At 37.5% G+C, this 60,948-nt stretch overlaps 1 protein-coding gene and 2 long non-coding RNA genes across 6 annotated transcripts; 1 reads left to right on the top strand and 2 right to left on the bottom strand.

Annotated features, from left to right (window-relative positions):
- The first annotated feature begins 4,081 nt into the window (after positions 1-4,081).
- Positions 4,082-5,770, top strand: LOC149587292 (uncharacterized). Its single transcript, XR_016380309.1, has 2 exons — positions 4,082-4,908; positions 5,374-5,770. It is a non-coding gene; the product is annotated as an uncharacterized LOC149587292 (long non-coding RNA).
- On the bottom strand, positions 5,205-6,133 carry LOC149587291 (uncharacterized). The gene is made up of 2 exons (XR_016380310.1): positions 5,771-6,133; positions 5,205-5,701 (listed from the first exon to the last, which is right to left on the bottom strand). It is a non-coding gene; the product is annotated as an uncharacterized LOC149587291 (long non-coding RNA).
- A 3,441-nt stretch (positions 6,134-9,574) lies between these two features.
- Positions 9,575-27,358, bottom strand: LOC149587290 (cytochrome P450 3A9-like). 4 transcript variants are annotated; one of them, XM_089863623.1, is made up of 12 exons: positions 26,885-27,358; positions 26,731-26,827; positions 20,672-20,791; positions 20,491-20,579; positions 20,288-20,433; positions 20,115-20,230; positions 19,276-19,423; positions 19,045-19,205; positions 17,881-17,969; positions 13,308-13,451; positions 13,075-13,240; positions 9,575-10,560 (listed from the first exon to the last, which is right to left on the bottom strand). In XM_089863623.1, the coding sequence occupies exons 1-12, from the start codon at positions 26,944-26,946 to the stop codon at positions 10,486-10,488; spliced, it is 1,413 nt and encodes a 470-aa protein (XP_089719749.1). In that variant the 5' UTR covers positions 26,947-27,358; the 3' UTR covers positions 9,575-10,485. The 4 variants fall into 4 exon arrangements, with proteins under 4 accessions (XP_089719749.1, XP_089719751.1, XP_089719753.1 ...); XM_089863625.1 differs by lacking the exon at positions 26,885-27,358 and adding an exon at positions 21,061-21,251 and having other exon boundaries at positions 26,731-26,822; XM_089863627.1 differs by lacking the exons at positions 26,731-26,827; positions 26,885-27,358 and adding exons at positions 21,061-21,251; positions 24,878-26,159.
- Positions 27,359-60,948: the final 33,590 nt, after the last annotated feature.

Raw genomic sequence — 60,948 nt, 5'->3', positions numbered from 1 at the left:
GTCATCTATGTTATGTTTGACTGGAACGTTTTGGCAGTTAATCCAAATGTGGGTTTAGATTGAGCTAACATAGTGTTAAATGAGCGTTATGCGTTTGATCATTTTAGCATTGCTAAAGGTAATTCGAGGGGATAATCACTAAAATCCGTAATCACTATAACTAAACTTTCTCTTTCAAAAGTTTCTGAGCATAAGTCCTTGTTAGAAATTTATAAGATGCGATAAGTGTGCATCGGTATAAGTCTATGTTGTAAACTCATCGAGGGGATTATCACTAAAAACTATCTGTTCTTCGATTCGCCGAAATATTAGAATTACAGCATAAGTAAATTTATACGGTTATAATTTAATCACTGTTTAGAGTACGGAATCGAGGGGCTAATAACTCTGATTTTATGCACGGTAAATCAATTAAGCATAGAAAAAGAGAGTGCTATTCACTCATTAGGGTAAAGAGGGGTTATCCACTCATTAGGGTAGGGTATAGAGGGGCTATTCACTCGTACGATATGGCTACTATTACGAGCCCTTGGGCCGTCTTGTTCAACCAGTTATTTCCAATATTACACCATCTCTGAATTTACTTAAAAACCTAATTCAATGCGTTATAGTTTTCTAGATACTTCTGAACCACGCGTTATTACAATTTACTTTAAAAGTTCAAATAACTGATGCCATATTCATTACACTTACTAGTTACAATATTTCTATATTACAGTACTTCCATCTAACGTACGTACTATCTTGGAAAACCTTTTTTTATGGTATAGGGTCTTGGCAATTCGGGCTTAACTCCGCCCCCAGCACCATTATGTTTTTTGAACAGAATGAAATCTATATAAGCCCCACCTCCTGGTATGTTTTTTAGCACTAGTGGAAGGTAGCCTGACGTTGCGTGACGTAGTACTGCCAAGTCCCTATTGTAGAATAATAATTGCTACCTTTGTTTTTGGGTGTCTTAGAAAAACTGATGGTTCGTTGATCGTGTTTTCATTGAAATGTTGGCTTTTTTTCAAGGCGCTCATAGGCTCATAATTAAAACCAAGTTATTAAGAGTTATGTGAGTTGGATCGTCATTTAATAAAACCATGAGTGAATCATATACTAGCTCCCTATAAGTTACTCAGTCACACTGGCCTAATGTATCCAGCATTTTCTTCCGAATAGTAGTCGAGAGGAGGGGAGGCGGGTGAAAGTGATAGTAGACGGCGCCCTCTCTTAGGGCTTTGAAATTAATATATCGAGAACTTGAAAGTGACGATAGTTCCAAATGGTATTAACGGTTTTGGAGGTGTGACTTCTTTGCGTCACATTCATTCTTTTGCATATTGAAAAATTATTTTGGTTTCACAACAGGCTTCGTTAAAAATGGGTTGGGCCTTTCTTTAAGTTTTTCTATTAGTTCTTTAGACGCATTATTAAAAAGTTTAGTAAGGTTTTCGAGAAGACTATTAAGTTGTTGTTTAGCTCTTATTTTTTGATAAAGTTTGATTCTCTCACCATAAATAGTTCCTGCCTCTGAATGTTGCCTACGGAATAAAATTTTTTATTCCGTAGGCAACGCTCTGAAGTCTGAATTTAAATGAGTTTCTATCATTTGGGCCTTGTCAAAAAATATCCAAAATTCTGCCATTTTTAATGAGAAAAAAAACTTCCTATTGCGCCAACCCTAACCCATTAAAATAATTTCAAAGATAGAATACGACTGTGAACCGTCCGCAAACAATCACAACATTTCTAAAACGTCGAATGCTTATACTAACTACCTTTCAGTTCAAAGTTTCATTGGTTGATCTCCCTTTCCGGTTTTTTACCGGAAATACGTAAGCGCCGGGAGAAGTGTTATTTTCTCTCACTGTAGGTCGCATATAGGTAACACTTTTTTGGCGGGAAGAAAACGCTGGATACATTAGGCCAGTGTGGCTGAGTAACTTATAGGGAGCTAGTAAATGATTCACTCATGATAAAACCTAGTTATCAGCTATCATTAATCTGATTAACTTGAAAAGCCAACCCTTATGCTGCTCCATATTTCATAGCTTAGGGTTAGATTGAGGTTGTGTTTAGATTAGCCGTTAATACTAACCCTGATGAGGTTTAGATAAACAACTTGCCTAAGATATGATCACAAAATCGGTACAATGTGAATCTAAGCAAACGAGAGTATATTCTCCATGAACTCAAGGGCGCAATGCTACTTTTTATCATTTATAACCCTGATTAGTCTTAATAACCGATTAATATTAAGTGGCGGCGCTAGCCGCTAGTATATTCTTTGGGGTAGGCTAAACTATAGGCCCCCTTAATCATTGTTAAGAAAATGTAAGTATACTCAATGTTTAGATTGTTTGTATTTATTATCTTAACTCAAAATCGGCAACTACGATGACGACGAAATTTTTATAAGCCGCAATTTTGGGACCGTCTACAGACGCAAAAAAAAGCATTTTCTGACCTCCCTCCGTCGCCCAGATCACGCTTGGTCTCGATTTCTGAGACCCCTCCCCTAAAAAGCACGACACATTTTTAACCCCCCCCCCAACGAACTATTATATTTCTTAATTTACAAATTTAATTTGATGAATTAGAAAAGAGACAATTTTTTTCTTGAGTGATATGACGTTCCCCTCGGAAATATTTTGATCGGCTTGAAATTCAAAAGTTCTCTCTGGTTGAGCTCCAGAACTTTAATACTTTTTTATAAGCTTTAAAATATTTTCAATAAATCTCAGTTAAAGTTCCACACTTTGAATTTTGTTACACGAAAACCTTGGTCTAATCGAGCCTGGGATTCAGATTTGAAAAATGTGCAAAAGAAACGAAACCGTTTCAATCGGAAGGGGAATCCGCTACATCCTAGCAGGAGTTCATAATAACCACCCTTCGGGGGGAAGTATAAAGTTTGCTACGTTTTCATGGTCGCTTGTAGCGTGTAAATGACTAGCGTGCGATTATTTTTTGCTAGCGTCAAAGTTCCGCGTGTAGTTTACTCGCTCGGAAACAAGCAATCATGTTTTCATGGTAGCAATGAAAATACCCGCTGGCGACATCTAGAGCTTGTTTACTAGGTTTTTTAAGATGGCGGACGGAGAACTACGAAATTTGCTGATTCGAAAGAAAATTCTATTATTATCGCTATTAATAACAAAGAGAAAACAAAATATTAAACGACGATACAAAGCGAAACGTTGGTGGGTCCACCCGATATGGCGAAACCGTCCAACAGAGGGGGATTTCGGCTCTTTGGTAAGTTCTATTCATTTCGATTTAAGCCTTGGTCATATTATTATTATTTTTCTGTTAACTCAATTTCCCTTTTTTTTCAATTCCTTCTTTTGATCCGCCACCGACTTTTTACTGGGTTTTGACATTTTGCAACTGTACTAATGCCAGGGTAAAAACGGTTCTTTAAAAATGGCGAACAAATAAATTTCATATTGGCTCTTTCTGATCATGTGACACTCACACGCCGCTTGTAACCACCGCTTGCGCGTAAAATATCTGTTTCGATTTGATCGCGGCGTGTAGCGTTCAAAAATCAAAGTTTGGAAGCTCGCGCTACAAGCGTATGCTTAGAGCGACCATGAAATTGAAAATGCTTGCGAGTTTCGCCCGTTTTTTACTCGCAAGCTAGTAATTTACACGCTACAAGCTACCATGAAAACGTAGGTAAAAATCGCGAACAACAAGATTCTGTCGTTGCGCATAGAAAGGATAAGCCTGTTTATGGACATACAATCTTACAGTATATCGTAGTGGTATCTATGCTCCTTGGTTTTCGTTCCAAAACTTCCGTTGGCTGGGATCTCCGTCGAAAAGAAAAATGGCGATATGGTGGACGTAGAAACACGTTGCATTCTTATATTAAAGATACTGGGAATAAATTTGTCCAAACCGTTTTAATTTAACCACGGAATTCTCACTCACACATATCACAACAAAACATCATTGACGATCGTCTAAATGTTTTGTAGAAAACTAGAAACCCCGACTAAAAGCCAACTTCTTAGCCAAGGCTTAATTTACACCGTTCCGACAGAAGCAGCAGGGCCGGATTAACAATTTTTTGGGCCCTAGCCCCCCACAGACCACAGTTAAAGAGAATCTAAGAGACATATTATTTTTCATATCTTTAATTGACTTAACACTTAACTGCATATTTAAATTTCTTTTTGAACTCAATAGTTAAATTTCTTTCTTTCTAACTCAAAACATTTATCAATTATCTATAATAGTCTATGAAGTCGTTTAGTATATCCTTTTCAATATATATCAAAGATAAAGAACTTAATTTATCCTGGGCTAATGTGGTTCTTAAGTAGTTTTTCACTCTTTTTAAAGCTGAAAAGTATCTTTCGCCACTTGCATTGCAAACAAGTAATTTCTCAAAATAATTTCTAAGTTTGGAAAAGTTGAAATGAAATTATTGGTACGAATGAAGGAATGAAAGAATTCTAGGTTTTTGCTTTCTTCATTCTTCACGAAATGCTTGAAATGTAGTAGTTCGTTTTAAAGCTCTTCAAAATTTAAATCATTTCAATACGTTTCTGCCAATTCTTGGAAAGCTCCAGAAAAAGATTCATCGGGGGCATTAATGTTAAAAATAGGTTTGAACTTTTCATCAGTGTCCTTGTTAACTTCAGATTGTTCTTTAGTATTTGTCATTAGATTGTCACATAAGACGTAAAACACTTTGGTTTTGAAAGCGTCCCGTCCACTCAGTGTGTTATCATCGTTTCTAGCCACATCGTATGATGTGCATCTACGATGAGGCTCCTAGTTTGGCCTGCCCTGTTGTGTTCGTACTCATACTAGTACTAATACCAGTAGACGTGAAAGAGTAGCGCGTTTGGCAGTATAGAATTTTTCGTTCGTCATTTAAGGGAGAGTGAATGGGAGAGAATTGTGGTGAGGTGATTTTTACGTTCTTGTATTTTAAGAGGATGGGGATTATAATAGTAACTTTAAGCATTTGCATTTAATTGTACCAGTAAGGTAAAGAATTTTAAATTGTGTTTTACGATTGCTCGACGTATTTAAAATGAGATAGAGGATTATGGTGTTACCCTTATTGAAATGGAAGGTTTAATACTACCTTTAAAATTCCTGTCACCCGTCGACAATAAGGGTTTCACGCTTTCAATTTCAAAATCCAAAGAAATCGAGGGGAATTTTTAAAAAGCAAAAGAAAGTATATTCCGACGTTATATTTAGAATGGTCTTGAGGAGATGTTTATTATTAGAAGTTACGTGTATTTCTCCACTAATCGAGAAGAATTTTAAAAGAAAGTAATAGGTTCTGGCCCTGGATATTACAATTATAACATAAGTAAATTTATTGAAGTAAGGATTAATGGTAATTAATTTTGTTAGGGCATCGAGGGGTTATTCACTCTCATTTTCTGTACCACTGTTAAAGGATGCTCATAGTGGGGATACTCACGTTTTCCGTTCGTGTCACACTATTATAATTATAACAGAAGTAAAAAAAACTGAAGTTATCATTTTAAAACAGTTAAGGTAACGCATCGAGAGCTCTTCACTCAAATTTTCTGTACGCCTGTCAAGTACGGTACGATGTGGCTACTATTACGAAACCAACCCTTGGGTCGCCTTGTTCTTTCCTGCGCCTTCATCAAAGAACCGTTTACGTATTATCCCCCCTTTCTTCGTTACTTTTGTAAATTATCTATTTTGTGAGCTGAGCAATTATTTAAAATATTTCAAATTATCACGAACGCCCTGAATAAAGCTTATCAAGGAATCATACAATGCAACTCCAGTGTTTAATGACGGTCAGTAACAACACGGATTCAAAATGATATTTCTTTCTCCGAGGATTGCGACTTCTGAAAATACATTTCCATTGAATTTTCAAGTTTCTTTTCGTCTTTTTCTTTCTTCCTTTATAAATTGCCATAAAGTTTTTGGTAACGGGTTTTTCAACATTAGGCTGCCGTTACATCTGACATGACTTTTCCATGGTGTCAGTGACGTTATGTTTTGGTAGAGAAAGAGGGGGAAATATATTTTTTGGTTTTTCATTTTCTCAATTTTTGAAAACTAGCTGATTACGGGCCCCTCAGATATCCGGGCCCTAGGCAATTGCCTAACTTGCCTAGTGGTTAATCCGGCCCTGAGAAGCAGACGTGAGCCATTTTCGCTCCCAAAATCACAAGATAAAAATAGTGCTAAACCTGAAGTGTGTAAGTTAATGCGCGTGGGCACTAAAAAATGGGGTAACTATTTCTTTGGGAGTTAAGTGGTGTATGAATCCGCTGAGCTTTACGGCGAAACTTTGTTGTTACGGGCTTTTTAACCAGTTTCGTACTTCGGGTTATTATGAACTCCTGATCCTAGCTAAAGCTAGTGGCGAATAAGCAGTGACATTAGAGAGTTTAAGCTGAAACTTCGCGATTTAGCAATCCTTACGCTAAAGTGTAGCTACCGACAGGGCCGGAAATAAGAGAAAATGATTATAGTACATGTGTCCAGTGACCCCCTATTTGACTGGAAAATTTATTGGACATTGTCCACTGGCGTATGCATAAATAGTGTCGCATCTTCATAGTCAAGCTCTCAAAACTTCGGAAAATTTATTGGTCAAAATGTCCAGTGACCCCCTTAGTTTATAACAAACTTATGGGACATTTTATTATGTTATTGGACAATGTCCAGTGTCCCGTGCTTATTTCCGGCCCTGGCTACCGATGTTATGCAGTGAACTGGTTCGTTTATTTTAAATTCGCTACACTTACGCTTAAGTAGGGGATCATTGCTTATTTTTTTTTTTTTTACTATTTAAGCGATGATGGAATAAACATTTTGCTAAATTATTGTAGTGGTCCTTCCCATGGTTGACTTTGGAATGTTTTTTTATAACGAAAGAGAGCCAATCGCCCTTTTGACTTCGTATCAAAATTAATGTTAAATGTGACGTCACGCATGGAGGAACCCCTCCGTCACAAATTTAGAAACTCTTCCACCCATAAGAGTGTGACGTACATAATTTACGATCCCTTGGACATATTTATTTTAATGTGTAATTTTTCATATCCATTTTGTCTGTAGAAACAATATGCTTTAATAATTTCCTTCTAAAGGGAAGCGGTCTAGCGCTAGGGCCCGAAATATTTTACATTAAGAGGCCCTTTCAGGGCCTTACTGGGCCTCTGACAGCGTTTATGGGCAGCCTACTCGTAAATTTCAGACGGGCCCCGAAATTTGGTTCCCATAATATTAAAATACCATTATTACAATATTTTGATCTAGGCCTACAATGCAATTTACTTTAGACAAAGTATCACAAGGACGATGAAACTTTTGGCATCTGATTATTACAAATTTCTACAAAATTTGAAATGGGTTAGCACACTCGTGTTTAAAGTTTTTGACTAGCCAGAAAAGTTATCTCGCTTTTTGATTTTTAGCCACATCGTTTGATGTACTACATCTACGATCAGGCTCTTATAGTTTGACCTGCCCTGTTGTCATTCTCGTAGTAGTAGTAGTGTAAAATGTTTGGTTCGTCATTGAAGGGACAGTGAATGGAAGGGTATTGTAGTTAAGTGATATTTTACGTTCTTTTTATATGGATGGGGATTGTAATAGTAACTTTAAGCATGTCACTTAATTGTACAAGTGAGGTTAATGATTGTGAGTTGTGTTTTACGTTTTCTCGATGTATTTAAAGCGAAAGAAACGATTATTGGATTGCCTTAATATAATGGAAGGTGATAAACGCTCCCTTTAAAATTTCTGTCACCCGTCGACAAAAAGGATTTCACGCATTCAATCCCACTCCTCTATTTAAACATTCAAGGAAATCGAGGTTACCTTTAAATGCAAAAGCAAGTATATACTGATGGTATATTTTTTTTCAATGGTCTTAAGGCGGTGTTTATCACGACACCAGAATTTACGTGTATTTCTCCAGAAAGCGAGAATAATTTTATAAGCAAAAGGAAGCATATAGTATCTTTATATATTTTATATAGTGTATTACTATTTTAACATAAGTAAATTTATGAGCGTAAAAAGCACGGCCCAGGTAATTATATTTTACGTCTGTACTTCAATCAATGTCTAGGTATGGGTTATTGTGGGGCTACTAACTCAAGTTTTCTGTTTGTGTCGCACTATTACAATTATAAAAGATTGTAAATTATTGATGTACAGATTACTTGAAATCATTTTAGCACAGATGAAGAGAGCGCATCAAGGGACCAATCAGTCTGATTTTCTGTACTTCAATTAAGGGTTTAGTTATGCGTTACGATTAATCATTTTTGCACTGTTAAAGGGTGCGCAAGTTTCCTATTTGTGTCGCACTAATATAATTATAACAGAAATAAATGAATTGAAGTTAGGATTAATAGTAATCATTATATCACACTTAAATATAGCGCATCGAGGGGCTATTCACTCAAAATTTCTATTCGTTACGATGTGGCTATTTATGGGCCCCCAAAAAGAAACGAAAAGTAGGCTATAGCCTGTGTCGCCTACACCTGGCGCCGCCACTGCAAACACGGTTCCATGGTTAATTTTATAGTCGTCCGAAAAACTCGCAAAAACTAGTGTCAATGCTTAGTCAAACAACAGAGGACCGAAATAAACCTAGACTAAAATTTCAAGCCTTTAACACGTATGGATAATAGACAGATTAAGTAAAGGGCGAAAATACGCCTTGTACAAGTCTATAATCTCAAGCTCACTTACGAATTCATATCTTTATTACATCAAGCGAGCTTGAGCTTATAGAGATGTTAAATAGCACAGGAATGAAAGTCTTGTGGAATTAATGATCATGTGCGCCCGATCATAAAATTAGGAATCAAGCATCTGGCTTAACCTCTCTTTCGAATATAAAACATCCCTTAAACAGTATATGTGGCGTTCAAAGTGTTGGTGGAAAAAAGGTGAAACTCCTCAACTAAACGTCAGATCACAGCTTAAGCCAATCAAAAGTCTTGCACTACCACTCTCCAACTCTGTAAAGCTATGTATGTATATATGAACTCGGTATCTACCGTGAGAAAGTTCTGGAATTTGGACTAAAATCCGAGATACTCTGTTTCCTACGGTTATAATATGGGATGGAAACATAAAATACTACGAGACTTCTCGATTTTATAAAATATTGCAGTAAGATTCTTAATATTCGTAACGATTAGCGAAATACTTCGAATATTAACGTCATACTCTTCATATTCTCAGTATACTCTTCGTATTCTCAGTAAACTCTTCGTATTACATGTATTACACTTAATACACCATACTTTGCAATATTTCAATATTTCGAATATACTTCACATTACTTTTCGATATTTTTTAATACTTTAAATATTATAAAACCAAATGTACACCTACTTCACGTAGTGGTTATCCCCTCGCCTTTCGCATCTTTGGTGTTTGTATTCTAATCTACATTACAACCTTCCTGTTGGAGTGCCTATTCTATATCGTGGGAAATTACGTTCTTGTTAGAATTTTTATGGCGATGAAACTAAAATGGATCACTTTATATGTACCAAAGGACGGTACCAAGCAATTTCTAATTAAATGTCCTCTGTATGTTAAATAAAATTAGTTCAAAAGATTGTATTCAAAAATTCGAACTACACATTTTCTCAACGTTAGGAACAATGAACGTGATAAACAGTAAAAGGTGAAATTTATTTCCAAATTTAGCTTAAAATAAACCACAGAAGGATAAATAAAATAAACAACACTATTTATCTACTACCAATCCTTACCATAAATTCGAAAAGTGTAACACATCGTTACTTAAGAGTAAATTATCCAAAATTATTTCGTATTCTTTTAGTTCCATTTAAAAAAAGATTTTTATAGATTAGAAAATATTATATAATACACATTTTTGTAGCATTTTTCCTTCATTATTTAAAAAATACTACTATTATTTAACACTAACGTTAATTAAATAATAAAAACGCGGTAAAAAAAAACCAACCGGCAACGCATTTTGATGAAATTTGCTACGCAAGTAGCTTGAGCCCCTGACACGCAGCCAGTCCTTTGACTGGGTTATGCCTTCATAACTGTGTCATTTTTGGTGTAAACGATGCGTAGCTAGCCAAAGGCAATTGGTTGACTTAGCAAAATACACAATATAGGAAAACTTTGTCACTAATTTAAAGATTTCGCTAAAGCTTATTTAAATCGCAAATTGTAAAACGGAAATTTCTCAAACTATATTGCATTAATTCCTATGTATCATACATTTTTTTTGTATATTATTCAGAAAATAATCGATCCAAAAATTTATTAATCAAAACCATCTACGACAAATTACAATTCATATTATGAACAAAATTAAGTGAATTCGAATAAACAAACAAAAAGGGTAGAATATAGGACAGTGAATTCATATGCTGAAAAACTAATCAAGCAACTACTATTATTATAAACCGAAAATAAATCCGGTGGGCCTCGATGAACCCTGGTGTCAAGGAGCATTGCTTAGGTTCTTCGTTTAAGTTGTAGAATCACATCTTTTGGTTGTAGCAAACCTGCTCTTCGAAATTCTATTGGTATCTGTGACGAATGATCGAAATCAGCGGCTTTAATTTAGCATTAGCTTAAGAAACATAACGAAGTTAAATATGACACTTCCCCTTGAAAAAATGAAAAATGTCTATGAAGGTAGAAATTTTTTCTTTTAGTCGAAAGAACGTATAAATTAATTATTATGTCAATTGGAATCATGTTTATATTTACAATGGTGCGTAACGGACACTACGCGTTACGTTTTCCCTCGAAGCCCTGGGAGTGTCCCTATTGCACAAATCCCTCGGGTAATACTAGGCGTCAAATTGGGGTACTCCCCAGCGCTTTGCGGGAAAGCGTAACGTGTAGTGTCCTTCAAGCACTAGAAGATACGAGAGCGATTAAGTTTCCTTATATTGCGGATAGAAACATGGTTCTAATTCATAAAATCATTATTTTATACGCTCTAACGATTTAAAAAATAGTATTCTAGCCGTACTATCCCTTTAAGGAAAGCTTAGATATGGGTTTCTCGTGTAATCAGAATGGACTAAGGAGGACGAGTTTAAAACATATGTCGTTCATAGTTATTGCTTCTGTCTAATGAAGCAGGGTTTTTGACGAATACGTTTTTGGCGGAAGTTGTAGGTTTCTTGGAAACTCACCTCGATGAAAGTATTTATTTGACTGTCATACTCAATGTTAATTAAATTATTATGTTATGTCGAGGAGAAATATACAATTAAGAAGACTTAAATATACCAGACTTTAAAGTCTAAATTTGGGGATAGTTCCGTCATAGGACGTTAGTTAATCCTAATATTATTCGGGCGACTTCGAGACAACGTTAAGTCATAAAAGAGGAGCTAGTAGAATTGTACTTTACGGAACCATCCAACTAAGAATTTTTTCCAGTTAATTAGACTGTGAGGAGTCCGAAAAATTTGTTAAATTATTGGGCCGCCGAAAGTTGGCCCAAAAAAATTTGAAAATTTCAAAATCCTTGCATTTTGGGGGGGGGGAGACTATAAGAAATTGACGGACCCGCGCTGGAGTTATAGCTATGGAATTTTTTAAGCTTACGGAAACCGGTAATTTCTGATAAATGCTAGAAAAACTGCAATGTTTTGGGAAATTCGTGGAATATTTTAGGAATTCGATAAATGATAACGGTACAATTTGGAAAAAGCCGTCAAATTATTCGGGAATTTTTTTAATTCAATAAACATTATTTTGGAAAATGTGTCAAAACCTTGGGGTGTTTGTGAAATGTAAATGGGAGTATTTTGGGAAAATGTGTTAAATCCTTGGGTAATTTGTTAAATTTAAATGGGAATATTTAGGGAAAATGTGTCAAATCCTTGCAGTATTTCTTATATGTAAACCGGAGTATTTTGGGAAAGTGTGTCAAATCCTTGGGATATTTGATTTCTTGGAAAAATTTTTGAAATAAATGGCGTTAGTTATTGCAACTTTGTTTTGGAAAAGTTGTGAAATTATTGTTAAATTAGCAAATTTCAACATCAATATTTCAGAATAGGAGTCCAGTTTTTGCAACTATATTTTGGAAAAGGCGACAAATTATTGGGAAAATACCAAATGTCAACATTAATAGTTTAGTTGTTGGAACTATATATTTTGGAAAAGGAGTCAATTTATTTCAGAAATGAACGGTTTCCGTAAGCTTAAAAAATTCCATAACTCAGGAATAATTTGACACCTTTTCCAAAATATCGACCTTCACATTTATCAAATTCAGGAATAATTTGACACATTTTTAATAGTAATGGTGAGTAAACTTATCAAATCCCTGGTTAATTGGTTACCTTTCCCAAAATAATGGTGAGTACGTTTAAAAAAATTCGGACTAGTTTGACACCTTTTCCCAGATAATGTTGAGTAAATAATTGAGCCGGAATAATTTGACGGCTTTTTCCAAAATTGCCGTTATCAAACTCCCAAAATATATCAGCATTCCCCAAAATTTACCGTTATCAATTATCGAATTCCCAAAAAATTCAACGATTTTTCCAAAACATTGCAGTTTTTCTCGCATTCTATTTCCGTCCTTTTATCAGAAATGAGCTGTTTCCGTTAGCTTAAAAAATTCCATAGCTATAACTCCGCCGTGAGTCCGTCAATTTCTTATTTCCCCCCGGCTTATTTTCCAAGATTGAGTGCAGAATGCCTTAAGCGAATAGCGTTCGCAAAGGCGATAAGAGCAAGGATTTTAAAATTAAAATTTTTTTGGGCCAACTTGCGGCGGCGCAATAAATTTTTAACCATTTTTTTCGGACTACTCACAGTCTAATTAATTGGAAATCATTGTTAGTTGGATGGGTCACGTAAAGTGCAATCTTACTGAGGGGCTCTAAATTGTAAGAATATTTCGACTTGGAATCTTAATGAAAGACAACAATCACACTTTCGGCCCAAGTTACCGTTTGAACAATAGTTTATTTACCAGCCATGAAGGGGAGATTGTCGAAAATCACGCGAGCACCAGAGGCGTATTAAGGCCTTCTTATAGGTATATTTCTTTTCGGTTATGTATTGACTCACTTTAGTTTTTTCGGATGGCAAAAATTCAAAATGTTTCAAGACGTAAAGTAAACATAATTTCACTTCCAAAAGAGCCAATCTCATGGCTATGCAATTCCTCGGACCCGCTCCAAACGGAAAATATGTGTACGAATTAGCGATAGCAGTCCTTCCTTCACCAAGAAATCTATGACAAGAAAGGTTATAAAATTTGTATAAAACTAAAACTACATAAAGACTGGATTAGTTTTTACCTTTCTGGTGTAAATTTATCTGGTTCAGGAAAAAATTCCGGATCGTGATGCATAGCGAAGATTGGAATATCAACGATCATTCCCGCTGGGAGAGTTAGACCGGTGTTACCAAGCTTATATTCCTGGCCGCAAGTTCGTGTAATCCTAATAAAAATTTGAACTTCATAATTATCTAAAATAATCATCTAACGTGGTTAAAGTTCCTTCGGGGTAAATTATATATCGGGGTCGGGTTAAAACAACACAGGTCTCGGAATTGTTGAAAAATTGTCAAAACTCGTAAAATTTCTTGCAATTTGGAGATTCGCTTATTTTTTCACAAAGAGAAATATTATATACCTCTGCTTGCATCAAGCTAGTAACAATAAAAAGCACACTAAATTTCGAGCTACGCTGCAGCAATTCCCACAAAGAGCTATTGTCATTTCGGTACGCGACAATTTGGTCTCGCCAATTTGGTCTTGGACAAATGTGTCCCGTGACAAATTGGCATCAGGACAAATGGGACTCGGGACACTTTGGGCTCGGGGCAAATGGGTCTCGGGACACTTTGGTCTCGAGACAAATTGGTCCCGGTACAATTGGGGCTCGGGCAAATTGGCCCCGGAACAATTGGGTCTAGGGCAAATTGGTCCCGGAACAATTGGGTCTCGGGACAAATTCGTCTCTGGACACGAAAGTCTCGTTTTAAAAATAATATCACCCCTTCAGCGTTTTTTTAACCAGCTAGTTGTAACCTAACCAAACCAAACCTAAAATAAACTAACCCAACCCATTCAAACAAAACCAAACCAAACCTAACCTTACCTAACCCAACCCAAGAAAACCTTGTTTGGAGGTAAGAACATTATTTATATGAGTATTAAAAGCCCGCCTCTTAGCGCGAACAATTTATTAGCAATAATAGAAATATTTTGGAAAAGGTGGCAGATATTTAATAGGAGAATATTTTGGAAAAGGTAGCAGCTAATTAATAGGAGAATATTTAGGAAAAATTGGCAGCTAATTAATAGGAGAATATTTTGGAAAAGATGGCAGCTAATTAATTGGAGAATATTTTGGAAAAGGTGGCAATGAATTATTGGAACCCTTGTTTTGGAAAAGGTGGCAACGAATTATTAGGATCATTGTTTTGGAAAAGGTGGCACCTTATTAGGTAATCAAATAATCACGGGACCAAACCGTCCCGAGACCAAAAAATCATGAGACCTAATTGTACCGAGACCGTAAAATCACGAGACCAAATAGTACCGAAACCAAAAAGTCCCGAGATCAAAAAATCACGGGACCAAAAATCAGGAGACGAAAAATCACGAGACCAAATGGTCCCAAGACCAAAAAATCACGAGACCAAATGGTCCCAAGACCAAATCAGTGAGAGCAATTAGGCCCGCGACCAAATCAGCGAGACCAAAATGGCGAGACCTTATTTTCCTGTTCCGTTGCCATTTATAACAGAAGGGGATTGGGATTTCGCTCCGCGTCAAGGAGGATTATGAACTTTGGACTCTGTTACTGTAGTTTGTTTAGTTGTTACCCTCTCTCCTTATTAATATTATATAAAAAAGACTTGGTTTGCCCAAGCCTTAAAAACAAAACGATAAGAGTTTTTCCAGTTGTCTGAAGCGCAGATATTACTTTTTTTTCTACTGAATTTTAAAGACAATCCGAATTTTACTACTCTTTAGAATTTAATTCAATCACCTGATTTTACTGCTAATGGATTAGTTTTCTATAAATTAATTGAAATAAAAAATTACTTATCTCAGATTTTTCAACAACAATTTCATTTTCCTGAAACATTTTATCATCAAATTTTTTCTTTTCAATGAAGAACGTAGTTTAATTTTCAAATCATACTCTCATTAATAATGTATTATAAGCGGTCTTTTCGAAAAAATAAGGGGACTGTTATCACCTTTCTTATATTTGATAAAGGGGTTCGTTTCCTCTTTAAGCACAGTCACAATTATTGAACCGTTTATATCAGTACTTGTGGGGAAGATTTTAGAAGTGTTGGTTGAGTTGCTATTTATTTGACAACATTATGAAAACTTGATGTGTTTAAAACCTTTTGAAAGGAAAATTCTCGGAAATTAAAAAATAAAGAGTCAAGTTGATTAAATTTACATGATATCCCTCAAAATAATAAATGTATGATAAAATGTTTCAGGAAAATGCAATTGTTGTTGAAAAATCTGAGATAAGTAATTTTTTATTTCAATTAATTTATAGAAAACTAATCCATTAGCAGTAAAATCAGGTGATTGAATTAAATTCTAAAGAGTAGTAAAATTCGGATTGTCTTTAAAATTCAGTAGAAAAAAAAGTAATATCTGCGCTTCAGACAACTGGAAAAACTCTTATCGTTTTGTTTTTAAGGCTTGGGCAAACCAAGTCTTTTTTATATAATATCTGTTCCTTCAGCCTTAATTTGTATTAATCTATTTTGAAAATAATAATATGCTTGTCAAACGTCATTAATTCGATGTTCCAGTAAGATGTTCGTGAGCATATTGGCTCACTCCAAGTGCCTCTCATTATTTTATGGGAAAGATTAAAATTTCAAATCATTTGGCAGGGGAGTGGTAAATTAATTCACAATTGGTAGGCGGGTGGTAAATTAATTCACCATAGATAGGCGGGTGGTAACTTATTTCATATAAAAAGGCGGTTGGTGACTCAATTAAGTTTAGTTGACCTTTTAAAAAAGTTATTTCTAAACCACGCGCCAGCACGCGCACATTTCATTGAAAGTTTGTTATTTAAGAATTTTACCTTATATATACTAAGATTCTTCATCAAAATTTGACAACAAGCTTTCCAAGACTCGAACCTGCAATGTTTTGCTTCGAATGCAAACGCGTTATCCATTACGCCACAAGCCCGTACTTCGTGAAAAAAAAATTATCCAAACATTGTATTTATAGGATTGTTTCATTTATGTTGAATAAAAGATCTGTAAAAATAAACACCGATCTTGCCAGGACTCGAACCTGCCATCTTCTGCTCCATAGGCAGACGCGTTATCCTATACGCCACAAACCCGATAAAGGCTGAACAAAATGCTATGCAAACAGTGTAATATATGTAACGGTTTTACCATGATTTATAAATTAATTAAAATAAAATACTTAGACTTAATTGTTCTTATTCAAACTTCAGAAGTTCAACATTCAATAGTTGCTTGATAATTCAAAAGTGTTCCGAACCTTAACTTCGCAGTAGTTTCTGAGTTATTCGATGGAGTGGACCACCAAAAATCCCATACTTTTTCTATGGGACGCTAAGCCTAAAATCTGTGAATTATTTCTTTAACATTACGGGAGGGTGTGGGTTCTTATCTAGAAGGGCCTACCGGCCCTCTAGAATTCGCTAGCGAAACGGGAATAGATGGCACCGCTATCGCTACCACTGCAGCTTGGTTTTCCTGTGTATAGTGGCGATCAAACAAACCAAAACATATGTGCTATGGCAGCTTTAACGCTATAGGCGGAAGAAATTGTGCTGTTTTTTTTTTGTAATAATACTGCGCTCAAAAATACTGAAACTCAAAATAATAGAGAGCAAAAGTCGGAGTTATCATTTCACACATAAATTAAAATTACTTAGGCTTTTTAGTTAGAGACCCTTTCTGGTTCTCCCTGAACATTCTTTCCCCTTCTTCTAATGCTCCTGGCTTGTCTCCAATGTATTTTAGAATTTCAAACATGGTGAGATTCACAATTATGATAAAAATTAGAATTAAAACTCTACATGGTAATTATTAATAATTTAAAGGAAGGGTGAAATGGAAAATCGACTAATTTTTATCCATTCTTCTAGTGAAACATCCAAGATATAACACAGAATGATTTTAAAATTACAATTAGGTTGAAATTTTTTGGATAATTTTAAATGAGTACCTCCGACCAATCGGTCAAGGCGGTGCCTTTAATTAACAAAATTTCTTTTGGCACGCTCCGTGTCGAATGAAATTTATCGAGAGATTTGATAGAATTTGTGACAATCAAAGCTCATGACATGGAGTGTGCCACGAGAATTTTGTTAAAATGAAGGCAGTTTGTTATGTGGTTGGTCGGACGTACTTATTTTAAATTATCCATGAAATATTTTTTAACTAATTTGAAATTTTAAACCATACGGATGTATTTCACTAGGCAGATTGGTGACTGGTTGGTCTTATAATTAGTAGAATAATCGATGAGAAGTCACTTGATTTTCCTTTTCACCTTCCCTTTAATGACGGTGTAACTCTTTGAAATTCCATAGTTTCAGTGCATAGAAAGCCAGCAATAGCGAATTCGAGACAACTGATTTATTCTGATCAACAGTATATAGTTTCACGCAGTGTGGATAGGTGGCGTCTACGAAATTTTCGCTAGCGAATAAAGGACAACTTATTTGAGTCGAATCAGGCGATAGTTTATAGAACAGGTAAAAAAACAATATCATGGTACCAAAATTTAACCCCAAAAAAACTCCGACTACATTTTAGGGGAAAAAAGAAGGGACCCGGGTTTTCGGGACTCTAAACGTTTACGAACACTAAACGTAGTAAAGGAACACATACTTTGGAAATGGTGGAACGAGCCTAAGTGCTTCATCAATTGCAGCTCCGATGTATTTGGCCTCAGAAAGACATTCGAAATCAATAGTCTTCTAAAATATTCGTTTAAAATTTAAGATTTACGTTTTTACAAGTTGGTTTGCTACAAAAGTTTCATTGCAAAACCTATATTTAGTTAAAGATTAGTGGTTCTGAACTTCCGATATACATATAAGAGGGAGACAGTTAGCTCTTGGTAGAGATTGGGTAGTTTTGGTAGTTGATAAAAATGTATCTAGATGCTTTTCTTAATTACCGCTGTTGCTCTGACCTTTTTCGAGCAGCGTTTATGGCATCAGAACCGCTCTTACGGTCGTTTTATAATTTTGAAAATTTCAGTCATTTTCAAAGAAGGGAAAATTATTTTGCAATACTCCGTGTGCCATTAAATGTGCTAAAGTTGTATAGCACCTAACAATAATCTTAGGCTGTACAGTGCCACTCAGACACTATAAAGTTACGAAGAGTGCCACATAAACTTTAGAAATGCCTGCCCAATTCAATACTCGCGGGATACAGCGACCACGACACTATAAAACTTCATTTCTAGTTTAGCATACATTTTTATTTTCGCCTAACTATTTTTCACCGAGTGGTCGCGATTGATAGCTACAATAGTTTGAAGCCCAATATTCTTTCTCTCTTGAAGCTGGCAGTTTAACTACGGTTACAAGTGAAATAATTGCAACACTGTATAGAAAACCGTCGTTGCTAGTCTTGTCTATATATTTATATGTGTATGAAAACTGGTTTTGAAGTCGAAAAACGGGTTGATGTCAGGGACGATATATAATCACACGAGACTAACAAATAATGCAAAATACTTCATATAAAGAAGGACATTAAAAATAAGTCTACATTTCTACAAACTCATAAGATACGTTCTTTCTTATAATGAATGGGAGCCGCTGTATAGCCTTACATCATTGTTGGGTGCTGTACAACTTTAAAATCTAAGAAATAATTGCTTATTATTTTATCAATTGACAGAGGGGTAGTTTAGTGAAATTTAGTGGCTATTCCCTAAAGGTAATCTTAAATTATTTAAATATAACGGACTCTCATTGAGCTGATTTTTATCTTCACTACGAGTCTCTAATTTAATAAATTGAATTTGGATGAACTAACCCTATTTTCCCATATTCTGTCAACTTCTTCCAAAGCGTTCTTTTGGCAGTCCGGGTTAGTGGCAAAGAAGTATGTGATCGAGGTTAAGGTCGACGATGTCGTGTCATAGGCAGCCATGAAGAACATTATTGTTTGCGCAAGAAATTCATCCTCTGTCAGAGCTATTTTGAGATCCATAACAAAATCACAATTAGATTGATTTGAATACACCTTTAAAGTGCGTTTTAATACGTTTTCTTCTGATGTCATCGATACTATTAACACTGGATCCAACATGACCGTTTTTAATCTTCTCGTTAGAGGTATTTGCGCATTTCTTTGTGTAACCATTATTCTCCTTTAGACTGTCGATCAAAATTTGTAGGAAATCATGTCGAGCCTTCACAGAAAGTAAGTTATTAGTTATGAAGTATGCCTCTAATTGTACCTTTAGTTTACAAGTTGAACCATTTGCGTTCATTTCTTATCTCTTGTGTAATGGGAAATGATAACAATACTACTCCTTTTCGCTATAAATTCTAGTTCTGGAAGTTGTGGCCTAGAACTTGCCCACATTCTTTAGTGTAAACTAGTGATGTGAGTAGGTAATTTCCTAATAAACCGTCAATTAACGGTTGTTTATCGATGTAAATTACCGCATTTTTAATGTTGTAAGTTACGGCAATAGATAACCGTAAATTACCATAATCAATAACCGTAAGTTACCATCGAACGGTGAAAAAATCTTTGAAGCAAAATTTTAATAATTTTTACGTTAGTGAAGTGTCTTAGCAGTCACACATTGATAATTTCTCAATGGCGGACTAGATTCAATTACAATTTTCTCGGTATTTTAAAATTTGGAAAAAATTTTAATTCAGATCCTTACAAATCATAGACACTTCATTTCCATTTTCTGTTTTTAAATATTTTCTTATTGGATTATAGCAGTGCAATATTTCAATAAATTGAACGTCGAGGTGGTGAGGCTTTATGTAAAAGGGTATGTGGGTATGCCTTTTATTTGCGGAAGTCAATGCAGGGTTTACCTTACATTTTTACTTGAAGTTCTGAAAATGGTTTACAAATACCTCGTTGTTGGCTTCTCTTCTTCTTACAATTTCAAGTGTCAAGTCTTTGAAAAAATCCAGAGTTTCTTGATAAACGACACTTATGCCAATCTTGCTGGCAAATTTAGGTGCGAGCACTGAAAGAAACAATCTTAAATACTTTTCATATTTGTTATTGAAAAAGCCTAATTTACAAGGTATAATGACTTTCCAGTTAATTTCCGTGGAAGAGGCTCTCTTCGCGTGTTGAACAAATTCGTTGTTCGGATCATTTTGAGAGTCAATCTTTGTTCCGAATGCCACGTTAGCGATAACATCCAAAGTGTAACTTCCATATATTCTGAGACAAGCTTGAGATTAATATTGTTCATCAGTTGCGGGACGTTTTCTAATTTACCGACTACAGTCAATTGGTTCTCCATTTTCAAAATATTTTTCGAAATTTTCAACTGTTAACTTTGCACAGTCGCATATGAGTGGCATCATCTAGGCATTGAAACGATTTTTGATTGATTTGTTGTTGTGGTCTTTATGATCTGATATGACGCTATTAACACTTCTTTGAATTTGAAAGTTACCTTTTTTAATTTTCCAGACGTAAATGCCTTTGTGATTGTGTTGCGGACATTTCTCCACTTATCATCACCTTTTAGCCAAACAAGCATGTTGTCCACATAGGGATTATTTGTTTCAAAATTCTATAAGATCAAAATTAGTGCCATGTGAGATCTGATTTATTTGTATTTTATTTTTAGGATTTGTAAAACAAGTTTTTGCGAGCACGTTTGGCAAAATAGAGCCCTGGCGTAATAATATTGACTTGTTCCACCAAGACTATGTTTGAAGGTCAGCCAAGGGTGAAAACTCGAGACCTTTGTATGACTTGTAGGCCTATCGCGGCGCTCAAATAAAGCTACGTGCATTAAAGCTGATTTTAACGGACCCAAACGTGGGAAATAGTGCGTGCCTCGCCTATTTTTCAGAGATATCTTGCTCTCTAATTTTAGCATTTTCCAGGCGGAAAGCTCAATATTTGGAAAGGAAAGAAGTCCCCAATAGGAAGCGACGAATGCGTGACTTTATAGGCATAGTTGTGATGAGCTCACAAGAAGTTTGTTTCAACGCCATTGCTTCTTTTGAAAGTGAAGATTTTAATGTCTGAAAAGTCACGTAAATAAAATTTCATGAATTAGCTATTCTAGGAGAGCGATAGCTCTCTTAGATAAGACCTCATACCGACTTTAATTCTAGGAGAGCGATAGCTCTCTTAGATAAGACCTCATACCGACTTTAATGTATAAGGATGGTTTTTTGATTGGTTATAACTTTTTTTGTATCGTATTAACTGCTTTGAAAAAAATCCACAGAACTACAATTCGGGCCCTCAATATGTGGTTAAAATTTCAAGAAGATCCACCCATTAGTTTATTGTATAAAAAATAAAGTTGCTAAGGGTGGTTTTCATTTCCATAAAATTAATCAGCCCTTTTGGTGAAAAAGTTAAATTTTCCCATAGAAATAACATGGAGTTTTTTTCAAATTTAGCCATTTTGTGGCCACCTTTTTGACATGAAATATTCGTTTGTTACGTTTGGGAATGGTTTTATATCAAAATTTAAACCTTTTTCTAGGACCATTTTTAAGGTTTTTGAGAAAAATTAATTTTAAGTATGTTTAATTTTAAATTTTAAAAACTACCCCAATCTGCGATATTTTAGCATTTATACACTGTTTTATTAGGAAATATCAGCGAGACCAATGTTGGCATTTTTTAACGTATAGTTGCCTCATAATAATCCGATTGTTTCTTCTTAATGCCTTTTGGTTGGAATGGCCTATCGAAAGTGAGATAAGACGGCTTTAATATTGCTGCAGTGACGTTGATGCGGCCGCTACAGCGACGCCATCAAAACACACGGGTCTAAATTGTCGCGGATATAGTCAAATTCAAACTAGCTTAATGGACATTTTAACTTTTCCCTGCTAATTATTCTGGATTACCAATAAAAGATAATTAAACTAGACTCCCAATTAAAGATAAAAAAACTAGATTACGAATTTAAATAATTAAAGTAGTTTACCAATTAAACGTTCTTAAAATAAATTATCAATTAGAGTTAATTAAACTAGACTACCAATTTGAGGTTATTAAACTAGATTACGAATTAATGGTTACTAATTAAATTACGAATTAATGGTTACTAATTAAATTACGAATTAATGGTTACTAATTAAATTACGAATTAATGGTTACTAATTAAATTACCAATTAAGGGTTACTAATTAAATTACCAATTAAGGGTTACTAATTAAATTACCAATTAAGGGTTACTAATTAAATTACCAATTAAGGGTTACTAATTAAATTATCAATTAAGGGTAATTAATCTAGATTACCAATTAAGGGTAATTAATCTAGATTACCAATTATGGGTAATTAAACTAGATTACCGACGACTGGTAATTAAACCAGATTACCGACGACCGGTAATTAATTCAGATTACCGACGAATGGTAATTAAACCAGATTACCGACGACTGGTAATTAAGCTACATTACCGACGACTGGTAATTAACCTAGATTACCGACGACTGGTAATTAAGCTAGATTACCGACGACTGGTAATTAAGCTACATTACCGACGATCGGTAATTAAGCTAGATTACCGACGACCGGTAATTAAGCTAGATTACCGACGACCGGTAATTAAGCTAGATTACCGACGACCGGTAATTAAGCTAGATTACCGACGACCGGTAATTAAGCTAGATTACCGACGATCGGTAATTAAGCTAGATTACCGACGACCGGTAATTAAGCTAGACTAACGACGACCGGTAATTAAGCTAGATTACCGACGATCGGTAATTAAGCTAGATTACCGACGATCGGTAATTAAGCTAGATTACCGACGATCGGTAATTAAGCTAGATTACCGACGATCGGTAATTAAGCTAGATTACCGACGACCGGTAATTAAGCTAGATTACCGACGACCGGTAATTAAGCTAGATTACCGACGACCGGTAATTAAGCTAGATTACCGACGACCGGTAATTAAGCTAGATTACCGACGACCGGTAATTAAGCTAGATTACCGACGACCGGTAATTAAGCTAGATTACCGACGACCGGTAATTAAGCTAGATTACCGACGACCGGTAATTAAGCTAGATTACCGACGACCGGTAATTAAGCTAGATTACCGACGACCGGTAATTAAGCTAGATTAACGACGACCGGTAATTAAGCTATATTAACGACGACCGATAATTAAGCTAGATTACCGACGACCGGTAATTAAGCTATATTAACGACGACCGATAATTAAGCTAGATTACCGACGACCGGTAATTAAGCTAGATTACCGACGACTGGTAATTAAGCTAGATTACCGACGACTGGTAATTAAGCTAGATTACCGACGACTGGTAATTAAGCTAGATTACCGACGACTGGTAATTAAGCTAGATTACCGACGACTGGTAATTTAGCCGTATTACCGACGGCTGGTATTTAAGCTAGATTACCGATGGACGCGCAACGGCCTAGGACTTTTTCTCCCATATTTTCTAAAGAATTTTATTTAATATGAAGACTGAAGTGACAGATATTAATAAAATCTGTCATTGTAGACAAAGACTGGAAAGTGTAAAAGATAAGGTTTGAAAATGAACTGCCTGAAGTAACAGATATTAAAATTTTCAGTTTTGAAGACATCATTATAAAACATCAATTATTTTAAAAAATTCCTATCTTACTTTTTTTCACCAAAATTTCATTTTCCCAAAATATTTTTCAGCAATATTTACCAACTATTTTGTCCTCAATAGTAGTTGTCACCTAGAAGGGTTTAAGGGATACTAGCTTGGTACTGGTTTTACTTACAACTAACATTTGATTCTAGGAGATTCAAATGCTTGGATATCTGAAAAGATTTCTCTTGAAGAGTTTAAATTTTTATATTTTAAAATTGAAAATATTGCGAAGCGGAAAATAATATAGGCCTTTTCTTTGTGATTTAGTTATTAGTGTCGAAAAGATCTGTAGATTGATCGTGATCTTTGAGAGCAACACAGCACGTTAATATTTAATACTTTGAAAGCTTTACAATTTAAGAATATGTTTTGTAAAGTTTTAATACGGTTTATATTTTGTAAGCTCTCAACGATTTTCTCACGTTATAGGGTCAATTTTCTACCTAATTTTAAATTTTTGATAAAAAATAAAATGTAAAGCCGTAGTATTTTTAAAATAACGCGCTGTTTTGTAAAGTTTTAATACGGTTTATATTTTGTAAGCTCTCAACGATTTTCTCACGTTATAGGGTCAATTTTCTACCTAATTTTAAATTTTTGATAAAAAATAAAATGTAAAGCCGTAGTATTTTTAAAATAACGCGCATGTTCCTTTTTAAAATACTTTCCCGAAGTAATTTTGGTGAAAAAAAGTAAGATAAGAATTTTTTAAAATAATTGATGTTTTATAATGATGTCTTCAAAAGTGAAAATTTTAATATCTGTTACTTCAGGCAGTTCATTTTCAAACCTTATCTTTTACACTTTCCAGTCTTTGTCTACAATGACAGATTTTATTAATACTAGGTATGGTTTTGGTGGTGAGCGAGTGTTTTATTCGTATGTGCTAATGAAGTATTCATTTTTCTTACTCGCTAAGGTAATAATCGAGATGGCCTTACGGTTGGGGTACAGTAAGTTCTTACCACAACTAGCTAGAAAGGCCTTTTCGTCTCTCGAACCTCCACACAAACGAACGCACTCACCGATCGTAATCTTAAAAGGCCAAGTGCTGTGTCTTTCACTCTTCGTAGATGAAAACCTATTACTACATAAACACAAACATACATGCTCACAGATAATACGATTTCGTAAAAACCTATTACTGTTGTCTTTTGCTACGAGTGCGAAAGACGATTATGATCTGTGAGTGTGTATGTTTGTGGTTTCCTTGACCGGCAAATATATATATTAACTGGTCAGGAAACGTTTTCAGCGACAACTGTAATTAATGATTCTTTCAGCTTCAAAAGAATCTCTCATTCTCGCTACTGTGCCCGCATTTCCCATACCTCTCGCCGATAGAACTGTCAAACTGATAAAACCAAAACTTGAGGGTTGCCGCAATCTAACCGGGTGAATTTTTTAACGATGGCAATTTTTCCTTTCCCAATACTCCCAAAAAGGGTCGCAACCAACTTGTTTCAAGTCAGGAAAACTGTTGTAAACTCATACTATAGCGCTAATGTACTTTCTTTCGTAATTATTTCACGTTTCGAGCTCCAAGTGGTAGTGGATCTTGTCTAAAACTCTAAATCAGTTTCTACACATGCTTGTGTTTGGTGAAACCTAGACCATTAACAAAAAAACCAAACACACCCCACGCTCACCAAACAGTAGCGCAAGGTAGGTCTAGTTACATGACCACACCAAGCAAAAATGTATACTCCCTAAGTATTGGTTGAAGAAGTTTGCTTTCATCGTTAGTTATATGATATGAAGTAAGCGTTTTCACAAAGACAATAAAGTTAAAGAAATTAGATTGCTGAAATTTCCATGATGAAAGGTAAACCTCATTAGTGACAGGGAGGAGGGAACTTGAGAGGGAGTTTTAAAGTGAATAGGCGCGTTTGTTCGCTTCGTGGCTAAACTCGTCTCTCTCTGGCGCTGACTCGGGGACTCAACGCGGTGTCCGCGCGCATGCGTCAAATTTAAAAACCGGCTTTGAACTGGAGGGGGAAGGTCGTGTTTGAGTTTCTGCCATGGTTAACCAGGGAGTAAGGAACGTTAGAAGCGTTGTTTTTTAATTGTTCAAGTAACCCTAAGTATTTAACAAGATCCGACATGGTAAATATCGTTTTCAAACCATTTCCCAAACCAAAAACAAACCTTGAAATTTATTAAAAGTGAATAGAAGCTAGTGGAAATTCGGTCTTCCACAAGCTAATATCCATCTTTTACAATTTTCTATCTGAGTTTTTGGCTTTTGAAACGCGTGGAAGGATATTCCTTTCATATATTTTTATGCGAATACCTTGAATCATTCCTACAACCGTTACAACAACCATGGATTAAATATACCTTAATTGGGATTTTTATTAAGCCTCGGTTTTCTCCAAACAGACGTTGACTGCTGATTGTTGGTTGAACAGAGTGAGTGGAGCGGGGCTGCGGCAGTCGAGGGAAGCGGAAGCTGGCGGCCGAGGAAATTTATAAATTCTCTCGGCTGACGGTAGTAAACGACGTCACTCGCGCCTGCGCGTTAGCTAAAATTGTGAAACGGAGATAAAAATTCCTCTCTCCCATTTGCCACTGTATGACGGTTTTTTAGCATTAGATCAACACTCCCTCTAACGTTCCTTACTCCCTGTTAGTGAAAAGGTTTGTCGGATTTTTTTTTCTGAGGAATTTTCCGCAAAATTCTGCAGAACCTTTTTGATTGTTCCGTGAAATTTTTTCAGTGAAAACCGGGCTTTAGCGAATTTTGCATTTGAGCGCAAAACGGGAATGATAGATCAGATGAGTTAATAGACTGAATCAGCTGCATGTGAATTAAATTTAATACGCGGGTGATAATAAGGCAACCTTTAGAGTACTTCTACGAAAAATAGTAACATACTCTTCTGTATGAGAAGCTTGAAAAATCCTTTACGAGAATCAATTTTACCAATTCGGGATCAGCAACATAGATCATTGGTACCATTCCAAAATATGTGCTGCAAAGGAAAACAACTTGGAAAATGGACATAAAATACATGTAATCAATATTATACCCAACTAATCGGCCATATTTATCATAAAACTCTTGATCGATTTCATGGACTAGCTGAATCATTAATGTTCAATTAATGCGCTGGTAATACGCTATACGTATTATCAGGAATATATATTTCTTGTACTTGGAATCTCTCTGTATAGTGATAGACCCTATACGAATATCTGATTGAATGTAAGGGGAAGGGTTTAAAACGTTGTTAAACCGTCCACTCCTCCTTCCTGGCGTATCATTGGCTATTCACCCTAGGTTTACTCTTTCACACAGCACAAAGGTAACTTGTTTACATTCGGATTCGGCGCGGTTAGGTCAAGAGCTACGTAAATGTCACTTGGCTTCTAATTTCAAATACATTACGTCAGGGATGACGGTTACTACATCTCTTTCCCTTTAGTTCAAGCAGAAATGCCCGAATAATGGCAAGTTAAAGATTCCAAGTAGGCGAAATCTATGTATTCCTGGTATTATAATGTATTATAAAATTACGTAAACGAACCTTTCCTCTCAAAATTCCAAGTACGCTTCCCAAAATTGGGATTGGAGAACTTGACGGTATGGGTTTTCCAACCCAATAGTTGTGCCTTTTGAAGTATACCCTAAGAATTGTATAAATAGCAAATAATATCACGCATTTGTTTGACTGATCGTTCAGTTCAACGCGAAGCATGCAGTATTAGATTTGCTTCAAAGAGCTATTCTATAGCGTGGATGGTACGCACTCATTGAAATATACAGGGTGTTCCAATAATGGGTGGTAGAACCGAAATACAGTAGATTATATGGGCGATTTGAGTCCAAATTGTTTTATGAAACTTTGCCGTAAGTAACACCCTGAACAAGTTATGATTAAACTGGTTCAGGGATGACAATTCTAATCTTGCTAAGGGGTAACTTAAATCATAACTTGAAAACGGTGGTCCTTAGTGCAAATTTCATAGAACATTTTAAACTCAATATTGCCAAACTTCGGTCCTATTTTCCATTTTAAGACATCCTGTGTTCAACGCATTTTTCGAAATAGTTAAATTTTGGCGGTAAATTGTAACTTTTTTTGGTGGAGAAATGCAATGCATAATATAGCGAAAGTATGTTTTACCAATAAGCTCCAAGAAACGAACAAATAAATGCTAATAATGCTCCGGTAACTTCCAATCCTTCGTAAACGGCCATTTTTGCCAGCATTAGCGTAATATCTGAACCAAATATATTAAAATATTTTTGTCGGTACATACAGGAAACAGCTGAATAGTTGATCAAACCATTGAAACTATGTACCGGTTTGTTTACCGTTAAATGTTTTGTTGACCCCACTATTTGATAAACCATCGCTTGTGGCTTCGTATAATCACTCCATAGAAAATATTCATCACATTTAAAACTTGTGTCAATTAAAGAAATGTATGTCCTTATAATCATGGAGTACCGTTAAAGTGCAAAGATTTTGTTACAATTTTATCCACGTTCTGCACCAAGCACCATTTCTTGTATTATTTAACAAGATGGCTTGGTCATATTAACGTTTTGCCTGGGCTAGCTAAATTTATTGTAAGGTGGCCCCGGCCTATATACTTTAAGCAGAAGGGAATAAGAGAGAAGGGAGACATTAGAGCCTACTTTGGTAACGAGAGTCCGACCAACCTCAAGAAAACCGCGAAAACTTTGCGCAAGTACACAGCTTTTAACCAATTTACTGCAAATATAGTTCTTTAAGTTCTCCGCGGTATCAGGCGGCCTATTTGTCTTAGGGCTGTCGATGTTTCGTTCTTGTGTAATTATAACCTCAAGTATGTATTTTATTGAAACTAATTTTTATTTTTTAATATTAATTCATAATAATTAGTTTTCATCTATTTATTACCTTCAAATTATCTGATTTTATGTTCTCAATTCCCGTGTATCTAAATTAATTCACAGCTGGATTTCGTTTATCAACATGAAATTCGGCCATTTTTATCTCCTTCAATGTAAGTCAACCGAGACGTCACCTTCTTATGTGACGTCACAGCTAAGCCAGAAGTTAGGTAGCCAATCAGTGGAGGGTAGTTGATTTGAGGTTAGTAAGACTGTTGTTACGAGAGTAAAGCATTATGGAGATATAAAGTGTGTCCCTTCTCTCTTATTCCCTTCTGCTTTAAGGTTTTTTTTTTTAAATATCAATTATCCTTCCAATTATGAATAAAAACAATTTAGCTTGATTTGGGTTATAGATTAATGAAACAAGTCATTAACCAACTTCTGTCCTATGAACTGGATCAATTTTGTTGATATTTCTGTTGCAAACCTAATATTTGTGGGATAATAGATGCGTTTGGGTACTAAAATTATTCATTGATTGTATGCTTATAGCAATATGCAACAAGAGCTTAGAATTAGCCCCGAGTCATGTTGTCTTGAAACTTGACACAATAGAAATAAAGTAACTTGCATAAGCCCTACCGAACATCGCTAGACGTGACACGGAAACGGATGGTGGAGATAAAGAACAGAGAAAATTGCACTGGAATAGAAGGCAGGCCCGATAGATGTTACTGCCAAAAGCAACCTCATTCCTTTTTTGTTTATGACGTACTAAGTGCCAATTAATGAGAGAAGACAAAAACTAAAAAAACTTACAAAAATCTCATAATATTTGTGCTAAAAAAGTTAATTTAAAAACAATTTTATATGCATAAAAGCATTTATCTTTTTGGTATAAAACATTTTAGAATTAACAAGATGATCCAAGGGCTGGGCCACAATAGTAGTCACATCGTTACCTACTTAATTATAATATATTTAAAAGGGAAAGAATATTTTTAACAAAATGAAATTCGTATAATTTTTTTTAATTTTAAAAGCGAGAGTAAGTTGAAAATCATTTCTTCCCATTTACTTACTATCAGTTTATAAATTTAATCTTAAAAATCTCCTTTACAAATCGATTGGCATATTTTATTGTGGGTGTGCGCGTTTATATGCATAAAGGTGTGAGTTAAAAAAGTGTTTCAATGTGAACATAATTAATAATAGATAATTTATTCGAATCGGCATGTTATCTCCCTCTGAGTGATTCTTATGCACTCTCAAAAGGCCGAGGAAACATAGTCAATTTGAATAAATTCAGTTTAGATAATTTATTCGAATCGAAATGTTATCTCCCTCTGAGTGATTCTTATGCACTCTCAAAAGGCCGAGGAAACATAGTCAATTTGAATGAATTCAGTTTAGATAATTTATTCGAATCGAAATGATATCTCCCTCTGAGTGATTCTTCTGCACTCTCAAAAGGCCGAGAAAACATAGTCAAATTGAATAAATTCAGTTAAGATAATTTATTCGAATCGGCATGTAATCTCCCTCTGAGTGATCTCTATAGACATACACTTTCCAAACGGTCATTGGTCATTTCTGAACCAATTACAGGTTTCTCATGCATTATCAAAGGCCGCCTTAAGCCTTTTTGAAAATGCAAATTGATTTGTGAAACAAATAGGTAGACTCTCTATAATCAGCCCTATATTTCTGGATTAGCAACGAGTTTCCAAAGGCCAAGTCCAGTTGACTCCCTTTATTGGTTGAAACCTTGCTCTTTAGTCCTTCAATGCGCAGTACCGAGGCATTTCCGTTTGAGATCAGGCGGATCTTGAAACCTAAAATTTATAGAGGATTAAATATGTTATATGTGTCCGTGTTAGAACTTCAACTTAGGGACTGTCACATTTTTAGAGGCGGTGAGGGGTTTGAAGTTTGTGGCCATTATTAGCTTTAAATTTATATCCAATCATATATTTTATTATTATAGGCGAAATTAGGCAATATCGTGATTAATGCAGGTAGACAACTTAACGGGGCTATTTGTTATATTTAGTGGAAGTACATAAAAATCAATCACTTAGTTTATGTAAATTGTGCTTTAATGACATGAAGTGACATGACCAGAACGCGAGAGAACAACAATGCTGGTAGATTGTAACCACGCGTACATACATATAAAACTAGATGATTTGTACAGATGTCGACACTGTTTGGCTGTGATAAATAGTCCCGCGAAATTTAAAGTTCTTCTAGGTCGTCTAACACCCCTCCTGGATCTATGATCCCCAAACTTTCAAGATGTTGCTTCATTTTGGGACTAGGTAATACTTTGGTCAGTCCGTCAGCTAGGTTCAGTTGTGAAGCGACGTATGTTAACTTGATTTTCTTTGCTTCAATCAAATCACAAATGTGAAACAGTCTTAAGACGATGTGTTTTGATCTTTCTGACGTGGTAGGATTCTCAGACAATTTCATCGCGCCTTGGTTGTCGATTTTGATTTCTAACGGGTTGCCTAAGAATTTGGCCTGACCAATTTCTTCCAGTATATTCCTGATCCATGTACACTCCTTTCCACATTCGCTTAGAGCAACGAATTCGGCTTCGACTGTGCTAAGTGCTGTACATTTTTGTTTCTTGCATGACCAACTAACTGCTGCTCCTCCAACTTTGATTACATATCCGCTGAAAGATCTCCTGTCTTCAATGTCAGATCCCCAATCTGAATCCTTGAAAACATCCATTTTCTTGTTACTCTTCTGATAATGTATCGACAAAGCCTTTGTACCATTTAGGTATCTTAAAACGTGCTGCATTCCTGTCCAATGTTCAGTAGAAGGGTTTTGGTTGAATTTGCTTAAGTAGCTTGTTGCAAACGACAAATCCGGCCTTGTATGCGTCGCTAAATAAATCAGACTACCAATAGCGTGTCTATACTGAACAGCCTTTTCTTCACTTAGTTCCTGTCCTGGTTGGCAGCATTGATATTTTGCTCCCAAGCATAGTGGTGTTGATACAGGTTTGGAGTTCAACATACTCATACTTTCGAGTAACTCGTTGGCGTATAATGTTTGGTCTAAGATGATGGCACCTTGTGTCCTTCTTACTCTCATTGATAAGATGTGCTTAGCCTCCCCTAGATCTTTAACTTCAAATTGATCTTGTATAGCTTTCTTGAAATGTTCAATGTTTTCTAAACTTCCGTAGAGTACATAGGTTGTGATCAAAAATTCTTTATTCTTGCAATAATATAGGCGAGGATCTCCTCGAGATCTTAGTAGTCCTTGGGATTTAAGGAATTTGTCCAGGTGTATATTCCACAAACGACCTGATTGATGTAAACCGTAAATACTTTTCTTCAATTTTAATTTAGTATCTTGTAGTTCTGTTGTTGATGGAATATGACGGAAAGAACTTCTCAATTCTTCACATAGTTCTTGAAAATTCTCCGGCGTTTCGATGTAAACATCTTCATCGATATTAGCATTTAGACACGCAGCCTTTATATCCAAATGATGTATCGCCCAATTTTTCTCAGCCGCGATACCAAAAAGAATTCTAGTAGTTTTCATTTGCACTACTGGTGAATAGGTTTGGTCAAAATCCAATCCGGGTCGTTGGGTATTGCCCAACGCTACCAATCTCGCTCTATGTCTTGCTAAGTTACCTTTCTCGTCATACTTGGTTTTAAATATCCATTTACAACGAATTGCCCTCTGTTTTGGTTTTGGACCTTTTAAGATAGTGAATGTGTCGTTGCGTAAAAGATTTTCTGTTTCTTCAAGCATAGCTTGTTTCCATCTATGACTATCCGGACCCTTCAAAGCTTCGGCTGGAGACTGCGGGTCTGATTTCTTTGTTAAGCTTTCTGCTGTGTTACATTTATAATCTTTCATCCAATTTGGTTTTGTGAGTTGTCTACCCGCTCGCGATTGTCTTTGCTGCGGTTCATCCACATTTCCATCTTCCCTGTCGTCTACATTTCCATCTTCCCTGTCTTCTTCTATATCTTCCCTGTCTTCTTCTATATTTCCATCTTCCCTGTCGTCTACATTTCCATCTTCCCTGTCTTCTTCTATATTTCCATCTTCCCTGTCTTCTTCTATATTTCCATTCCCCTCCTCGTTATGAGTGCGCTCGTCATCAAAGCTCTCATCGGAACTAGAAATATCGATCTCTGACTCAGTGGCCATTTCTGGTACACCCATGGGATGGTGTTCTACATCGAATGCACGCCATATAGTGTCATTGAGGTTGAGAGACTTTGTGGCCACTTCTTCCCTTCGATGCTTGAAAGGAAATTTGGATTCCTCAAATGTTACATCACGGCTTATAAAAACTTTGTCATTCGTTTCATCCCAAAGGCGATAAGCTTTTGCGTGTGTGCCATATCCTATGAATATGCATCCTATGCCTTTGTCCGTGAATTTTGTGGATCTCTGTTTATTTACCGCCCAAGCACGACATCCAAAAACCTTAACGTGTGATAAATTAGCGGGTTTTTTCTTCCAAAGTTCTAATGGAGGCGTTCCTTCATTTGCAACTGTTGGGCATCTATTTCTTACGTAGGCGGCCGTATGTACTGCATCTGCCCAAAATGATGTGGGCATGCCTGATTCTATTAACATACATCTTGCTGTATCAAGAATCGTTTGGTTAGCTCGTTCGGCAACGCCATTCTGTTGCGGTGTTCCTGGGATTGTCAGTTGACGGTCTATGCCCAGTTCCGTTAATTTACTTTGGAAAGATTTCCCGAGGTATTCGCCCCCGTTGTCGCTTCTGAGTGTGACGATCTTCTTTCCTTGAAAATTTTCGACTCTTCGTCTATATTCGTCAAATTTATCTTCTACTTGGTTTTTTCGTTGTAACATATGGACTTCAGTGTACCTTGTGTTGTCATCGATGAAGGTTACAAAGTATTTAGAACCCCCTTTGGAAATAGGTGTTATCGGTCCTACGACGTCCGAGTGTATTAAACGTAACGTTTCTGTCTCTCTAGTCAATCTCCGTTTGGAAAAAGGTTTCGTTTTTAGTTTACCTTTCATGCAAACCTCGCACTTTTCATCTTGAGGATCTTCGTCAATCTCTATAACTACGGAATCTTTACAAGCTAGTTGTTTAACCGCGGCAATATGCAGGTGACCCAATCGTCTGTGCCATACTTCTTCAGAGGTGGTTTTCGTCTTGCTAACCAATGATTTGACAGTAATAGGACTTATCTCTTCTTTGAAATAATATAGATTCCCTTCTTTCTTTCCTTTGGCAATGATGTCGCCTTCCCTTTCAATGATAGCTTCTTGGTTATTGAGTAGAACTTCTAGACCCTTGTCAGTTATCTGAGATGCAGACATGAGGTGGTATGGTCCCATTTCTCCCAATTCTGTGTTTCCCAAAATACATTTTTATCCCAAACTTTCCGATTCCCAGTTCTCCCAATCTTATATTTCCCAATCGGAATTTTTATCCCAAACTATTCAATTCTCATTTCTCCCAATCGAATGGTTTAGTCTAATATTTTATGCTGCAAAGGGTTGCTTTCAAAACGACTTTGATTATTTTTAATGCGAATAGGCAAATAGGTTAGGTAAGGTTAGTAATATTTTATAAATCATTTAACTATGGTACGCCTTTTCCAAAATATTGACGTTTAGCTTCATTGACTCCTCAAATAATATACCTTTTCCAAAACATTACTGTTATGATAGGTTAGGTTTGGTTAGGTTAGGTTAGGTTAGTAATATTTTATAAATCATTAAACTATGGTGCGCCTTTTCCAAAATATTGACGTTTAGCTTCATTGACTTCTCAAATAATATGCCTTTTCCAAAACATTACTGTTATGATAGGTTAGGTTTGGTTAGTAATATTTTATAAATCATTAAACTATGGTACATCTTTTCCAAAATATTGACGTTTAGCTTCATTGACTTCTCAAATAATATGTCTTTTCCAAAACATTACTGTTATGATAGGTAGGTTAGGTTAATAATATCTTATAAATCATTAAACTATGGTACACCTTTTCCAAAATATTGACGTTTAGCTTCATTGACTTCTCAAATAATATGCCTTTTCCAAAACATTACTGTTATGATAGGTTAGGTTAGGTTAGGTTAGGTTTGGTTAGGTTAGGTTAGTAATATTTTATAAATCATTAAACTATGGTACGCCTTTTCCGAAATATTGACGTTTAGCTTCATTGACTTCTCAAATAATATGCCTTTTCCAAAACATTACTGTTATGATAGGTTAGGTTAGGTTAGTAATATTTTATAAATCATTAAACTATGGTACACCTTTTCCAAAATATTGACGTTTAGCTTCATTGACTTCTCAAATAATTTGCCTTTTCCAAAACATTACTGTTATGATAGGTTAGGTTAGGTTTGGTTAGGTTAGGTTAGTAATATTTTATAAATCATTAAACTATGGTACGCCTTTTCCAAAATATTGACGTTTAGCTTCATTGACTTCTCAAATAATATGCCTTTTCCAAAACATTACTGTTATGATAGGTTAGGTTTGGTTAATTTAGGTTAGTAATATTTTATAAATCATTAAACTATTGTACGCCTTTTCCAAAATATTGATGTTTAGCTTCATTTACTTCTCAAATGATATGACTTTTTCAAAACATTACTGTTATGTTAGGTTAGGTTAGGTTAAATAATTTTCCTACCAATGTAAAATATATCATTGTAAATAAAACAAAATAATTCTCTTTGAACTTATGAACATATGTTTTATGCTGAATTGGGACAAAAGAAATTGGGGGAAAAGACAAAGTGTTGGGTCAAATGGGATTGGGAGATATGGGAATTGGGAGAATCGGTTTGGGTTAAATGGGAGTAAATCCATGAGGTTGCCTCCTAACTCAGGTACGTATAATGCGTTACGAAAAGTTAATTTCCAGCCTCCACATTCTTTGGCTAATTGGATACGAACATTTCCCTTGCCAGTACATTTTAGATTTCCTCCACCAGCTACTTCGATATCAGTATTATAGCTTTGAAAAGTAACAAATTTCTCACGAGATGACGTCATGTGGTCCGTCGCCCCACTATCCATCACCCAAATGTTATTTACATTTGCATCTCGATTTGTTTCTCTCGTGGCTTTTAGCCCTAAATGGTGAATATGTGCATCGCTTTCTACCCTGACTAGTTCCGTACTGCTCAATTTAGCTATTGATGCTGAGTGCATTTTGCTAGTAGTATTTTCATCACATTTTTTCTTCATTTCTACCTCGTCATATGGGCAATCTCTTGCGATATGCCCAAACTCCAGACATTTATAGCATCGTCGGTTTGAATAATCTGCCGTTGGATTTCTGGATGTATCTCTTCTCGTACCTCCAGGTGCATCATTTTGTTCCGAGTACCGCCTCGCAGGACCTCCTCGAACCCGGCCTCTGCTAACTCCACGACCTCTACCCTTAGAGAATGCTTGAGTAGCAAGGGCTTTAGTTTCGTTTCGGTAAGAAGAACGTTCCCTTCCATCTTCGTTATCTTTGGAAAATTGCAATCGTCTCTCATCTTCTATGAGTTTTGATTTAAGCTTCGTCATGCATAGATCACCTTGGTCAAGTCTCAGACTCCGTGACAAAAATTCAAATTCTGGCGGTAGTCCCAAAACGGCAAACCCTGCTATCGCTTTTTCTTCGAACTCAAATCCAGCGTCTTTCACCTTACGATATAGGCCATTACGTCTCGTTAAATAATCACCTATTGATTCATCAAGTTTCTTTGTGTTTACAAAATCCTTCAATAATAATAAACCATGCCATGTGTCGTATACTGTATGTATACTCTTCAGAGTACTCCATATGGCCTTCGCTGTAGCGCAGTCTGCAATATCGTCCAGACTTTCATCGTTAAGTATCATGTGTTGTAATTTAAATTAATCACGTGACAACTCACATTAGTGTATAACATGGCCACTAGGGCCACACTAGATAAAAGAGAGATGACCCGCATAGATCGGGTTACTCTTGGATGGACAGTCGGGAACTATTGAATTAATAAAGTTTTTAAACTAACCTTATGGAGTCGTTAATAAACGGGATCACAACATGGTGATAGAGGTGGGATACGGAAAGACCCTCTCCCTCTAGAGACTACACGAACTGCACGCGTACATCTCAAGCGACGCTAACCCTAACCAGCAGACGAACCTGCAGACGACAGAAAGATTCTCCGAACGCCGCAAACTCGCCACGGTAATATGACGTCATTCAAGAGTCCCGCGCATTTCGTGCCCGGCCAGGATCCCGCTTCTGCGTGGAAGGAGTACAAGGACGGATACGAAATATACGCTATCGCAGCCAAACAAAATCAGGAATCCGTCGACATACAACGAGCCACGTTTCTCCACATATTAGGCCCTGTGGGACGCCGTATCTATAATACTCTACACATCGCAGAAGTGGGCAATGACAGAACGGTAAAAGTAATCATGACTGCTTTCGACCAATATTACAAGCCTTACAAGAATCTCCTATATTCTCGATACCTATTTTTGACGACTACACAACACGAGACTCAAACGTTCGACGAGTTTTTTACTGACCTAAAAGCCAAGGCCCAAGACTGTGAGTTTACAACGCTGACGGATACTCTAACAATGACGCTCATCGTCGTGGGAATCCGCGAAGAAAAATTGCGGAAAGAGCTGTTAGCAAAGCCAAATCTAACACTTAGCGCCGCAGTAGCAATATGCCAGGCTGAAGAAACATCAAGCATACAAGCAGAAATCATGGGATCAGCCAGCAAGATCCAGATTAATCCTCCAGCAGCAGCACAGGTAGACGCCATGAGACGGAAAAAATTCCAAAGATTTCCCGAGCGACAGAATAACCATAATCCATCAACACGACAACCTTATCACCAACAAACACGGGAATATCGGAACCATCAACCTAGGCGGAGTTACAACGGTCCTCCTCAACCGCCACCTCGTGAAGACAGCAATCGTTCACTACAGCAACGAACTCACCAGAATGCAAGTTGCCCCAATTGTGGAACTTTTCACAAGGGACGGCCATGTCCCGCTCGCTATTCAGAATGTCTAGCCTGCCGCAACAAAGGACACTGGCGTATCAAATGCAGGAAAACACATGCACTTTTTGAAACACATCCGAACCAAACTGAGTACGGAATTACTGATGTACTGGACGAAATTCAAGATGATGATGCCGAAACTCTAGACCCTAACACGAATCCTAGCGACAACTATGATCAACTTGCATATCTCAGCTACGGCCTGACCCTTCACAAAAACCAGCTTCACACAATTCCCACGCCTGAGGAATACAAACACAAAGAGGATGAGCTCTTCGATCAACTATACCTCCTCGACCATTTGACGACTTTCAAGCTGGACACGGGCTCACAGGTCAATATTATCACAAAAACCATGTACGACTCACTACCACTACGATTTCCGCTTCGACATCCTACACATACGTTCACGACATATTCTGGCCACACCGTACCAATCATCGGCATCGTAGATCTACACTGCACTTCCCATGCTGCAGCAGGAATATTCCGTTCTACGTCTCCGCCGAAGAACGCACACCCATATTAGGCGCCGCAGCCTCACTCCAATTGGGACTCGTAGAACATCATAGTCAACCGATAGGACCTCCACCACGAAGGATCAATGCCATGCACACTACTACGCACTCTGCTTCCTCATCAGGACTCGCGACGATTTCCCCGGAACAACTTATCCAACAATACCATACGGTGTTCGGCGAAATCGGAAAAATCCCAGGAACGTACTCTATACAACTACAGCAAGGGGCAGTACCCTCCATCGCGTCGGCACACAAGATCCCCATTGCCTTTCAAGCACCAGTAAGGAAGGAACTAGATAGACTCTTACAAAACGGCGTCATAGTTCCAGTTTGGGAAGCAGTCGACTGGGTCCATCCGATGGTTGTAGTTCCAAAATCGGGGGATGAAGTACGAATCTGCCTGGATCCCAGAAGATTAAACAAGGTCTTAAAAAGGACTCCCCATCCGGTTCCCACCTCGCAAGAAATCTTTGCAGCTCTAAATGGAACAAAAGTCTTCACAGTTCTGGATGTTCAAAGCGCCTTCTGGCAAATCGAGCTAGATGAGCCCAGCTCAAAACTATGTACATTTGCGACACCCGAGGGACAATATCGGTTTCTACGACTACCTATGGGGATCGCCACCGGATCTGAAGCTTGCCAGGCAGCATTACAACGAATATATCCCAAATCAGAATTTCCGGAGATACATATCTCCACGGACGACTTCCTAATCGCTAACAAGGACATGGACTCCCACAAGGTCTTACTCAAGAGGATCCTAGAGAAAGCCCTGCAAACAGGGCTCCGCTTCAGCAAGAAGAAACTGCAATTAGCCCTCTCTCAAACTTCATACATAGAACACACTCTGACACCAGCAGGAGTGAAGGTGGACCCACAGAAGATTCGGGCCATTACTTCACTGCCACCACCAAGTGATAAACCCGCATTGCAAAGCTTTTTGGGCATGGTAAATTTCATAATAAAACACATTCCCCATGCCAATGAAAATACAGCACCGTTAAGGACGTTACTGAAAAAAGACGCGATATTTAAATGGGAAGCCACACACCAACGCCATTACGATAACTTGAAGACAGCAGTCTCAACGGCCCCGGTCCTAGCATTCTTCGATCCGACGAAACCGATCATCTTGTCGGTGGATGCGAGCCAACATGGGGTAGGAGCAGTCCTAATACAAGACGAACATCCGATAGAGTACGCATCCACGTCATTTACACCCACCCAATGCCGGTACGCCCAAATAGAGAAAGAACTCCTGGCCATCGTCTTCGCGTGTGAACATTTCAACTTCTATATCGCTGGAACCCGGATAACCGTTCAGACAGACCACAATCCCCTCCTGGGTCTATTACAGAAACCATTACACGTAATTACACCACGTCTCCAGCGCCTTACGATGAGATTATTCAGATACCAAATCGATATCACCTATGTCCCAGGCAAGCAGTTACTAATAGCGGACATGCTATCGAGGGCGCCACAAAACCATACGCTAATCGATACTACTACGTTGGAAGGCCCCTACGCAGCCGTGCACACAATAACAACCCTACCAGAAGACATCCAAAGGCGTTACTTAAAAGCGACGCAAGAAGATGCCACTCTACAAAGAATTATAACCCTTTTAAAGGACGGCTGGCCCAAACAGCAAAGAACACTGCCTGCAGACATAAAACCCTACTGGCCATACCAGGACGAACTTCATGCATCACAAGGACTCCTTTTCCGTGGCTCAAGATTAGTAATACCCACAACGATGCAAGCAGAGTTAATTGGGAAGCTCCATGCCACGCATCAGGGCATCAGCTCATGTATAGCCAAGGCGAAAGTCAACATCTTCTGGCCAACCATTATTCAAGATGTGACAGCATACATCAAGGCATGTAAAATTTGCGCCAGTCGACAGAGAGCAAATTATCCGATGGAGATGACACCACACCCAATACCCTCATTACCATGGGAAACGGCCGGCACGGATTTATTTCACGTGAAATCGCAGACCTACATCCTCCTGGTGGACTACTTCTCTCAGTTTGTCGAAGTACAACAGCTCCCGCTAACCAATGCACTAGCCGTCATTAACTTTCTACGCCCACACTTCGCCAGATACGGACCGCCACAAAAGTTGATTTCCGACAACGGACCTCCATTTAACTCAACTCACTTCCACAAGTTCATGGAAGAATGGGGAGTCAGACACATAACATCGTCACCTTATTACCCACAGTCTAATGGCCTAACTGAAAGAACTATCCAAACACTAAAAAACTCTATTATCAAGGCAGAACAGAGTGGACAGGACCTAGCCTCAGTATTATTACAATATCGGACTACGCCGAAGACAAATCGTCCATCTCCCGCGGAACTCTGCATGGGACGACGCTTAAGAACACCAATAACGACCACCAATAACAGTCTGGAACCACAGTACCCCCTTCGCAAAGCCAGACAAGCGATCGCAGAACAACAACAAAAAATGACCACAACCTTCAACAACAAACGGACTTCACTGCTGTCTCCGCTACAAATCAACCAAGCCGTATATTATTGGGCAGGACCTCGGAACTGGTTACCCGCACGAATAACCGCAATAGGACCCGAGCCTCGTTCCTACCAGATCGTTACAACAACAGGACAAACATTAAGACGGACAAGGACGCACTTACGGCAAGACTATCAAACAACCGATGTAAAAACTACCAAACAGACAGCATCGCATTCTCCGACCTGTAACAGACAACGCCGACCTGGTACCTGCAACAACAAAGTCCCATTTCAACCTTGCAACACATGCAAAATTTACAAATCCATGGCCAAGACAACAGCAGCTACACCAACACAAACATCACGGGAAAGCATTCAACAAGAATTGGACCAGGTACCACTACAACAACAGGCGGGGACAGTAGAAACTAGGAACTCCATAAGCCACGACACACCACAACCAACGAGAGAAGCTGAGCCGACGAAGGATTTTACAATCTGCGACAAAATCCGAAAACCAGACAACGCTCTCCCACCAGCCTTTCCAACAACACGCCCATCTGGACCTGTAATCAACCCTGCTAGGCTACCCAATGATATGCCACTCCAGAGAGCCACTACGAGAAGCGGACGTATAACGCTTCCACCTACTCGCTATAAAGATTACACGCCATAAAACATTAGACGATAGAACTACTTACTTGAATTATATTTTAATTGTGTAAAAAAAAAAAAAGGAAGATGTTGTAATTTAAATTAATCATGTGACAACTCACATTAGTGTATAACATGGCCACTAGGGCCACACTAGATTTATCAAAACTGTCTTTGTACACAAAGACGCGAAAAAGTAAGAGATAAGTGTAGAAAATTAATTGTTTGAAGTAACAGATATTCAAATTTTCATTTTTGAAGACGTGATTATAAAACATCAATTATTTGAAAAAATTTCTTATCTTAGTTTTTTTCACCAAAATTCCTTAAGTAAAATAATTTATCCTTAAACATGTGCATCATTTTAAAAATAGAAAACGTATGCATTTTATTTTCTTTTTAAAATTTAGAGTTAGTTTGAGTATTCGGGCCTATAAGGAGAATAAAATGGGCAGAAAATTGTTGATAGCAGACAAAATAAAACAAGCATGAAAACTTAACAAAACGTGTTCGTTTATTTTAAAGATTTCGAGGTTTCAAAAATTGACGTGTTGTATATCTCTCAAAGCTACAGATCCTTTTGACTCTAATAACTACATCACAGTCAAAGGGCGAATGTAATTTTCGGTTCGCAATATTTTCAATTTTGAAATATAAAAATAAATACTAGCTCTATTTTTCAGATATCCGAGTATTTGAACTTCCTCGAAGCAAATGTTTCTCGAAAATAAACAGTAGTATCAAGGTAGTTTCTCTGAAAATTTTGTGAAAAAAACTAAGATAAGAATTTTTTTCAAATAATTGATGTTTTATAATCACGTCTTCAAAAATGAAAATTTGAATATCTGTTACTTCAAACAATTAATTTTCTACACTTATCTCTTACTTTTTCGCGTCTTTGTGTACAAAGACAGTTTTGATAAATATCTGTCACTTCAGTCTTAATATGAATTAAAACTGTTTAGAAACAAGTATTTTAAAACGTATACTGAAAAGCAGGCGCTCCATTTAAGTCTTGTGGTGTTGCGCGTATATTAGTTACCACGTTTGAACTAACAAGTCCCTAACCATCTATTATAGAAGTATTAATCTTGATTGCTTCAACGCCCAGTCCAACTCAAATTGCCTTCCCGTCGTTTTCACGTGCAAAGCACAGTGGATGCAATAATACAAATAGATTCCGAAGACTTAGGCTAAAAAAATATTACGTAGACCTGTGTACAAAAACAATCTATACACCTGTGCACAAACATATTCCGTAGACCTGCGCTGGGTGACCACATTTCCTAAATTTTATAATTTTTCCTATTTTCGGATGTCTTCCTATTAGTTCCTATAATTTCGATAATTTTCCTATATTTTCCGATTTTTTGAAATTGTAGATATTTTGTGCGCTCTCACTTTTGGTTTTGTTATATATCACCAAAGCTATGGAAGCCTCTAAAAATATTTGTCGGGGAAGTCTGTGATGTTTTAAAGTTATAGCATATGTTTCTAAGATTACGTTCCATAAGTATGACACTTCCTATATTTCGAAATGCTAGAGACTTAATGAGAGCTAGTTCGAGAACGACGCGAGAATTGACTACACGCGATTTTCTACTCCATCTTCCTATTTAGTCTGTACTAAGCCTTTGACAGGGCCTCATCAGGCGTCGCTTTACGAGAAGCTATGACGTTTCATTTACGTCACTTCGAGACAAGCTCTCAGTTTCCAGTGACAAATTTATGTAACATATCTTACGAACTTATGGTTATAATTAAACCAAAGCTCCTTTGTAACTCGTAAGTAGTAGGCGCGTACTAAGAAAGATTTTTCCAATCCGCCGCCATCTTCATAATTGGCGCACAGAAATGTAACAAATCTTCTCTTTGTAAGAAAGTCCGTGAGTTTCAACCGATTTCACAAATATTTAGTACACTGGATTCCTTTAACCTATATATATATGGTCTTTCGGGATCGATGTGTTGCCATCATTTTAAATGGCGGCCAGATATTTAAAAACCTTTCTTTATAGAATGTCTGCGTGTAAAGTAATAAAATGTGTCCCGACGAGCTGATGGGCGACGCCGAGTGCCTTCGCTCCTAGGATGCTACAAAAATATTAGTCGACTCAGTAAAATGTACCCATACTTGATGGAGTTCTTACTACACTCAAGCGATGCCGCGGGTAACAGCTAGTCTCCCATAATTTCCTGTAAATAAATTGCAAATTTCCTATTTTCCAATAACTATTACAAGGTTATTTGTGGTAACCCTGAGTGCACAAACATATTTCGTAGATAACATAGACTTATGAAAACACATGTCATATAATTGTGTACAAACAGATCCCGTAGACTTGTGCACAAACAGATCCGTTAGAATTGTGCACAAACAGATCCCTTAGAATTGAGCACAAACAGATACCTTAGAATTGAACACAAACTGATGTCATAGACTTGCGCACAAAATGATGTCATAGACTTACGCAGAAACAGATGTCATAAACTTGTGCAAAAAGAGATGTTATATACCTGTACACAAAAAGATTCCATGGACCTCTGCACAAAAACATTCCATACCCCTATGCTCAAAAATATGCTCAAGAATATCTCGTACACCAGTGCACAAAAATACTGCATATCCATTTGCACAAAAATATCCCGTATCCATTTGCACAAAAATATCCCGTATCCATTTGCAGAAAAATGTTCTTTAGACCTGTGCACAAACAAATGCAGTGGCCTTTGCAAAGACAGATTCCTTAGACCTCTGCACAAACCGATTCAGTAGGCTTGTGCACAAAAATATCCCGTAGACCTGTGCACAAAAATATTCCGTAGACCTGTGCACAAAAATATTCCGTAGACCTGTGCACAAACAGATACCGTAGACATGTGCACAAACAGATACCGTAGACATGTGCACAAACAGATACCGTAGACATGTGCACAAACAGATTCCGGATACTTGGACACAAACGGAAGTCACAGGGTTGTGCACAAACAGATGTCATAGACTTGCACAAAAAATACATCATAGACTTGCGCAATAAGAGATGTCAAGGATATGTGCACATCAGATTCCACGGACTAGTGCACAAACAGAAGTCTTAGACTTGTTTACAAACAGAAGTCATAGACCTGTTTCCATAAAGATTCCATACCCATTTGCACAAAACAATTTCATACCCATTTGCACGAAACGATTCCATACCCATTTGCACAAAACGATTCCATAGACCTGTGCACAAAAATATTCCATAGACCTGGGCCCAAAGAGATTCCATAAAACTGTGCACAAAAGATTCCCTAGACCTGTGCTCAAAAAACTATGCCGTAGGCCTGTGCACAAACAGATGCCGTAGACCTGTAAGGAAACAGATTCCGTAAACCTGTGCACAAACAGATGTCGTAGGCCTGTGTACAAACAGATTCCGGAGATCTGTGCACAGATTCCGTAGCCATGTGCACAAACAAATTGGGTAGACTTGTGGAAGTCACAGGCTTGTGCACAACAGATGTCATAGACATGTTCAAACCAGATTCCATAGTTTTGTGCACAAACAGAAGTCATAGACATGTGCACAAAAACATTCTATAGACTTGTGCACATCAAGTTTCCATAGACCTGTGCACAAAAGATTTCATGAAGATGTGCACAAAATATTTCATGGAACTGTGCACAAAACATTATATATGCTTGTGCACATAAAGATTCCATAGACCTGCGCGCTAAAGATTCCATAGACCTGTGTACATAAAGATTTCATACCCATAGCACAAAACTATTCCATAACCATTTGCACAGAAATATTTCCTAGACCTGCGCACAAAACATTTCATAAAACTGTGCTGTGCACAAAAAGATTCCATTGACCTATGCACAAAATATTCTATTGGCTTTTGTATAAACATGTGACATAGACCTGTGTACAAAAATATTCCATGGACCTGTGCACAAAAACATGCCTTGGACCTGTTCAGAAACATTCCATACCCCTATATGCTCAAAAATATTCCACACCCATTTGCACAAACATTTTCCGTAGACCCGTGCACAAACAGATGCCGTAGACTAGCGCATAAACAGATTCCATAGATTTGCGCACAAATATATTACGTAGACTCGTGCACAAATAGATTCCACAGACTTGTACACAAACAGAAGTCACACGGTTTTGCACAATCCGATGTTATAGACTTGTGCACAAACAGATGTCATATGCTTGTGTAAAAAACTGATTTCATAGACTTCCTCAAAAAGAGATGTCATCGACATTTGCACAAGACATTCCGTAGACTTGTGCACATAAAGATTCTTCAGACTTGTGCACAAACATATTTTGTAGACCTGTACACACAGATAACATGGACTTGTGCAAAAATAGATGTCAAATATTTGTGCAAAAACACATACCTTAGACTTTTGCACAAACTGATGCCATAGACTTGTGCACAATCATATGTCCTAGACCGGTGTACAAAACATTCTATAGATTTGTGCACAAACATGAGTCATATACCTGTACACAAAAATATTCCACGGACTTCTGCACAAAAACATTCCATATACCTGTACACAAAAAAATCAATGGACCTCTGCACAAAAACATTGCATATCCCTATGCTCAAAAATGTTCCTTACCCATTTGCACAAAAATATCACGTTCACCTGTGCACAAAACTATCACGTACACCTGTGCACAAAAATATTCGGTATCCATTTTCACAAAAATATTCCGTACACCTGTGCACAAAAATATTCCAAATCCATTTTCACCATAATATTAAATACACCTATACACAAAAATATTCCGTACACCTGTGCACAAAAAAATTCCGTACTATTGTGTATAAAAATATTCCGTACACCAATGCATAAAAATATTTCGTACACTTGTGCACAAATAGAATCACAGGCTTGTGCACAAAGAAATGTCGGAGACTCGCGCAAAAAGAGATGTTATAGACATGTGCACATCAGATTCCATAGAGTTATGCACAAACATTTTCAATGCCCCTATGCTCAAACAGATTTCAAACCCTTATGCTCAAACAGATTTCAAACCCTTATGCTCAAAAAGATTCCATACCCATTTGCACAAAAATGATACGTAGACCCGTGCTCAAAAATATTCCGTAGACCTTTGCTCAGACAGAAGTCACTCGCGTGTGCACAAACAGATGTCATAGACTTGTGCACAAAGAGATGTTATAGACTTGTTCACAAGCAGGTGTTATAGAATTTATCACAAGCAGGTGTTATAGACTTGTTCACAAACAGATGATTTAGACTTGTGCACAAACAGATGCTTTAGACTTGTGCACAAACAGATGTTTTAGTCTTGTGCACAAACAGATATTTTAGTCTTGTGTACAAACAGATGTTTTAGTCTTGTGTACAAACAGATGTTTTAGACTTGTGCACAAACAGATGTTTTAGGCTTGTGTACAAACAGATGTTTTAGACTTGAGCATAAACAAATGTTATTGACTTGCGCAAAAAGAGATGTCATAGAAATGAGCAAATCAGATGTCATAGAAATGAGCAAATCAGATTCCATAGACCTGTGCACAAACAGAGGTCGTAGACCTGTGCACAAACAGAAGTTGTAGACCTGTGCAAATAAAGATTTTTCACTTGGACAAATAAAGATTCTTCAGACTTTTGTGTGCACATAATGATTCTTCAGACTTGTGTGCACATAAAGATTCTTCAGACTTATGTGCACATAAAGATTCTTCAGACTTGTGTGCACATAAAGATTCTTCAGACTTGTGTGCACATATTGATTCTTCAGACTTGTGTGCAACTAAAGATTCTTCAGACTGTGTGCACATAATGATTCTTCAGACTTGTGTGCACATAAAGATTCTTCAGACTTGTGTGCACATAAAGATTCTTCAGACTAGTGTGCACATAAAGATTCTTCAAACTTGTGCAAATAAAGATTCTTCAAACTTGTGCACATAAATATACCATAGACCCATGAACAAAAAATTCCATAGACCTGTGCACAGAAGATTCCATACTCCTATACTCAAAAGGATTCCATGCAGATTTGCACAAAAACATTCCGTAGACCTGTGTAAAACAATATTCCATAGGCCTGTGTAAAACAATATTCCATAGGCCTGTGTAAAACAATATTCCAGAGGCCTGTGTAAAACAATATTCCATAGGCCTGTGCACGAAATGATTGCATAGGCCTCTGCACAAAGAGATTTTATACTCCTTTGCACAACAATATTCTGTAGGTCTGCGCTTAAACAGATTCCGTAGACTTGTACACAAACAGATGTTATAGTTTAGACTCGTGTAAAAATTTAATTACCTATAATTGGTAATTATCTTTAATTGCTTATTTTGTTTAATTATCTTTAATTGCTTATTTTGTTTAATTAAGTTTAATCCGTACTTCGCAACTAAATTAGTTGGACGCGCAATAGTTATAATGACAATTAAGTTAGCTAATTGCCCTACCAATTTGATTATCCGCAGTAAAACGACGTAAGTCCTAGAATGACTTTCTTTATTACTTAACCCAAGCAAAAAAGTCTTAAGTTCCACAGTTTAAAGGTAAACCACGTAATTCGGAGCAGGTACTTAAAACTATTAAAAACAATACTTAAACTTTGTTTTTCGTAATGAAACAAAAATTGGCGCCCACTTTTAAAATGGGGCTTTCATTTAAGACCGTTTTCAAATCTATCAAACGTATAGTTATTTTTGTAAGGGTAGTTACAAAATGGGTAAGTTTGGAAAATTTCCCATGTTATTTCTATGGAGATTCTCTAGTTTTTCGCCAAAATCTGTGATTAATTTTATGGAAATGAAAACCACCCTTAGCAACTTTATGCTTTATAAAATAAACTGTTAGGTGGATCATCTTGAAATTTTTACCACATACTAAGGGCCCGGATTTTAGTTCAGTAGAAAAATTTCGAAACAATAAACTTAATACGAAAAAAGTTAAAACCAATCCAAAAACCTTCCTTATACATTAAAGCCGTCATCAGGCCTTATCTAAGGGAGCTACCGCTCCCTTAGAATAAAAAAGAAATGACCCGCATAGATCGGGTCACTCTTGGATGGACAGTCGGGAACTATTGAATTAATAAAGTTTTTAAACTAGCCTTATGGAGTCGTTAATAAGCGGGATTACAACATCATGTAGAAAATTCCCTTTGCTATGTGGTCCAACGCTTGTTGCGTTGCCGTAGCTTCATCGGGGAAACCAGGATTAACGGCATTCCAGCAGTTTTTAGTTTCTAACAGTCCCTGGGCTCTCAAAGACCAATAACGATAATTCTTCGAGTTTAATTTCTCCACTTTATACTCGTCTCCCATGGTGAATGTTATTTTATAGAGGTTGTTCTTCAGTAGTTTTGATTCAACGTTCGTCGCGTTAACAACAGTACATATTCGATATCAGTATCTTCACTTAACTGCGGCTCATCAATCGTGCCTTACTAATGTCTTTGTTAAACGTTTGTCCTCTCTGTGTGCAGTATCTTCACTTAACTGCGGCTCATCAACTGTGCCTTACGAATGTCTTTGTTAAAGGTTAGACTCTTCACTGTGTCTTCCTCGTGGGTGCGTTAGGCCTTGGTCACTTTACTGGGTGGGTTGGAAAAGCATATACATCGCTTACTTTTCCTGTCTGACTTGTCTTAGTGTAATTTCTTCTTGTTTACGCGTTAAAACAGATGTGCGGGGCCCATAACCTGTTATATTTAGGGACTGTCACATTTTTAGAGGCGGTGAGGGGTTTGAAGTTTGTGGCCATTATTAGCTTTAAATTTATATCCAATCATATATTTTATTATTATAGGCGAAATTAGGCAATATCGTGATTAATGCAGGTAGACAACTTAACGGGGCTATTTGTTATATTTAGTGGAAGTACATAAAAATCAATCACTTAGTTTATGTAAATTGTGCTTTAATGACATGAAGTGACATGACCAGAACGCGAGAGAACAACAATGCTGGTAGATTGTAACCACGCGTACATACATATAAAACTAGATGATTTGTACAGATGTCGCCACTGTTTGGCTGTGATAAATAGTCCCGCGAAATTTAAAGTTCTTCTAGGTCGTCTAACACTATTTGCGTTTAAATTTTTAATAACATTCTTTGATCGAAACGTATTTACGGATTGAGTACCTTAAAAAGTCTGTTTTAACTTCATATTTTTGAGCAATATTCGTTTTAAAATTTTGCTGTTTAATAGACCTAGTTGTGGCGATATCTCTAAGAGATTGAATAAGCCTCATCAATATGAGGGGGTGGCCAAGTTTTACAACAGTGTCTTTACTTCTTAGTTGCATATCCAAGAGGTTTAGTTTACATTAGTGAACTCGCCCTGTTTCTATTGTTTGGGCAACGCCTCTCCCCATAAGTACTGAAGCTCTATATTTGTTACGTGGATACATATCCATGGTATCAGCGTCGGAATTCGCAGGAAAAAAATTGCTATTTGATTTAGAAACCAATTATTTTTGGTAGAAACTAATTTAGAAATAATTATTAACTTTTACAATCGTTAATAAGTAAATTGAACGGGAGTTGTTTTCCAAAGGAAAATCTGCTAAAAAGGGGTACATGAAATTTTACTTTAATTTTCACGAAAATGCTGAAAAAGACTGCGTGGCAATCGTTTATGACAGTCAAAACTACACGTTTCCAATGGTCATTGAAAATAAAATCTTTGATACACCATCTGAGAATGTTTAATAGTAAGCCCAATCGTGAAATACGTTCAAAATGCACAATTTTACTAGCCCTAATATCAAAAACTGATTAATGAAGTAAGAACGTCAGATCATAGCTTTTGGAAAATGTGCTATTCCCCCCTTGGGGATATTAAAATTTCCTTCCCCCTCAACGAAAAGTTTTTGGCGCCATCTAGCGGCGTAATGTTCGTCCCGTAGACCCTAATTTTAAGAAATGGAATTTTAAAATGTACTTACAAACATCAAATCGTACTTTTCGTACTAAAAAAGTACAATTGTACTACTCAGAACAACACTGTTAGGGGTGGAGGCGTTTTGCCAATGAAACTGCTGGTAGAGCCACGAGAGCTACTTCTAATGGTCAAAAATGTCATACTCGGGGCCAGAAATAAGCACAGGACACTGGACATTGTCCAATAAAATTTTAAAATGAACCATAAATTTTTAATAAAAACTAAGGGGGTCACTGGACGGTTCACCAGTAAATTTTTTCGTGGTTTTGATAGCTTGACTATGAAGACGACACAATTTTTGCGCACTCCAGTGGGCAATGTCCTATAAAGTTTCCAGTGAAAGGGGCTGTCACTGGACACATGTCCTATAAGAAATTTTTCTTATTTCCGGCCCTGGCATAAGTTCAATTTTCCAAGGCAAAAAGAACTTTATCAATGCCTGTTTTCTTAGTAAAAAGTCAACATTAAAATCACCAACAACCATAGTGGGTATGGTTGGATCGTATTTTTCAGAAAATTGCAAAGCCAAATCGTCCAACACCAGTTGTAAGCTGGCTTGCGGCGACTTGTATAACAATACCACAGCAATTTTTTCGCCTTCCAAATTTGCAATCAAGCCAAATTCGTTCAAGACGAGCTATAGGGGATGGCTGACCTTTTGGAAGCCTAACACGAGTGACTGTACAATCCAAAGACTGTTCAGTCACGTTCCTTTTACCGTAAATAGTCGATCCATAGGACCGCCTTTCGGGGGCGTCAACCGGCAAGAAAATTCCTCCAAAATTCTGAAATTCTGGGATGCCTAAATCAGCTTGCGCTTTCGCTCGTATTTCCAGGATGAAAAGCAAGTCAGCGCTGACAACGAAATCGTCACGTCTGATATCCTCCAAATGACCCCTCAAAGACTCGGGGTTATGGAAAAACATAACTGGTCGTGAGAGTAATGTTGAGAGTTGAGCTTCTCTTTCCATTCTCTCCATTTCTATTTTAACGACGTCATCGTCCTTTGGAGGATCAGGCGCTACAGAATTTCCGTAAATATAAAGCCCCAGAGCGGAGGTTGCTCGACTGCAAGCGACATATAACATTGACCGTTGAATTTTCCTGTTCTTGTTAATGTGAACCACCACGCCTTTGTAGGTATCCCCCTGACTCTTGCTTCACCCACTTGCAGTGGAAATTGTTTCCTGCAAACCGAAACAATTTTATTCGAGTGGCGAAGGGTGAACGATTTCACTGTTTTCTCTAGGGGTGTCCAATTTGGTTCGGTCTTAAAAGTGGCAATCAAAGTTGCACTTTTTGCTCTAATGTCTTTTCCCACTTTTTCGTGGTCAAAAGAAATCCATACTCTGATAGGAACACGAGCCCCGTCGGGACTCACTCCGTAGTCAATTTGACGGATTCTTCCAGTGGCCCCATTAACAATTCCATCTTCAATGTTTATGTTCTTGGTAACCATGTAGCGAGCATTAATTTGCAAGCGAATATTTTCGCTCAAACCGTAAGTAGAACTGGGCTTCAGTTGTTTCGCTTTTTCCAGGATGTTTTTTCGCAAAAGCTAGGAGGATATAGGGGTGAAGGAGTCTTCGACTGCCCGTTTTCCCATTGAAACGCGCTTACCGATTATTGGCCGTGGTTTCCCCCCCCCGTTCTCTTTCCTTCTGGGAGATTCTTTACCGCCAACTAGTTCCGCGCACATCGTCATCGGGCGTCGTCTTTTCTTTTGTTTCCATTTTTGGTAAAGACTGCATTTTTTAGTGCTTTAACGGAACATTTATCATTATTTTATTTTTTATCAATTGTAAATTATGGTTCTTTGATAAAACTGTAGTAGAGGGAACGGTTTTTTACTCTATCCCTAAACCAAAAACTCAATTAGAAAAGTGTTTAAGATGGATTAAAGCCTGTGGGAGAGTAGAGTTAACACCCGATAACATTAAAAAATATCATTCTTTCCCCTAATCTCTTACTTTTTACAACGCCGCCTACATATAGACGGTGTTGCTTCTAAGGCCTAAGCTAGCATGAAAAACCCGCTCTTTTTTGAATTGTGATTTGCGTGGTCACGTGATGCGCGTAACCAAGACTACTATGTGAGCTTGCACAAATCTCCCATGGGAGAGGCCGAAATCTCAGCTCTAAGAACGGGTAGTCGAAGACTCCTTCACCCCTATATCCTCCTAGCTTTGACGGTATCGAAAGCCAAGCAGTCGCAGAATTCTGTTTTGAACTGGTTTAGACGCAGACACGCAGTTAATTGAAATCTGCAGCACCTTTGTTCGTGGCATACAGGTGTACGGCGTCAAGAGGAAGGTCACCTTTAACATTCACCTTCTGTTTCTGTATTAGTAATTCGTCACTGATTTCCATTTTTCCAATGGCCATTCGATTTAGAGCCACGGCGAATGCCTTGTCTTCCTTTTGACGCATGATCTCAGTCAAGAAAAAACCTTAAATTCTTTCCAAATCGGATTATTATCAAGCAATACAGCATAACGGGTGTCACGCGCTTTAGGTACTTGAAATGCAAAACTGTCGCCTACTGGTTTCAGTTGGTTAAAATCGCCAACAACCAAAAGTGATAAAGCAACAAATGAATCTTCTGACCCCATAATCTCTTGGCACCATTTACTTTCTCAAGAATCCCAACGCCAGCCATAGAAATTTCGTCTACATTGAGGGCCTTCCAGGCAACCATCATTTTGTTCAACATATCTGATTCCAGCCTCGACATGGGTCCTTCGTATTGGCTAACTGGAAGCGAGTAAGCCGTATGCAGAGTGGTTCCGCCAATGTTAAATGCGGCTTTTCCCGTGAAGGCGCATTTTAAGGCAATGACGTTGGAGTTGTCGGCCCCAGGTTTTTTGTGAAAATACCTCGTGACACCCTCGTGAACAGCGTTTATCAAGACGCTTTTACCTACTCCGGCTCCTACAGTAACAAACAGGCATAGTGACTGTTCGGGCTTGGTTTTAAAATGTCCAAGAATAGGGCCAAAAACATCTCTTTGCCTTACGTTCAAACTCTGTACCATTATTCCATACTCAGTATCTTCTACGATACGAACAGTCTGCACGATTGTGTAGTCTGGAACACTGACATCGGGAAGTTCCTGTCCAATGTCTGCATTACCATCTCTTAAAGCCAAAACGGCGAATTCTGGGTCATCCATCGTTTATTCACGATCTCTTTCATCTTGAATTTTCCAATATTGGTTGAACATTAACACCATCTACTTGGGCTTCATTTTCAAGGAATTACACTCTCGGTCTTTCAAAGTCAGCTTCACCAGCTTCGTTTACAAATTCTTTTCTGTTCCGTGAAATAAACTCCATATTTGCTTCGAGAACTTCCTTGAAATTCTTATCCAAAATATCAGTGGCTTCATCGCACCAACGATAGAACAAGAGAAGCTACTCCCTGTAGAAATCCAAGGTATCCTTTTCGATGTTGTAATTTCGGTATATGCCTCCAGCAAACGTTTATTCCCCTTGGCAAACTGCTTAGGCGCCATGGGAACGACTTCGTATGGATTACGCGGGACTCGTAAATGGCAAAATGATCCTCATGATTGTGGATTCATATTCAAACTGGATCGAAGCCATCGTTGTCACTAACGCAACTGCTGCGGCAACCACAGCGGAATTACGGGAACTATTTGCCAGATATGACCTGCCAAAGACCGTCGTCTCGGATAATGGTACGCCATTCACTGGAACTGAAACGACACAAATCCTACAACAAAACGGTGATAAACAAATATTCACTGCTCGTTACCACCCAGCTTCAAACGGACTCGCGGAACGCGCGGTCAGAACAATGAAGACTACTATTGCAAAATTAACCACCGGCGATCTAAGAACGCAGCTGAACCGGGCACTTCTAAACTATGGGCGAACTCCCCTTACTGACGGAATTTCTCCCGCCGATGTGATGTTGTGGTATCCTCTCAGAACACGCTGGAATCTCATTAATCCACGTCTAGCTGAACTGGCAACTGAACGCGCTAAGCCCCAAGGGCAAGAGTTACCGTCGAAATTCCATGTAGGGCAGCTGGTATTCGCCCGTAACTTCGGTCAAGGATCACCATGGTTCCACGGCGAAATATATGAAAACCGCGGTAATGCCATGTTTGACATTCACACCCCAAACGGTAGTATTCGACGACATCGCGATCAGATACGCCCACGTACGCAACCCGCTGAACGCGGCGTTAATTTTCGCACGCCACACCCAGCCGACACACCATCATATTCTTCTGACGCTGATACGCCAACCACCCGCTCGAACGAGACTGAAGCGCTAGCACCACTGAACACCGAAAATCTTCAGCTACTGCGCCCCCGCGAGAAGATATCACAAACGAGCCATGTCAAGCTAGTCCGCAGCTACGTCGTAAACCACGAACAATATTAGATATATAAACCTTTTCTTTACGGAGAAGGTGGTGTTATATCCCTAGCTAGATGGCGCCATATAACGTAGAGTTGACCGCAGAACATTATTACACTTACAGAGCCGCTAGGCTACGAGTAACTATGTCGGAAACATTGTCTAACCCATTCGTGTAACTATATCATTATTATTTGTATTAAAGCATTTGAAGTTAAGATGTACATCGAGTTTAGTTATTTACAAGAGATATAACAGATTGTAATTTGGCAACAGCTCTCAAGTCTCTCCTCCCTGGCAACAGTCAGGGTTTAAAAACCCGCATTTTTTTTAAAAAAAAAGACCCAGCCCACCGGGGTTTCTGGGTTTTATTGGGTATTTGGGTATATTATCTTTAGCAGTTGCGTGCATGGTAGAAATTATCATTCAAAAATAACTACTTAATAAAAAAAGTCTAAAATATTTCATAAAAAATTAATATACTACTTTAGAAGTTGAAACAACTAATATCTAACAAATAACTTAAACTATCTTTAAAACGAAATTATTCTATCATTGAAATTCATCAAAATTTAAGATCATAGTGATGGGTTTTAGTGGATTTTTTGTGGTGAGCAAAACCCAATAAAACTAGGGATGCACCAATATATCGGTTAACGATATATCGGTCTATCTTTTTCATATCGGTATCGGCCAATATCGGCTTCATGTTGCAAGGGACGAGTTTAAGTTTCGTCGACTTACAATAATCACTCGCAAAACTTAGTTATTTAAAATGAAAAACTTAAAACTATATTCCAAAAAAAGTATTCTCCTAGCGACTTGTCCGAGCCAAAGCTAAATCTTATCTACTTTCTCAATTCTCTCGCTCGGACCTCGCCTCTATCTCCTCCTTACAAATTCTCTCTTTATTTTTCCCCAAAAAGGGTTTTTTTCAAAAAAAAAAAACACGTTAACAAACAAAATGCAGGATAAGGTGGGTTTTCACCTTTACCATTACAAAAATATTTACTACAAGAAAAGTTCGAATTCTCCGATAATCCTTTGCAGGTGGATTTTTAGGTGTTTTTCCATTCCACCTCTTACACACCCCTCCACTAAAGTAGTTTTAGGGACTGAAACACTTTACAATGAGAGAATAATAAAACAACTTTTTTTTTCTTAAATATACATAAAAAACAAATAAAGCAAGATACAAAAATTATTACTTTTTTTTTTTTCAAACAAATTACAAGCGGCTCTGATATCGTTTTAAATTAACAATGTGGTGAGATCCAATATCTTTTGGTTTTCTATCTACAGTTTCCAATTTATAAGTTACATCAGATATATGTTTTTACCTCTCCGTGTGACGTAGTCCAGGAGAGGTTCTGTAACGGCCGTGTCTGTCTGTCTGTCTGTCTGTCTGTGTGTGTGTCTGTCTGTCCGTTGTTACACCCACGTGACCGCGTTCGCAGTTTGCGTATCGGAGCAAACGTGTTCGCCATTTCCGAACTGCTTTCACAGTCACGGAAATGGCTCCTCTACTTGAGTTCTCACACCACATCTTCTGATCTTTGTCCATCCCACATGAACACCAGTCTGGTACTTATCTGGCTTCCAACACCATCATCTTCTGTTCTTCGTCAATCCCACATTGACACCAGTCTGCACTTACACTGGCTTCTAACACCACCATCCACTGGTCTGCCGTCTATTCCACATAGACACCAATCTGTATCATTGGCTTCTACTCCATTATCATCGTTTGGTTTTAGGATATACGCGGCGATCAGCTAGGGTTACGAGAAGCGTCTAGCCTCCCTAAGGTGGGATCGGCCACCAAAGGTTTTCGCAATTGCGCTTTTTCCTTACTATTATAATGGAATCGAATCGTATATATACCCCAAAATTTGAAGAAAGCGGGAAGAGGGGTACCCTTCACTTTAAACGTCAATATTAGCAAAGTTTGAGAAGATAATAGGTATAACTTTATTTTAAACGATTTAACTATTATTAATGTTAATTATTGAAGATTAAAATAATTAAAAATAATTATATTTATTTTAATATTAAAGATAAACCTCTCGTACAAAGAGAGATTATCACTGCCTCCTGTATCAACCAAGGCCCGTGCATGCGATATATTTCCTTCATTGCCTCCTATATCTACCAAGGCCCGTGCATGCGATATATTTCCTTCATTGCCTCCTGTATCTATCAAGGCCCGTGCATTGTGATATATATCATTCATTGCCTCCTATATATATAAAGGATGAGGGCAAAAGTGTTTTCATTGGATAATTTTGTTTATATAATCTTCTCGACACGGAGAGGTAATATTTTGGTTTTCCCAACTTGTTTTTTTCTTACTCGATATGGTCCTACCCATCTGTTTGCCAATTTACTGGTAAATTTCTTAAATTTTGATGACAAAGGGTGTGCTCTTAGTAATACTAAATCTTCAACATTAAACTTGGCATCGCGTTGTTTCTGGTCATAATACATTTTCTGCTGATTATGAGCTAAGGGTCTAGCGCTTTTGACACTGGCATGTACAGTTGTCATTTTTTCTTTTAAATCATTTATGTAATTTACTGGATTTTTATCAGAGTTATTCTTTGGGATATTACTTTCTAATACTCTATCAAAAGGGCTTTTTCTAACCACTCCTTCCTCTAGCATCTTTTCTAAATGATTTTCTACTATTTTCCGTTTTGGCGGGGATAACGGATATGGCCGTGAATTAAACGGTATTCTCGAGGTAACTTCTATTTTGTTTTCTATCACTGAGGTTCTTCCCGCCTTCCCTGGGAAATCCTGACTCAACACCTCTATATCGTTGTCTAACTTAATATCCTTTTCACCTGTTTTTGTCGTGGTCAAATCTATATGGGTGTTTCCCTCTGCTTCTGTTCCTTTCTCTACAGCGCCACACACGTTTAGGCACGCTTTGGTTCTATAATTTTTGGCTAATGGGTACGCGGTGTCATCCTCCTTAAAATAGTACTGTAGGGTGTGGGGCTTGGCGTATAATCCCGTGTGTAATTGAAAATCCCATCCCAATATAAGTTCCGCGTTTAGTGATTCTGCGATTGCTACTCGCCAATTCCATGTTCTATCCTGAATTTTTATAGGTAAAACTACTGATCCTATAATATTTAATTCACTTTTGTCCACGTTATTGACTTTTGGCCCTAACCATTCTTCGAATTGACCCTCTTTTCCCTTTGCTTCTTTGAGAGTTTCTTTGGACATTACTGTTATTTCTGCCCCTCCATCTAAGATAGCTATCCGGCGTTTACCGGAATAAGTGGGCGTTCAGGCCTGCGCGTGGCGACCTTTAAATTTTTTCCGTTTTCTAAGTTTTCCCCAATTTCGGGAATACCAGTCTCGCAGACATTTTCCATTCTTATCATTAAATTATCCTCACTAATTGGATTATACCCTAGTAAACCAACATTCAATGTTTGCTCCGAGTTAGCTTCGTTTTCAGGGGAATTTTGTTCTGTTGTTAATGACGCTATCTGACGTGGTCTAAATTCCACTATACCAATTCGATTTTCCCCTTCTCTATTATTGTTTGCGCCCCCCGTTCGACATTGATAAGCCTTATGTCCCGGTTTACCACATTGAAAACATACTATTGCTTGCCTGGGGTTTTCATTTCTTAAATCATCGTAAGAATTATTGTAGGTCCTATTAAAATTTCGCGGATGACCAGAAACAGGGTATCCATGACTGTTACTTTGTTGATTAGATGCTTCTCGTGGACCATTGTGTTCATTACTCTTAGGGTAATTTGGGGTTTGATAAGAATTTACTGGTCTTTGATTATTGAATCTTGGGTTTACTTGACTGACTACATTTCTTTCTCTGGGTTTGTTTTCCGATTCATAATTCGAGCATCTAATCATTAAAGCCTGAGCCTCTTGGGCTTTTTCTTGTACCTGGGACAACGTGGGGTTATCCGGTAACCTCATATTTTGCAACAGTCTTGGATCCATTCCGTTTAAAACTATTTCAACAATTTCGCTATTTCTCATTGTTGTGTCTAATTGAGCGCATAATCTTTCAATTTCCAAAATATAATTTAGTACTGGCTCATTCAATTTTTGTTTACTATTCAATATTTTTCTTTTTAACTGTCTTTTGTAATCGTTTCCTAAAAATGCTTTGCAAAACGCGTCTCTAAATTCAGACCAAGTCGTTATGGTCGGACTTACTCTATTCCACCAACAAATTAAATTGTTCCCTAGCATTAACGGGATAGTTTCTAGCTTTTTAGCTTCGGTTAACCTTCTCGTGGCAAGACATTGCTCTGCCTCATTCAAGAATCTAAGAGGGTCCTCTTCCGGTTTTCCCTCAAATTTTGGCAATGATTCTTTATTAAATATTCCCGTGTTATTAACCGATTCATTTTCTCTCTGCCTATCTCCTTGGGAAGTTATAGCTTCAGCCAAGGTCTCTAAGAGATTGGCTTGGGCTCTTCTATCATCATTCTGTTGTTCTATTAATTGTTGTATGGATCTAGCTATAACGTCTATAGGGGAAGCCATTGTTGCAGAGTTGCTTCGCGTTATAGGTCCTAAATTTTTATCCGCGGCTGGTGGGCTCATGTATATAACAAAACAAACTTAAATTTACTAGTACCTCAATAGGTTCCTTAATGTTCTGTATTTTCACTAATGTAAAAGTTCAAAAGTTCTTAGCTGTATTATTTTTCTTCTTTTCTTTGTCGTCGGTGGGCTAGTTCCGTTCCTCCACGCGGCGATTTTTTTCTTCTTTTCTTTGGCTCGATGAAGAGGGGTCCGTCGGTGGGCTATTGTCCGTTCTTCCACACGGCGGTTTTGAAGCGTTCGTTGGCGGGCTAGTTCCGTTCTTCCGCGCGGTGACTGTTATTTTGGCTATTTTCTCGATGAAGCTAGGTCCGTCGGTGGGCTGTTTTCCGTTCTTCCACGCGGCGGTTTTGGCTCGGATTTTGCGGTTTCGTCCGTGGGCTATTTCCGTTCTTCCACGTCGATTTAGGCTAGGATAATGCTCGTACGTCGGTGGGCTTGGTCTGTTCTTCCACTCGGCGTATAGCGGTTTCGTCCGTGGGCTAATTCCGTTCTTCCACGTCGATTTCGGATAGGAGAATGCGGGTACGTCGGTGGGCTTGGTCCGTTCTTCCACTCAGCGTATTGCGGGGTCCGTGGGCTTGTTCCGTTCTTCCACGGTGAAACTTTTTTTTTTTTTTTTAAATGTTCTTCGCGGTATCGTAGCAGTTTTTGGCCAGTGCCCGGCGCCTCCACCAAATATTGCAAGGGACGAGTTTAAGTTTCGTCGACTTACAATAATCACTCGCAAAACTTAGTTATTTAAAATGAAAAACTTAAAACTATATTCCAAAAAAAGTATTCTCCTAGCGACTTGTCCGAGCCAAAGCTAAATCTTATCTACTTTCTCAATTCTCTCGCTCGGACCTCGCCTCTATCTCCTCCTTACAAATTCTCTCTTTATTTTTCCCCAAAAAGGGTTCTTTTAAAAAAAAACACGTTAACAAACAAAATGCAGGATAAGGTGGGTTTTCACCTTTACCATTACAAAAATATTTACTACAAGAAAAGTTCGAATTCTCCGATAATCCTTTGCAGGTGGATTTTTAGGTGTTTTTCCATTCCACCTCTTACAATGTAAACCGATATTTCCGCGAAAAACTTGACAAGTTATAAGGTACTCAATGAATACAAATTGAAGTACATCTCACAAATTTATTCCTACAATTTAACATTTCCCTTTAAAAATGCAAGGTTTTCCAAAATCTCAGATTTATTCCGTTGTTCACGACTATGAGTATGTAATTTCCCTAGTTTCCCATACCTCCTACAAACAATCGAAGTCGACACTGACGCTTGTACACTTTGAACTTTTCACGTGTGGTCCATAATTTTGCTTATAACGCAACTTCTTGTTGAACAAGGCCGGCCGATATATTGGCTGTACCCATATCGGTGCATCCCTAAATAAAACCCGCGATTTTTTGGGCTAGGTTTTTTCTTTAATTCCAGCTCTGAACATAGTGAATGAGGGTGAAAATCGTAAAACCACCAAAAAAGGTTCCCTCAAAGGTTTTACCACTAAATGCTTTCATTGAACACCCAAATTCTAAAAACCCTGAATATATTCTGTATAAAGGAAATGTGTGGCAAATAAAATCTTTAAAAGCCCCAAACTTT

This window comes from Phalangium opilio, unplaced genomic scaffold, assembly GCF_054372755.1.
Source record: "Phalangium opilio isolate 3A_F unplaced genomic scaffold, DU_Popi_V2 ptg001170l_1, whole genome shotgun sequence".
In the NCBI taxonomy this organism is placed as follows: domain Eukaryota; kingdom Metazoa; phylum Arthropoda; class Arachnida; order Opiliones; family Phalangiidae; genus Phalangium; species Phalangium opilio.
The sequence above is the reverse complement of the archived record's forward strand: the minus strand, read 5'-3'. Positions and strand labels throughout refer to the sequence as shown.

Bases quoted from the DNA above. Each gene is read 5' to 3' on its own strand.
- LOC149587290 (XM_089863623.1), bottom strand. From the start codon at position 26,946: ATGATTCAGCTAGTCCATGAAATCGATCAAGAGTTTTATGATAAATAT. The intron at 20,792-26,730 runs GTATGTTACTAT...TTGATCTTATAG, and splicing joins CAAGCTTCTCATACAGAAGA to AATTTTGAAACAAATAATCC. The intron at 20,434-20,490 runs GTAAATTAGAAA...AGCTTGTCTCAG, and splicing joins GAACCAATTGACTGTAGTCG to AATATATGGAAGTTACACTT.